The 64,222-nt window shown below is 37.6% G+C and overlaps 3 protein-coding genes across 3 annotated transcripts in view; 2 read left to right on the top strand and 1 right to left on the bottom strand.

Annotated features, from left to right (window-relative positions):
- Positions 1 to 3,503: 3,503 nt before the first annotated feature.
- LOC117635211 lies at positions 3,504 to 5,988 on the bottom strand. The gene is made up of 2 exons (XM_034369561.1): positions 3,844 to 5,988; positions 3,504 to 3,605 (listed from the first exon to the last, which is right to left on the bottom strand). Exons 1-2 carry the CDS (start codon positions 5,986 to 5,988, stop codon positions 3,504 to 3,506), a joined length of 2,247 nt encoding a protein of 748 aa, XP_034225452.1.
- Positions 5,989 to 19,762: 13,774 nt separating this feature from the next.
- On the top strand, positions 19,763 to 28,817 carry LOC117634595 (stomatal closure-related actin-binding protein 3-like). Its single transcript, XM_034368758.1, has 13 exons — positions 19,763 to 20,016; positions 20,817 to 21,119; positions 21,350 to 21,478; positions 21,856 to 21,948; positions 22,661 to 22,801; positions 23,838 to 23,906; positions 24,632 to 24,715; positions 25,064 to 25,244; positions 25,898 to 26,014; positions 26,213 to 26,271; positions 27,300 to 27,434; positions 28,128 to 28,277; positions 28,550 to 28,817. The coding sequence occupies exons 2-13, from the start codon at positions 20,835 to 20,837 to the stop codon at positions 28,580 to 28,582; spliced, it is 1,476 nt and encodes a 491-aa protein (XP_034224649.1). The 5' UTR covers positions 19,763 to 20,016; positions 20,817 to 20,834; the 3' UTR covers positions 28,583 to 28,817.
- Positions 28,818 to 64,091: 35,274 nt separating this feature from the next.
- Positions 64,092 to 64,222, top strand: part of LOC117633503 — a 2,404-nt gene continuing 2,273 nt past the window's right edge. The window contains exon 1 of the mRNA XM_034367131.1: positions 64,092 to 64,222. This exon is cut by the window's right edge and continues 106 nt beyond it. Within this exon, the coding sequence (XP_034223022.1) occupies positions 64,173 to 64,222 (50 nt within the window). The 5' untranslated portion in view covers positions 64,092 to 64,172.

Genomic DNA, 64,222 nt, shown 5'->3' with positions numbered 1-64,222 from the left:
GACATAAAAACACACTTTTTATGCAGACCCAAAGCTCTCTGGAAGATGTAATTATTTTCTATTCATAAACATGCCAAGTATATGAGCAAGAAGAGATAGTAGTAGCAGACCTATCGCTGTCTGAAACGCATAAGAAGCAAAGCATGACAGAGACAAAAGCAAGCCATCACATGAAACACACAAACTCACAGATACTCAATGAGGCATACCACAAGCATGGGGAAAAATAAACATCATCAAATGAGTCTACCATCAAGAAGCAAAGGTGTGAAGTGAACTCCGTTCAATTAAGCACAAAAAATATGTCCACCCAAGACTGATCCCACCAAAGATGAACACAAACACTGAGTGCACTGTAAGTATAAGAAGATCAGTTTATTTGAGACTTGAATTGTGATTTTTTATTTTTTTTTTAAAATTTTAAATTTTGGTGGCTTACTTTATTTAGCTTTCGACATGATCCATGTAATGGATGGTTAATCAGTGTGCTCACGTCAGATCACTGGAAGCAACTAGGTGATAAAGCACCCTTGGGGAAATACTGATCTGAATCATGAAGGCTCCAAAGATAAGCAAGGATAGCAGATCTTCACAACTTGTTGACTCGAACCTCGACGTTGGTTAGACAAGAGGCCCAGTTACTGAGCAATGAGAAGTCACCACCTTTTTTTATTTTTTTATTTTTATGTAAACAGATCAAGAACTTTCGCACAGTAGTGTTAAGGCAATCCAATGAGAGACTAGTGCATGAGAAGAGATATTCAAGGGACTTCAAGGAAAAGAGTGTTGTGTGAAAATAAAAATAAATAGATGGATTGATCATTTAATGAAGTTTATGAAGCACCAAGACAATGGAAACCTTTGTGAGAAGCAGTGAGCTATGTTCTCAATAGAGTGCAGTACCAGAGCCCAATCTAAGATCAACAAATATGTTCAGACAACAAAAGGATTGATACGACCTAACAATCCTTGCACGAGCTGGACAGATTTATGAAAGCAGAAAGTAAATCATGCAGCATACAACAGGCTTTGGTATTCAGTAGACATCGAATTAATCTAGAGCACAGATACCTAATGACTGTCTAAGTGTTTCAAACCGTAGATTGTCTAGAGGTTTGGTGAAAATATCAGCTAATTGTTTTTCAGTAGAGACAAATTCAAGCGAGAGCACATTCTCTTCCACCAATTCACAAATAAAATGATGACGAATATCAATGTGTTTTGTGCGAGAGTGTTGAACTGGATTTTTAGAGATATTAATTGCACTCATGTTATCACAAAAAGTTACCATTTTACCTTGATGAATGCCATAGTCATTTAGCATTTGTTTCATCCATAATAGCTGTGTGCAACAGCTCCCAGCAGCTATGTACTCGGCTTCAGCCGTGGAGAGAGAGACGCAATTTTGCTTCTTGCTAAACCAGGAGACAAGGTTGTTGCCTATGTAAAAGCATCCGCCAGTTGTGCTTTTCCTATCATCAATGCTCCCTGCCCAATCCGCATCGGAATAGCCTGCAAGTTCAACATTTGAGTCAAATGAGTAGTATACACCAAAGGTTGTAGTGCCACTTACATAGCGAAGAATTCTTTTCACACAAGTAGATGTGATTCTTTGGGATCGGATTGGAAGCGAGCACAAAGTCCAACACTGAAAGAGATGTCTGGTCTACTGGCAGTCAAATATAACAAATTGCCAATCATGCTTCTGTATAGTTTTTGGTCTACACTTTTGCCAGATGAATCCTTGGAAAGTTTGGTGCTTGTGCTCATAGGATTCCGAATGGGTTTGGCAGATTCCAGACCAAATTTGGACACTAAGTTTTTGGCATACTTTGTTTGAGATATGAACATGCCTCCATTGAATTGTTGGACCTGCAAACCAAGGAAAAAATTTAGTTCACCAAACATGCTCATCTCAAATTCGGTTTGCATTACCTCATGGAATTCTTTGACAAGTATGTCAGAAGTAGATCCAAAAACAATATCATCCACATATACTTGAGCAACCATTAAATCCTGTTTGGTTCTTTTGACAAAGAGGGTTTTATCAATGCTACCACGTGTGTACCCTTTTTGAAGAAGATGTGTGGACAGTCTATCATACCATGCTCTCGGGGCTTGTTTGAGTCCATAGAGAGCCTTTTTCAGACGATATACATGATTGGGATGGATAGGATCTTGAAAACCTGCAGGTTGTTCCACATAGACTTCCTCTTGTAAAACACCATTTAGGAACGCACTCTTGACATCCATTTGGTAAAGCGTGAACCGAAGATAGCATGCAATGGATAGCAACAATCGAACAGATTCTAAACGTGCAACCGGAGCAAAGGTCTCATCAAAATCCAAACCTTCAATTTGAGTATAACCTTGGGCAACAAGTCTAGCTTTGTTGCGCATGATTTGCCCTTTCTCATCTGTCTTATTTCGAAAGATCCACTTGGTACCAATTACATTTGTGTCTTTGGGACGTGGAACAAGGTACCACACATCATTTCTTTTGAATTGATTTAATTCCTCTTGCATAGCCAGAATCCAGTCATTATCTGCAAGAGCATCAGTTACACTCTTAGGTTCAATAAAGGATACATAGCAGAAATTGGTTACCTCATTACAAACTTGTTGTCGAGTTCTCATTTTATCATTAACATTTCCAATAACATCAGAGGGTGAGTGATCTTTTTGAACTTGTTTAGCACCAGGTCTGCGTATCACAGGATTGAAATGCTGGTTACAATCCTCAAAATCAGTTCCAGTACCACCTACAGGTTCGTGAGTTTCTAGATCTGTATCTTCACTGCTTGGTTCAACCTGTAATATGAAAGTGTCATTTACAACCACATTAGCTGATTCCATCATTATTTTAGTGCGACTATTAAACACCCTATATGCTCGACTATTCATAGAATATCCAAGAAATATTCCAACATCACTTCTTGCATCAAATTTTCCAAGATACTCCCTGTCTTTGTAAATGTAGCATTTACTACCAAAAGTCCTTAAGTGCTTGACATTTGGTTTCTTCCCTTTCCAGATTTCATATGGAGTGCTCTTGGTATGTGGCCTGAAAAACACACGGTTAGATGTATAGCATGCAGTACTAATGGCTTCAGCCCAAAAATGATCTGTCAAATTGGCACTTTTCAACAAGACACGAGCCATGTCAAGAAGGACTCTATTTTTCCTTTCAGCTACCCCATTTTGTTGGGGAGTGATTGGAGCAGAAAATTCATGTTTTATTCCTTTTTCACAACAAAATTTAGAGAAAGCTTGATTTTCAAATTCCGTTCCATGGTCTGTCCTAAGTCTCATGATACAAGAGTTACTGTCATATTTTTCATTCATGATTAGCTTGTACAAAACATAGAAGGAATTAAAAGCTTCTGTCTTATCATGCAAAAAAATGACCCAAGTAAAACGTGAGAAATCATCTACTAAGACAAGAGTATATTTCTTTCCTCCCAAGCTAGCAACTTGTATTGGACCAACTAAATCCATATGCATCAGTTCCAAAGTTTTAGAAGTAGAGATTGAGTTTGTAGCTTTGTGAGGGTTTTTGGTTTGCTTCCCCAGTTGGCACCCTTCACAGACACCCTCACGTTTACCTGAAAGATTAGGCAATCCTCTTACAGATTCACAGTTGGACAATTTAATTAAATCTTGATAATTCATGTGTCCCAAACGTTGATGCCATAAATCAAGATGATCTTTACTTGTCCTAAAACAAACTTGAGAAACTTCATTAGTGGAAAAACAATAACAATTGTCAGATGATCTATTTCCAGTCATCACATTTGATCCATCTTGATTATTGACAATACATTGGGTTTTAGTAAAACTTACCTCACCCATTTCATCACAAAGTTGACTTACGTTGATGAGATTTGCTTGAAGATTTTCAACTAATAAAACATTGTCCAAGTTAGGTGTACCAATTGCCATAATTCTTCCTTTGCCCAAAATCTTGGATTTTCTTCCATCTCCAAAAGTGACCATTCCACTCACGCCTTCTGTAGAGATTTCTGAAAAATATGATTTCTCACCAGTCATGTGTCTTGAACATCCACTATCAAAATACCAAGATTTAGATTTAGAGTCAGAGAGAGCAGTAAGAGCAACAAAACATTTCACATCTAATATTTCATGAACATTAGTTTGATGTGTATCGTTTGAAATTGCCACCAAGCAGTTTTGATTATCCTTTCTCCTCCACACTAGATTTGAAGTTGGTAAAGATAAGGAACGAGAAAGTTTTGACAACCTACTTACCTCTTTTACAAGATAAGCAATCTTGTGTTGAATTCTTACCTGTCCCTCCTTGGTGGGTTTTTGACTTACTGAAATCTGTTGAAGCAGTTTGCATTTTGGTCGGATGTGTCCAAGAGCTCCACAATAGTGACACGTAGGTATGAATCTCCAAGTTGTTTGAGAGGTTGAAATACCAGTAGAAAGTGATGGTTTGACAAACTTTGTGACGGATACAGCGGAAGACTTGTTTATTGAATCAAAACCCAAGCCACGTTTGTCTCCATTGCTTCGACCCATGCTAATCATTTTGTCAATCTTTTCTGCACCAATTGTCAAAGCAATAATCCTTTCCTTTGAACTTTTAAGCTCAATTTCAAGAACTTGTTTGTTAGAGGTCAAAGAATCAATTAATTTATTTTGATCAATGCATTTTTTCTGAAGTATTTCCAATTTTTCATACATACCTTCACCAATTGATTCTGGTTCAGCAGCAGAGGATTGTAATGTCCTGGCAATCCTACTGTTTTCGAGCTCCAGCACAGCAACCTTTTTGGCAAGCTCTTTGTTGTGTTGATTAAGTTTCTGAGAAGCAGCTAGAAGATCGTCATACTTTTCCAGCACATAACCAATATTTGGTTCTTCATCATTCCCATTGTTTTGCTGTGCCTTATCCAAACTGACAGTGGTGATTAATGCAATGGTATTTTCTTCACTTTCTGATTCTGAATCACTGTCACTCCAGGTTACATTCAGTGCTTTGGCTTTGCCGTTTTGCTTCTTTTGTGTGTTGGCACATTCAGAGGATATATGTCCATATCCTTCGCATTCATAGCACTTGACTCTCTCTTTAGTAGTCTTCTTCTCAGTGAACCTGCGAGATTTTACATTACCATCAGTATAATCACCATGCTTAACTTTTGAATTTATACCTGAGTGATTTCTTGAATCATGACTTCTGGAATTTTGATATTTGAAAAACTTCTTGAATTGTCGTGAAAGATAAGCAAATTCCTCCCCATTGAATTCTTCAGATTGGTGTTCACCATCTTCTTTATCAACTACTTTAAGAGCAACGCTTTTATTCTTCTTAGGAGCTAGATGCTTCATCTCATAGGTTTGAAGCGACCCTATGAGTTCACGAACTTTCATAGTATTCAGGTCACGAATCTCTTCAATGGCTGTGATCTTTGGTGAAAAACGTTGAGGCAAGGACCGTAAAATCTTTTTCACCACCCTATCTTCTGGAATTTTTTCACCTAAACTTGAACATGCATTCACAATAATGCAAAGTTTGGCATAAAATTCAGAAAAGGTTTCATTCTCATCCATCATGATTGTCTCAAACTGTAGAGTGTGCATTTGAAGCTTGGCTCCCTTAACAGTATCTGTTCCTTCATGGGTGACCTGCAAAATATCCCAAGCTTCCTTAGAAGTATCACAACTAGATATATATTCAAATTGATCGGAAGAGACAGCAGTAAATATAGCATTTAACCCCTTTTGATTATTTGTACTGTGTGTGGCTTCTGCAGTGGTCCACTCCTCTCTAGATTTGAGAACTGTGGTTTCTTCATCTCCTTTTCCGATCTTCTTTGTGGGATCAGAAAAGCCATGAACCACTGTATACCATACACGTTCATCTAAGGACCAAAGAAACGACTTCATTTTAGCCTTCCAAGCACCATAGTTGTGGCCATCGAAGTATGGTGGGTGTGCAACAGAACCAGCGGCACGATCCATCCTAAGGTATGTTAGATCTAGCTGAGTATGTCCAGCAACCTGCTCTGATGCCAATTGAAAATACCTGTAGGATATCTATAAATGCCTGGAGAAGGTTAAACAAGCAGATTCGGATTTTTACAATAAATAATGATCAACCTTTGAAGCAGGATTGATATGAGTTATCAATCCTGAGATGTGCAAAGCTTAAAATAAAAGAACACGCAGATATTTATTTTACGTGGTAAAACCCCACCTCTGGGGAAAATCCACGGGACTCCTTAGTCCAGAACTAATCCACTATAGAATTGAGATTACAAGAAGTATGCACACACACTGGTCTTAGACTCAATCTAGACAATGTTTACCGACTTCTTCGTAACTCAACTTCTGTCACTAGATGATCTTCGACACTTCTTATGTTGAATTAAATATTGGTCACGATTGCTTCAAGCTCACCGGAGGATAAACGCACCAAACGTCTTGGTGTCCTTAACCATATGAGACACCGACATGCTTATGTATGCAATATGAATGATGAATGAATTCGATCAATCACCAAGCAACCGAAGCACTTGATGACTTACCGAGTAAAACTAAGTACTGCAGCTTTTCCAAAATAGATTCAATATACCCCAACAATTTCATACGTTGAAAAGCTACCAATGAAAAGAAACAAACATCCTTTTATTCAAAGCAAGTTTCTCTCACAAGAGAGAAACTTGCGAGACTACACTTCCAAAACAATTACAACGCTAAGGCCAATTCACCTAAGACTACTTAAACCGGTGCAATATGATCTCCTAAATGAGACGCCACACAAGGGTATGATTAACAATATAAATTCTGATTCAATAAAAATACAAAGTCTGATTCATTAAGGACTCTTAAAGATGTTGCCAACCGTCCACTTTTATGAAGAACCAATTGACTCCTAAAGCAAGGTAATTGGAAGATAGGCATCGTGCACGTGACTTAGGAACCACTCATATTTTAACTTCAATCACAAAGACTCAAAACAAGACTTCAACTATAAGTCCTATCATGAATGCATGATATGTCATGATTTACCTGTTGTCAAATTTCTCATATGATCAGGGTATGCTTCGAAGGTATGAGATTGAAAGAGTAGTGCCAAAACGTCCCGTAGCAATTCCTCACAAACTAATTTTCAACCTATACTACAGTCTAGGAAATGCCAATACGATTTCGTACTAACATATTCAATCAAATACTTGCTAATTCATCAATCCAACAACATTCAAGCATTATAAACATTCAACACATAAAAACTTACACGATTCAATGCCTTATTGCTTACAAACTTATACACATAAATTATGACATAACAGAAACTAAATAAATGATGCAATCCAATTTGGGGTTTGGTTTGGGGATTGAATTGTTTGAATGATCGATTGGGGTTTGGTTTGGGTTTTGGAATTATAGAATGGGGTGAGAGAGTGAGATAGAGAGAGATTTTTTATAATTTTTATTTCTTATCGATTTGGGGCCGAGAGAGAGAGAGAGAGAGAGAGAGAGAGTGTGTGTGTGTGAATAAAAAAATAAAAAATAAAAAATTAGAATTAAACAATGTTCGGTACGGTACGAGATGTAATTGTATCAAATATCTGGTATTGCTCCAATGCCATACAAGGTTGATACATTTCGGTATATACCGGATGTAGCCAAAAACTAAATAAAATGGCACGAATCCGGTACGGTACGACTCAGAACGAATTTGGTTTCAATTCTTTGGCTTCTGATGCCCAATCCTACCTATTTATATTTCTGATTAAATAAAAAAATAAAAAAATAATATTTCTTTCAATGGGCCAAAGAGTGGCAATCATAAAATCAATATTTAAATTCTAGATATAACTTTTAGAATACTAATCATAAAATTCATTTACTTTTTACTTTTTTTACTTTGAAACACCAAACCAAAGGTCAAGTTTAACAATTCTTCTTAAGAAAAATGTACTCTGTGTGTGTGACTCTGAACTTATTTAATCTCTAACAAAGAAACTATGTTTAAGCTAGAAGAAAAGACACATACATTCAGGGAAAAAAATGCATTTTCTTTTTTATGTGGAAATATGCTCGTTTAGAAATGCTTCTATAAAAGAAGTACTTATAAGTGCTTCTAAGCACTTTTATTAAAAGAATTTATTTATTTATTTATTTTAAAAATCAAAATGCTTCTTGAAAAAATATTTGAAAGTTATTCTAAAGATACTTCTTTATAAAACACTTTTATGATCCATAAGCATTTTTAGATTTTTCAATCAAACACTGCCAAAATCACTTTTGGCTCCGATCCTCTGAAAAACAAGTCTTCAAGTTGCAAAGGACTCAAGCTGAATTAGCTATTTTAGTTCAATTGATATCGATCAAAAAACTATAACTAAGCTTAATTGATTTAATTTAGAGTCGATCATCGTAGTTGAAATTTTTGATTTTTTGTTTTTTGAGTTACATTGATAAGGGGGAGGGGGCATACACGCTATGGGATTCGAAGCTGGGTCATGGGGGGGAGAGGGGAGCACCTCAACCACTGAGGTAAATCCAAGGACCCTAATTTTTGGTTTTTTTTTGAAGGCTTAATTACTACAATGCACCTTGAAACATTGGTCAAATCTCACTTTACCCCCTTAAAGTTAAAGTGACCCACTTTGCCCCCTTGACCAAGGTTTGATGTTCCACAGTGCCTTTTACCATCAGTTCCATCCAAAAGTCCATTAAGTTTGATGATGTGGTAGGGGTATTTTAGTAATTTTGTGCACCTAGGTCATTTACGCAAATTTGAGTGGGTAATGCAACAAAGTGGAGCCCACCTCCAACATGGATAAAAAAAGCCCCCCCACCCACCAGAAACCCATCACTCCCTCCCACGACCCGCAACCCACCCCTCTCCCTGTGTAGAACCAGGAAAGCCATCGCCCCCTCCCCCGGCAACCCACCCCTCCCTGCGCAGAACCCAGAAACCTATTCCTCGCCTCTCTCCCCCTTCCCCCCAGCCCGCAACGCACCCCCTCCCTGCACAAAACCCAGAAATCCATCGGCCCCCTCCTTCAGGAAACCACTCTCCCTGGGCAGAACCCTAAAACCCACCGCTGCCTTTCCCCCCCCCCTCCTTCCACCCCCACTGATTTCTTATACTTCCCCCGATTTCTTCTCTGCTCCCCCCTTTCCCAATCGAGACCCATCGCCCCCTCCCTCTGGTTTTTTCTACCCTACTCCCACAAAACCCCAGCCCCCATACGCATCCCCCTTCTCCCCAACTCGTGCCTCTCAAGCCCATTTTCCCCATCGCAACCCACCCTGCACACATAGAGAGAAAGCCCATTTTCCCCATCGCAACCCACCCTGCACACATAGAGAGAGAGAGAGAGAGAGAGAGAGAGAGAGAGAGAGAGTTCAATTTTTTTAAGCTTTAAATTTTATGTTTGTATTTTAATTTTTTTTAAGTAAATAATGTTTAAATTTTATGTTTGGTGAATAAAAAACCTAGGTGCACAAAATTACTAAAACACTCATGCCACGTTATCAAACTTAACGGACTTTTGGATGGAGTTAATGGTAGGAGCAATGTGGAACATCAAACTTTCGTCAAGGGAGCAAAGTGGCTCACTTTAACTTTAAGAGGATAACGTAAAAATTGACCAATATTTCAAAATGTAGCGTAGCAATTAAACCTTTTTTAAATGTAAACTTTAGCTAATCCGTAATATAATTTGGGGTGACTTTGGTGGTTGAATAGAGATCATGCCAACCCCTAGAAGACAATCAAACTTACTAAATTTAAGTGAAATCCACATGATACAACTTGCACCTAGACCAACCTACTACCACGAATTAAATTAAATGCATGAAAACCAAAGTTTTGTCACATTTTAAATAGTTTCCTTGTGTGTGTATGTTCGTATCACATGACCTAACATAGTCCTTCTCCTAGTCCTACATTATTAATATTTGCATGCAGACAATGCCAATGCAGAATAATTTTCCACTAGGATTTCAGACATGTGTCGCCTGGAGAGGCAATCTGGTATTTACATATACTTTGGGACTTGGAACACATGCAGCTAAGCTAACCTTTGGGTTTCTCAGAGTCCCTACCATGTGCCAACCCAAAAGAAGATCCTATGTCTTTGCCTTTGCCTTTGCCAATTACTATTAGAAAAAGACTTCAGTGAGTAGCACTAACGGTGAAAAGGCTAATATAGGCCAACTCAAGCCCTACAAAAGTGCTTTCAGAGAGAAGATAAGGACTTCTGGGCGACCATGGAATTGAGCTGGCACTGGACAGTTTTGGTGTCAGTAAGGTTGATTTCGGGTCGCACTGTGGTCCATATGTAGATCAATATTCATAATACAATTCTATAACAGTTAAACCACATATGTTTCTGTATGCTACATAAGTGGTTGATCTCTATCTCCGGGGTAAAAAGTAAATGAATTTACCATATCGAGTCAAATGGGAAAACCGAGCCGAGTTGGGCTGGGAAAAATCAGGTTGACAAAAAAGGGGACCGAATTAACCAAAAATGTTTTGATTCTTGTATTAAAAAAAACTGGACTAATAGTGTATTTTTTAAGGGAGCTTCACTAATATACCCAAACTGTGGGCTGAAATTATAAATAAAAAAATCACATAGAATGCACTTTAGAAACACACCAAAAACTCATTTACTACATAAGAAATTGGTGTTTAAGTTTCTATGAATTACGTGATTGTCATTAATCAACTTAAAAAAGAAGTCCAACACAAAAAATTGAAATAGCACCCAAAACAAACCCTGCCTAATTTTATAAAAAAAAACCCAAAAAATTTCATTACAAACAAAACGTCTTGAAAACCATAACTTCATTAATGTGTCATGTTGATTAATGACTGTAATATTCCACACCTTTACTGTCATGCTGATTAATGATTGTAATGTTCCAGTCTAGGGTAATAACATTGCTAGTTTGTTGTCATGTTGATTAATGGCTGTAATGTTCTAGTCTAGGGTAATAACACTGCTATTTTCTCATGACATCCTATTTCTAATTCATGTCTACCCCTGTAATGTTCCAATCCAGGGTAATAACACTTCTAGTTTCCTATGATATTCTATTTCTAATGCATGTAAACCTTTGTAATGTTCCAGTCTAGGGTAATAACATTGCGAGTTTACTGTCATGTGTGATTAATGACTGTAATGTTCCAGTCTAGGGTAATAACATTGTTAGTTTACTGTCATGTTGATTAATTATTGTAATGTTCTGGTCTAGGTTAATAACACTGCTAGTTTCATATGAAATCCTATTTCTAATGCATGTTTACCCCCTGTAATGTTCCAGTCTAGAGTAATAACACTGTTAGTTTCTTATGAAATCTTATTTCTAATGCATGTTTACTATGAGTGGGCACGGTTCGGGTTGGACTGGTTTTTGCCCTAAATTAGAACCGATTCGATACTATTCATCCAGTTTGGTTCGGTTTGGTTCTAATAAAAAATTTTCAAAAACTGTCCGGTTCGAGTTGAACCGGTTTCGGTCCGGTTCTATTTTGAACCGGATTATAAATTTAATTTTTAATACAATTCTCAACTGAAAATATTATCATTAATACTTGAAAATTAACAAATTATTCAATTTCATGTAAAAATAAATATTAAAGTTTAAAAAGAGAGATATTTTGAAATTGAACTTGGAAAAATATTAGTTTTTTTTTGTGAAATTAAAAATATAGCATTAAATATAATTATATATTGAAATTATATATTTTTCAATTTGACCGGTTTGGTTCGCCCCGGTCTGGTTTTTGAAGACATGGAACCGGATCCAAAACTGGTCCAAACCGGTCTGGTTCGGTTTTTGATCGGCTGTTGACTTTTTGGTCAACTAGATTTTTTTTCTGTTTGGTTCGGTGCGGTTTGGTTCACCGGTTTAAGTGCCCACCCCTAATGTTTACCCCTTGTAATGTTCTAGTCTAGGGCAATAACACTGCTAATTTCCTATGACATCCTATTTTTTATGCATGTCTACCCCTGTAATGTTCCAGTCTAGGGTAATAACACTGCTAGTTTCATATGACATCCTATTTCTAATGCATGTTTACCCCTGTAATGTTCCAGTCTAGGGTAATAACACTACTAGTTTACTATCATGTTGATTAATGCTTTGTCATGTTGCTATTTCTAATACATGTCCAACAAATAAAAGATAAAGAAAGACAAACCAGACCAACTCAAAACAAGTTGAGCCCAAATTGTTAATACTATTATGTCATAGAAGTAAGTTGTTAATACTCTGTAATAGAAGTATATTATTAATACTCTGTCATAGAAATACATTGTTAAACAAAAATAAGATCCATAACTGAAATAGTAATAAAAGATAAATTGACCATCAAATCTTAAAATACATTTCGAAAATCAACTAAAATCCAAAGAGAAACACATAATTGAAGCAAAAGATCAAAAATCTCAAGTCCAAACCAAACAACAACGACGACAATGATGATGATGACGTGGCGAAGAGGAGTAGAGCTCGAAGATGAGGAGTAGAGCTAAGAGCATTTGATCAAGGTTCGTTCGAGGTCTTGAACAATCCCAAAAAAATCAATAGAGGCACGATTTTAGAACAAGAAATCGAATATGAAATATTGAAAATTGTAGATTAAAGATGAATAATATAGTTGGACCTGAGACTGAGCTTCAATGGAAGCTCCTCTTACTCCAACACCAAAGAAAGCACCAACAAGAAAGGAGAAAATAAATATGATTTGGTTTTTTTGCAGATTTGGTTTTTTTGGCAGAAATTTTTTGGTAGATCTGGGTTTTTGACAGATCTGTGCAGATCTAGGCAGATCTGATTTTTCTCTCTCAAATCCATAATACAAGGGCAATATAGGTATTTAACACACACAAATAAACTTAAAAACATTTATTAAATTGAAAAAATTGACAGTTGTCAATTTTTAGGGTTTTTTTTTTTTTTGGTATGTTTATAGTTTTTAAATAGTATAGGGTTTCTTTATAAGACTATCTCTAAGATTGGGTATATAACTAAATTTCTAATTTTTTTTATTGTTTAATAAAATATTTAAGCCCAGTACTAAATTTATAAGCTTACAACTAAACTTTCCCCAAACCAAACTCCAAATCACCTCTCTTTTCTAGACTCAATCACCTCCCTTTACATGAAATTGAAATTTTAGTTGGGTTTTGTTAAAAAAGAATATAAATTTTTTTTATAAAAAATAAAAAAAAGAAAAAAAAGATTTTGGTCCAAAATCGATAATCAAACCAGTTTATGGGCAAACTGGACCTCACTAAACCGGACACCAGACTGAATGAATAGTGTTGATTTCGATTCCAATTCCAATTTGAGGTTAGAACTGGACCAAACCGAACTTTACCCCACCCATACATATAGTTCTATATGTATGTGTGTCCTCATATGTCTAAATTGCAAAATATTGGGATTTTAGATGTTTATACGTGCCTATGATTATGTATTGCCGTTACACTTTGACATATATCAATACGTGCTAAGGCACGTGGCGATACACAAATTTAAGGATGTACCTAATATGAAATACCAAAGTACATATTCTAACATATCGAAAGATCATGTAGCTTAAGTGGTTAAGCATATTTATCTTGCATCTTAGGTCCTAGATTCGATTTCACATTTCCCCAATAGTTGTATATAAAAAAAACATCAAATTTTTTTAAACATAAAATGAATTTAAAATTTAGCATTTAATCTCAAAATTTTCGTCCATCCATTTACAGCCAAGTTCGAGGCCCTTATTGTTAAAATAAAAAATAAAAAAAATAAAAAAAACATAGAAAACAGAATATATGCAACCTAAAATATTATAGTTGCAATCATGCTATATCGTCCAACTTGCTGAACGGAGCCCTAGCTAGGCCCACAGTGTTACGCAGCTCCCCTAGATTCCTGGGCCACCTCTTGTTAGCGATAATTATGGTGCCAATTGCCGAAAGCCCTACTCTCAATTAAATTACAAGTCACTACTAGCTAGTGTTAAGTTTACTAATCATTATTCATTAGAGGTAAGGCAACAATGAGTTGGATATCCCCACATCACCTACAAATGCTTCCCCACCACAACTAACAAATATATAAATTAACATTTAAACTATCTTCAAGTCCAAAACCAAAGCATCTATGTCACCTTGGCCGTTATAGATATAATATTTTGTCTACAAACCATCACTAATAATTTCACTAGGATATAACTTATCCTCCACGCCTTAGGCACCAACACACAATTAATAATTACATGGATGCTTGAGTTTTATACTTCTAGTTTTGCAAATAATATGGCATATATCATATGGTTTGCTAACGTATAAGATATATGTGGGAGAAATATTATCTTGTCCAGCAAAATAAGATATATACTCTTTGTGTTGTCATATTAAGAATTCGAGTTAGGCAGTGGAGTACAGCTCAGTTGGTTGAAATCTTCCATCTCCACTCATGTAGACAGAGTTTTGAAACTCCATGCACCCAATAAATATTTGTGTAAACTCTCTCCACCAATCGCTTGTACTAGAAAAAGAGAAAGAAAAAAAAATCCGAGCTATGAATTGGTTTTATTTTTATCAAATTGGATGGTTCAAATTCAGACTTTGGCAATATAAGCATTTGTATATCAAGATAACATTATTCTAACATTACTCTAACACAAGCATTCTCATATCATCTCATTCTATATGTATGCATTTAGTTTATATACAAAAATATCTTTGATAGTTTGGTTAGAAAAATGAGAAATGTTATTTGCATTCTCAGTTTGTCATCACACACTCTTTGTGTAGATGTTTTAAAATAAAAATATATTGAGTTTTGGATTGCAAAATGATGACAAACTAGAAGTGTAAATAAAGCTTCCTAAAACATATAGATATATTGTTAGAGTTTGTATAGGAAAATACACTTTCATTTTAGAAACACTAAATAGGATATGGGCCTAGCGGAGGCAAAATTAGGTTTCATTTTGGTTTAGGCTTGGAATATATATATACAGAGAGCTTCCGTTGAGGAATTCCTAAAATAAAGCTTATTTGAGGGACATCTTTGCAAGGCCCACTCTGCATTGTATTTAACTAATCCAAACCGTCTATTTTTTAGATAATCATTCAAATATCATCTCTACAAAAAAAATCACTTGAATCCAATATCATTTGACCACTCAATTGAGTTATTGAAATTTTAGTACTTTCTTGAAGCATCGTGTTCATTGATTTTGTGGGACACAATGGGATGTCTAAACGGTTTTCAATTTGTCAAATTTTTTGCAAGGATGATCTATGAATGTAGATTTAAAAAATAGAAAGTTTGGATCGTTGAAAAATAATTCATAGGGGACCCTAAAGGGTATCCCTCAAATTGATCCCTCAATAGAACATGACGATATATATATATATATATATATATAATTGTCAAAATATGGCCTTTAGGCCTTGGGGCTCTATTGATTAAATTAATATTTCTTTTTTATTAATTAGAAATTTATTTTTTAGATAATATAATTATCTAAAATTCGAATATGTTTGAACGGTTATTACAACTGTTGGATGAAGAGGTTTTAGACCTCTATATATTGACAATTCGTCTAACCCAGTAAGACATAGAATTTTTGGAATTGCATTATCATTCTCCACACATAAACACTTCCTAAGAGAAAGCATGTCATTGTTCGCTAGAAATCAAAGCTACAATGCTTAGGCTTTGATTTGTGATAGAATCATGGTGGCCATACTTTTAAGGAACTGTAACTCTGCAGGACTCTATCTGTAATGACCCAAACCAAAAATTCATTCTTTAATTAATAATTTATTATGGGAAAAGACAAGTTTGCCCTTGAAATATTTTATTAAGGAAAAGTTAACTTTTTGACCGAAAAGGAATTTGACAATTCCACTTACGCCGTTGCGTAGAGCACGGTGAAATGAGTTCATAGACACGTAGTGAGGTCGAATCGGAGTTGTAACGAGAGAGTTATGGTCAAAAGAAACTCAGTGGCAAAATCGTAAATTTTTCGAAGTTGGTTTTTAGAAAAACCAGATTTTTCTTTTCTCTCTCTCTCTCTCTCTCTCTCTCTCCCGTGCGCGACTCCTCCCCTCCCTTCCATACAGCAGCGACGGTTTTACCGTCACCACCACTTGCTCCGGCCACCGTTTGGGGTGGTACCGGTCCCAAAAGGACCTCCAGCTCCTCCTCCTTCCATCCCGCTCCATCCCCGACACCGGCAGCTGCCACGGTCGCCGGAATTTGCAAAAATCTGGTGGTTTTTCCCGAAAATTCAAACCTTTCGTTCTCCCTCAATTCTTCTCCAAATTTGTCGAGTAAGGCACCCGAGGCCAGGCAGACCCGCAGGAGGGACTTTCAGGAGGTCTAGCTAGCTAAGACCAGGAGTGAGTGGACTTTTCTTTTATAAATGAATTTATGCAAATAAATTTCATTATTTGATCTTGAATAAGTTTTATTGATTGTGGTTTTCCTAGTATATTTTGTTGAGGCTAAATATCTCTATTTATACATTGCCTAGTTAAAATGCTAAAATGAGATGGAAAGTAGAGATTGAGATTTATATCAGATAAAATGGCAGCAGAGTTCCAGCTTGAATAAAAATGCAGTTATTTATCAGAATTTTCAGAAATTATATTTTCTCAGAAATTTTATATTTTCTTAAACCACCGTGGGTACCCAGTTACAGAAACAGGTTGCTTTCAGTATATGTTGCCTTCGGATATGACGATGTCCACGGGCATCCAGTTTACCTTCAGTTTTGTCAGTGCACTTGACATTTGCCTCACGAGTTTCGGGGACGCCCGGACCGTGAGAGCCAGAATTGCGGATCAGGCTAACTACGGTCCCCTGAATCCTGCCAGGTTGCGGCTCGGGTTGACTTTGTGTCACTGAGACCTGTCAGGGAAATTGACGGATATCAGGAATTGACGGAATAAAAGGGGTACACCTCAGTGGTAGTTTTAAATTGATTACAGTACTTTTATGCAAGTTTTATGGATCTTAAATATGATTTGCATATACGTATATAAATATGTGAATGCATTGATTTTAGTATAATTCAAATGCAGATTAAATATTCAGTTTTACATAACTGTTTTTACAGTGGGGGTTAGTACATTCTTATGCTATTTTCTGAACCTTTATTTTTGTCCACTCACATTTTTGAATGTTTTGCGCCCCCAGGCTGTAGACGTGCCCAGAAAATCCACCACCGGACCATTTTTCCGTCTTCCACGCCTTTCCCTCGTTAGAGAAGCTTTGTTTTGTAAAAGGATGGATTTTTCTGTAAATTTTTAGTAATTGCTCTGATAATTGCCCTAGATTGAGAACTAGACTGTGAATTGTATATTTAAGTATACTGGCAGTTGGTGGTGTAAATCTACCTGCTTGTTTTGACAGGTGTAAATTTGGGATTGAACAAATTATAGGGGAGACTCTACCGAATTTTCGGTAGGAGTCAAGGCTAAATTGAAATTAAGTTTGTAACTAGAAGGGCAAATAGGTATTTTGTGCCCGACATTCGCCAAGTGTCGGACACGCACAGGGTCCGACTCGAATTCCAAAGCGGAATTTGGATCGGGTCCTGTCACTATCACCTATCCAAGTCAATATTTTCTATTTTGATTCTACTGTTGTATTAATTTGATTTGATTATTTTATAGAATATATTTTCGTGTTGTTTTATTATGATTGTTATCCAACATATATTGTCATGTGAACTACTAATTTTCTATATGAAAGCTAAGTTTTTTTTTTTCGAGTACAAGCAATCGGGGGAGGGAGGTTAACACAAATATTCATTAGGTGCATTTTACATTTGAATTGAAGTTTTCTTTATAATTAAAAAAAGACGGAAGAAAATGTTGAGATGTGAATTAACAAGTACATGTAGGATTAGATTTCTTGCAACATTGTAATAATTATAAGGGTGGTTGTTGTTAAGGTAGACTATGAGCAGGGACGGAGCCAATATGGGACTAGTGTGGTCCCAGCCGCCCACACCATTTTTACCTCTTTTATTTGTATATTATATATCATATATAATATTATAATATATTAGATTAGTTTTAGGATATTAACCCTAAACTAAATTAATATATTAGGTTCTTTTTATTTACAAATAAACCATAAAATTTCTTGATCTCCCTTCTACTCATCTCCCTTAAATTGTTTAGGTTAGTTTATGATATTTGCAATATAACCCTAAAGTTTTAACCTTGAATCACTTGAATCCGATATCTCAATTAAAGTATTGAAATTTAAGTACTTTCTTTAAGCACCATGTTCATTGATTTTGTTAGTCTCAATTAGATGTCTTAATTAATTTAACGTGATGTCAATTATCAAGACAAATGTTGTACTCTTTTCCTTTTACTAAGATTTTATCCCACTCGGTTTTCTTAATAGAGATTTTAGGGGTAACTATCATTGATATGTGGACATCCTTTCAATAATTATGTGATTGTCTACTTGAAGAAGAAAAAAAAAACTTTTATACAACGAGGATAACACTGTTTTACTATCTTTGAAAATAGCAAAAAGTTCTATCCCCATTACATGATAGTTAATATTTTATGACTTAAGTTCTTTAACGATGCAAAACATAGAAAATAGAAAGCATCCTCCAAGTAACCCTAATCTAATATTATATAAAGATGAGATGACAAAGAAAATAACACTCCGAATTCTCTCTATTTTTAGCGTCTAATGTTATCTATATTGTTATAATTATACATCAACTTTTTAGAAATAGGAATATTTTTAACTTTCATCATAACATGAAAGACATCAATCCGTCAAAAGGGACTTATTAGTCATGAGAACCACGGCTTGACTAACACTCTCTCAACATGTCCCAAATCTCCATGCAAGAGCCCACTGTCATGTGCATGCCATTTGGCTCATCCAATATTAATAATGATATTTTGTGATTGTTTCATATATATACACATATATTTGGGGTTTTTCTTTTATGGTTACATCAAAATGTTATTTTTGTGCGAATGTCAGTATAATAAGGTAGAAAAATAAAATAGAGTAATAAAAAACACACAACGTCAGCACGATATATATATTCCTGAAGAAATTTTTTTTCTTGTTATTCGGTTTGGTCTAAATACTATCTGAAATGTTAGGCTACCCAAATTTTTTTGGTCCAACAAGAAACTTTACCAGACGCATACATGCTCTCTTTTTCCGAACTTTACCAGACGCATACATGCTCTTTTTTTTCCGTCAGAAACAGACAGACATGCTCACTTCCATGCGATGGCATTCTCGTAAATAATTCACACAACAAAGGTTTCTCTGCTAAGGCCACCCCCGTCAACTAACCAGTAAGTAACCATGCCCCGCCAAACACTTCCCCAGCGAGAAACTGTCTCCCCACGCGCACATCTGCACATGCTACATTTGAGAACAAGTAAGTGCACTGTTCAACCTGCGTGGCCAAGACAATTGCCTTGTATGTCTCGGGTTCCATCGTCATGACGTCATGTATGACAGTGTGTGAGAAACACCCTCTCCTCCCTTCCTAACTTGACAAAAGCAGAAAAACCAATGTGGCCAACCATTATCTGGGGGGCTGGGACCCAACTCAGTGGGTGGGGCCAGCGCGTGACTGAAAGCAGGTCGGGATTTTCACTTTTTACTGTTTCACAAGCACTCTTTTCACAGAGTTACAATGATGAGGTAAAAGAAAAATAAATACATTCAAGAGACACAGGAGTCAGTAGCAGAAGGCTTTTCTTTTGCCTTTTCAAAAAGCAAAGCAAAGCCAGCAAACCCACTTCTTAGATTCTTCTTCTTCGTCTACTTGCTGTTCTTCTTGTTTCGCTGTTGTTTTACTTTCTTTCTTTTCTCTCTCCCTCTTTGTGTCTCCCTCCCACACATATTTCAGAACACACAGGAAGAAGAAGAAGAATCTCTTAACGCCCACCAGCATTTAGCATATTTCTCTCTTCTGGTTGGACTTTTGTGTTATGTTCTGTAAGTATAATTACTCATTTTGGGCTGCATTTATATCTTCTTATTTTCTTTTGTTTATCTGGGTTTCCCCCATTTGTTTCATACCATCAAGTTTAAAGCTTTAGGTGGTATCATGGTGGCTTTTATCTTAAGCTGTGTTAGAGTTGCATGAGTTTGATTTTGCCTGTAATTTGGAGTTCTGGGGTGGCTCTTATTTTTGTATATGTGAGCTTTATATTACAAATTAGCATAATTTTTGTGATTGCTTAGTTTGTTCATAAATTTTTTGTTGTTTGATGAAGAATCTGTTTTGTGGAGAAACTTTATAATGTGGGTTGGAGCATTTGGAGTGTAATTTGGAATTTGGTAGTTGGTGGTTTAATTTAGAAGTAAGAACAAATTTAATGATTTTATTTTTCTATTTATCTTTTATTTTTTTATTTTTCTCTTAATTTTTTTTTATTTTTGATTTACTTCAAGTTAGTGTGTAAGTAAGAGTATTCGCATCTGAGATTGATGTACTTTTAAAAAGAATGAATTTCATGTTTTCATTTTTGTTTTTATCTTTCTCAGCTTGGAATGATTTTCATGTCTGTATTAGAGTTTTCCTTCTAAAATTGAAGGAAAAAAAAAAAATATTTACATTTTTGTAATCATCTGCCGTTACATAGATTCTGGGAATAAATGGGATGTGAAGCATATTTGCGTCTTCTACTTTTGGAGATTAACTTCTATGAAGGTTCTTATTAAGAAGATTTGATATTTGTTAGTTTTTATAGAGGTTTCATGCTTTGATTGGTTTTTTCTGTTTGCTTCAACAGAGACTACAATCGGAACCAATGACGAAGATAAGTCCTGAATTTGAGGATCAGATCCCAACTGAGGGAGTTCTATCAGTGTCAGCTGATGTGAGTTTCATATCTGATGGTTTTCCCAAGTATAAATTAGGACCTAATAATCAGATACTGGAAGAGCCGAAGGAGAATAATGATGGTCCGACCTTAAAAGAAGTAGTTGAACGGGAAACCACCCATTTGTCAGAACAGCATAAACGTCTCTCAGTTCGTGACCTTGCCAGTAAATTTGACAAGAACTTGGCTGCTGCTGCTAAATTGACTGAAGAGGTTTCCAACTTTTTCATTTATTTTTGTACTCAATTTGACCTTCAACATGGCCCTGTCCAACAACCTTGAAATAGTTATACATCGAATTAAATCTTTGACATTCAGCTCTATGTGGGGCCTTCATATTCTGATGCAGGGACCATTAATCATCCGTTTAGTTATCTTATTACCACTTTTTTTCTGGGAAGAGTATATGACAAATGAATGTTACTTTTCCGGTTTGGATTCAGGCAAAACTTAGAGAAGTGGCTTCTTTGGAAGGACATGTTCTTTTGAAGAAGCTTAGAGATGCATTGGAACATTTGAGAGGGCGCTTAGCCGGGCGAAATAAAGAGGATGTGGAGAAAGCTATATCTATGGTTAGTTTTCCATGATTATCTTCTACTTAGTTTGAACTTTCTTTTGAATTGCCTACCTCAAACAAGTAATCTGCCCCTAGTGGGTGGTGGATATGTATAATGTATCATCACTTCTAGGAAAATATTTTATTTATTGAACGAAAAATAGTCTGTTTATATCTATCAATAATTCATGATTGAGCATGCATGGTAAAGTTATTTGGCTTTGGAAATGGAGCGACTACATTTCAGGGCTTTGCATAAATTTTTTAATGCCTGACACTATATGCAATTATTGGTGGTTCATTTCCCTTTGTTATGCTGTTTCTTTTTCATTATATTATTAAGTTGTAGGAATCAGTTTGTGTATGCAAATCCAATTGGATCCTTTCATGCAGGTGGAAGCTTTAGCAGTTAAGTTGACTCAAAAGGAAGGAGAACTGATTCAGGAGAAGTTTGAAGTGAAAAAGCTGGCCAGCTTTCTCAAACAGGTTCTTATTCCTTTTTATATTTCCATGTAGAATTTCAAGGAAATACTTTATATAAAGATTCTTTTACATCTTAGAATTTGACAATCAGGCATTCAGATGCAACTTTGTTTCATTTGTGAAGAACTCGGGTGCAAATTGAATGAAGGGCCAATGCACCATCTAAGTTGAATTTTAGAACTACCAATGTGCATCTGGTTAAGATAAGCCATTGATTGTTTTCTAAAGGACCAACCATAATTTCTAATCCAATATGAGTTCAAAAGAATACAAAAAAACCTATGCATGTTGAGTTAGGTAGGATATGGCAGTTGATATCCGCTTAATATCAACAACAATTCATAGATCCACAAGAATCATATGACCTTGCTGTCGATTAAAGCCCCATACAGAACCACAGCGGCTAAACTTCGATTGTCATTTTCGCACAGGGGCCCATAAACCTCAGGACTTTCCCTGCACGAATGCACACACAGACACACATAGGGTACTCCTTTTCATGGATTTTATTTTATGGCGTCCACAAAATGATTTCCAGTAAGCATTTTTTTTTTCTGAAAGGAAAAGAACAAGATAATCAGATTCACTAACCATTCACCTTCAGCAAGTTGCTGTAATTTATGGTCAGGGAGAAGTTTCTTGCCATGCACCTGTTAATTTGTCATCGTTCATGCACAAAATTGTTTCTTATTTTCTATGCATTTTGTATGTGCAGGCATCTGAAGATGCTAAAAAGTTGGTTAACCAGGAGAAATCTTTTGCTTGTGCTGAAATTGAAAGTGCGAGGGCAGTAGTACAGAGAATTGGAGAGGCTCTTGATGAGCAAGACACAACATCCGAAGCTTCTAAAAAACAGGTTTCTATGAGCTCCTTCTCATGCTCGTTTATGATAATCCAATTACATTTTAAATGTTGGCCAAGGTTTGCACGGATAGCAGGCTTAATAGGAACATAAGGAGATTGTGAACTTGGATTAGTCCCTTTCTTTGTTTGAGAGGACTGTAACACACACACACACACACACACACACACACACACGCACACACAAGTAAAGAGTGTCAATTTGATTATTGACCGCACATCCCAACGTACCCATGCTATGTGGGACTTTGTTAACACTCACCCTCAACGTTAGGGTTGGAGACTTGGTTGGCCCCTTCCATGCAGGGTAGGAGAACGAACCCAACCCATCCTTGAGGTACACCTGCTTGCAGGAGTGGAGCTAGGATTTGAAGTGTGAGGGGGCCAAAAAATAAAATGAAGAAGATGAAAATAAATAAATAAATATATCACATTAAGAATAAAGTATATTCTGGCACAATTTAAAAATCAATTTGTAATATTTCAACTGGAAAATCGGATTAAAACTTGTATTAGAATATATTCATTTCAGTAGCTTTTTCATGTTTTTGTGGTCAAATATTTTAACCTATTAATTGGCTAGTTACTGGTTTTTAGGAAAACCTTTTGGGGTACTATAATCACTAACACTTGGCCACTGAATTATCCATCTATAGCCTAGCTAAAGTCACCGTGAATGAACAATTTTAAAACCAAAATTTTTGATCTTTCAGAAGAATGAATGATAAAAGTGTTTGGTCTTTTGACAGGGAAGAGTTTATTTTCTCTGATATTTATGGCAGGATATAAGTATAGTCTTCATCTCTTGCAGTGAGTCAGAAAATTTGTCTTCAACTTCTGCACTCTTCATATAGTTCCCCATGTGATGCATTCTTTCAGTATTCTATTGCTTATATTATCAGAAGATTTCTCATAGTGAATGGAATATGGAGAATTGCATTCAAGATCAGTAATAATTAAATTATTTACCTTTTAAATTGTGCATGGAAGGACAAGGAACTTATGATTTTGCTGTTGTTCTCTAATGCTAGGATGTGGAGGAACTAGTTGAGGTGGTTCAGGAAGCTAGGAGAATTAAATTGATGCATCAGCCAAGCAAGGTTTTGTGTTATGTTCTCAACTTTGTTTTTTTATTAATAGGTTACGCTTTCAATTTATATGTCAATTCATTTTGGCTCGCTACATGACTTTGTAAAGCAAGAACAAATTTTAAAATCAAGCAAGGAAAACAAAACAGAATATATTAACCAGAATGAAACCTGCAAACATTTTAAGTTGAAAACTTTCATACGGAATCTTTTCTCTTAAAATATCGTGGAAAGTTTTACAATTTAGTAAAGAAAGACAACTTAGAGAAGCTTAAGGGATGGAACTTGGAGCCTACCTTTCATTTGTCAGATATAGTACGGGAGTCTGGAAAATTATGCCATGTTTGATGTCTAAGATGTTTCTCTCTGTTAAGACACATCTTGTTTATTTTTAGTTTTCTGTATGTTTGGAGTATAAGGTATGATAAACTCATCCAATGAAAATTTCTTCAAGGCTTCTGCTCGAATTACTGTTCATCATGAAATCATGCTACAACTTTCCCATATTAGCATTTGGCACATTTGATCATTTAATTTCAATTGTTTTTCTAATGTTGTATTCCATTATTGGACTTTTAATTCATTTCGTAACTCATACTTGGATGAGTTTGCTCTTTTAACTCTCTTTTTTATTGCTTAATTAAAATAGGTGATATTATTCTTGTCATACCAGCAGACTTTTTGGGTTACACTTCTTGGATTGATATTTTATCTTGACTCATAGAATTAACTTTCAGGTAATGGACATGGAACATGAGCTTCGTGCATTACGAACTCAGATACGAGAGAAATGCATATTTTCAGTGAAGCTTCAGAAAGAGGTCTGTGAAGTGTATTCAAAGATACTTATCTTTTCCTGAAGTTAAATTGAAATGAATTTTAGTTCTGTTAATGTACTGTACTCAGATAAATGCTCTCTTGTTGGCATGGCATGTTTATTTACTTCTTGTTTTCAGATAAATTCCTAAAAAATCTGATTTAATGAAACTTGAATGATCATAGACTTTTTAATTCTCTGGCCTTTTTTTTCCCTCAATTTATTTTCTTTATGTGTACTTTTTTGTAGCTATGCCATTTTCATTTAGTCAATCTTTCTATTGTTTATGCAATTTCCAAAAAATTTAGAATGTATAATTCCTTGCCCTACCTTGTTTCCTTATTATTACCAGCTGGCAATGAGCAAGTGGGCAGAGGAAAACAAATCCTGTTTATATCTTATAGATGGTTCAGAAACTCTAGGTGCATATCTACGAATCCAACCTCGCTCAGAAAATGCCCCGCAACTTTCAAAATGTGCAATTCAATGGTATCGTGTTTCATCGGATGGCAGCAGGAATGAAGCTATTTCAGGTATTCATTCAGTCAATGTTATCAAAGAGTAGCTCCTCAGACTGTTCAAGCTGGAGGATCTTGTTTTATGCAGTCAAATGATATACCTGTTTTGTTTTTGTACATGGTTTGCCCATTTCCATGTAGCTTACACCTTTGGGCTACAATGGTAATCGAACATGTTTGTCTATCAGAGCTTTGGTTATGAGAGGTCCTGGGTTTGAAATCTCTCATCCCCGTTAGCCAGTTATCTGTAATCGGTTAAGGATAAGGTTGCACATATATGTTTCTCTGTTTTTATCTCCAGATGAGGCTGCACATACAGAATGATTTGATAAAATATTGTAACTTCCTTCACAGATGTTTTCGTATTGTAACTCCCTTCCCAGATTTAAACTATTATAAGCTATAGGAACTTCATTCCCAGATGTTCTGCCCATGGTTAACAGGTTTATATGAATTTAGGTGCTCACAAACTACATCCAGTAACAAAAACATAAATCCTTTTCTAGTTCAATGCTGACTCTTAGGATTTGATCAAGTTTTTTTACATGAATCCTATTTTATCGTTTATTGACTAAATTGGCTTCCAGATCATCAATTAGTCCTCCAAATCATTCATGGTTTTTTTATGTTACATCTGTCTAATATCGCTCGATTTTCCACCTCATCAGGTGCCAACAAATCAATTTATGCTCCAGAACCCTTTGATGTTGGCCGAATCCTACAAGCAGACATTATTTCCAATGACCAAAGAGTCACAGTGACGACCGCTTGTCCAATTGATCCTGGTTGGTATTTCTCCAAAATGCTCAATATGAATTTTTTTCCTAAGATATTACTTTCAAAAGTGAAACTTATTTTTTCCTCATGTAATCCAAAGTAAATTTCCAGATTTAAGCTCCTCCTTAGAGTATATTATCCATTGTACATATTAAATTGGTCTTAGAGGAGAGCAAACAAAATTTTGATTAAGTTACTTTTAACAGCTGCAGGACTTGGAAGCTATGTAGATACACTTTTGAGAAAATCTAACACTGAATTTAATGTAAGATCCTACTTATCTCTTGTTACTTCCATATTTATCTGCTCGATGATTCGTATTGTGTTGCAATAAATTGCTTCATGCTCATCCACGTCAAAGTAAACAAAAATGTCTTAATTATGTTCTCATATGCCTAAAAATTCTTATGGACCAAATTGTGCCAGGGTAAGGTAAAGTTCTGATCTCTACGTGGTGTATCTAATGTTTCCATTGATGCAGACACATGGTTTAATCTACATAGATACTGACCTTTCATGGTCTTTAGAATTCTAGTTATCAATTCATGAGATTCCCTCAGTTTCTCAGGTAATATTACCCCTTAGAACCAGGGCTGGAGACACACAGGTTATCCTCTCTGCAAAGTGTAGGAGACCGGAACCCAACGCATCCCTTCAGTAAACTGACTTCTATACCACGATAAACTCATAGGTAGAAGTAGAACTCTCCCTTTAAAACTGGATTACAAGGAAGGTTGCCCATGCTTTTATACACATTGCATCCCAAAGGTACCCAAGCGATGTGGTACTATGCTAATAAGCAGAACTTCTTAGGCCTCATGAGGACAAGAGATGTGTCCTTGGTATCCAGCATGACAAAAGGCTTTCACTACTTTGAGCTTGAATCTGCAAGGAAGTTTGAATTGACTTGTTGGATGTGTTTTGGTCATTTAGAATATTACATTATGTTCCTAATCCAAACTGCCAATCTTTGCTATCACACAACGCGCTAAAATTATCAGAGACTTGTTGCTGGTGCAAATTTAGTGGGATCTTTCCCTCATTTTGGAGATTCATCACGTTATGACTATAATACTACAGTCCGTATGTTTTTTCAAGAAAAACAAGATAATGCCATAATCAGGCTGCATGGACTTTTGAATCTATGGCTTGCGTATGGCTCATCATGATTTCTTATCATGTGTTGATTTGAAAAGAAAGAAAGAAAAGATACATACAGTATTTTCACTGAATGCTTGTCTGCAGAAATAGACAATTTTGCTCTCAGCTAGTTCTGTTTTGGATGTTTTGTAGGTGGTTATTTCGAAAGTGAATGGACAAGATCATCCATCACATTCTGTTCATGCATTTCATGTTGGCAAGATGAGGATGAAGCTTAGTAGAGGATGGATTACAAAGTCTAGAGAAATATATTCCTCTTCAATGCAGGTAAGGTCATTCTCACTTGAATCTATGCTCTAATTAAAACATAAATTGATGAAGGAAAACTCATTCGCACATCTCGGTAACAAATTCATCTTCATATACTGAAAAATGCAACTTCTTTTCATTTAACATGAAGAAAAAAAGTAGAACAAGCCCTAGTTAAAGATGAAAGCATCCTCTTATTTCAAGTCATGGACCTAGGATTGGTGAGAGCAATATATACTTCACTGTCCGTGTTGGAATAAACTTATGTTTTATTGCTGATTTGTCGCATTTTAATTCCCAAAATAGGCTTTTGTTTCGAGGCTGTAATTATGCCATAAGGGATTCCTTTCTTGATTTTTTCCCATTCTAGTATCAATTTTTGGGTTGGAATTCTAGTGTCCTTACTTGTATAATGCCCTCCTGATAATGAATAACACATGTGAATATCTCCACAGAATGCTTCCTCATAATGCATCATTTGGGGTTGTATATACAAACCAAAATTTTGATTGCCTTATGCTTTTATGTCCCTCTGACCAATAAAGCATTTACCTACCTTCCAAAATTATAAGAAATTTTCTTTCCTTTAGACCTAAGTACCTCCCCTATTCTTTTGAAAGACGTTTCTATCATTGCGTCTTGCATGCTTTAATTGCTCTTACGTCCCAGACAAGCTACTTTAACACTTTAATAATCTTTCTGTGTGTATAGCTATGCGGCGTTAGAGGTGATATTACTAATGCGGCAAAGGCAATGTTTTGGCAAGCAAGGAAGGGTCTCTCATTTGTATTGACATTTGAAACAGAGAGAGAAAGAAATGCAGCCATTATACTTGCCAGGAAATATGCTCTTGATTGCAATGTACGTCGCTTCTTAGTTTTTTGGCATTCAGTCGTACTGTGGCTTTTTTTAATTTGGTATGAACCAGGAAATATATCCATAGGAAGTTTAATTAGTGTTGCCTTTCTAATGAAGTTTTGCAATTTCAATAATATTTTCTGGCTTACTGTTTTCATCTTTTGTTTATTTTATATTTCTCTAGTTTTTATTTATTTATTTTCTACTTCATAAGATGTTATTTATTTATTTTCTACTTAATATGATGTTTGGAGTGGAAATTATTTAAATGGCAGGTTATGCTTGCGGGGCCAGATGATAGAGTATAGAAGGAGTGCTGACGGAGTTTATGCAAATGTGAGTACAATCAGGTGTTGTAGTGTGAGTAATATGTATGTGTGTGTATTTGTCATGATAGAGGAAAATGTGTGTTATAGTAATTGGGGTTCTTCTACTAATTTGGTTGCATCATTTTAGGCAGTGTTTTTGTTTGCCTAATCATTTGTTGTACAAGTTTTCAGTTCATAATTAATTGGTTCTTTTGTGGCTGATTCGCTTGCCAAAGCATTTCTTTGCACTGATTTTGGTAGTACTCTTGAACCAGTGGATGTGATGGATACCCATAACTATGATTACATTTCGAAAATCTGCTTAACTTGAAGACAGAATAAATTCAAAGAATTTTAGTTTTGTACAATTTTGTTCTTTTTCTTTTTTCTTTTATTTTTTGATAGGTGATACGGAAATAAATAAATATACATGTAACATGATTGAATTGGTAACACCACATGTGACGCTTTCACCTTAGAATTTCTCGTAGGTATATTGTATTTGAACATAGTAATTCTTTGGTGTGACACTCATATCACCACATAGCATGATTACTCCAACAATTGCCCCTTATATTATCTCATAAAAATGAAATTGCTATTATAACCTTGCACTATTCTAACCTTGTTTTATGTGGGGTATCCAGCAAACGCCAAATATGTTCACCAAATAACGTGGCACTCTTTGAGTTATTTAAATTTAAGTTTTTTTAATAAAAAAAAATCTGAACAATTTTAATTTGCGGAAGTCGGGAATTTGAGTTATTACACTACAATTGGTCTAATTCACATTTGCAAATTTAGGTTCACTTTAAACTTTGACATGTTTACTAACATGGGCCGATGAAAATCTAGTGACGTATGATTTTTATTCCAAGGGGTAAACGTGCAGAAGTTTCCAAATTTTTTAGATGAAAAATTAAAGGTACTACTTTCATAATTCATGATAAAAAAAACTAACATTATACACTACAATTGTTCACTTCCACTCTTTTACACGAAGTTATTCCTCTTGTGAATTAATTGATTGTACATTAAATAAATTCCATTATTCACCATATTCAAATACAAAGGTTTTTGTGAAGAATTTCACCTCCCATCTTTAATATATATAAGGTGGAACCATGAATTTTTTAATGGGTAGACTAGCTAAAGTTATTAGCTTAATTAATAATTTTGTTTTTCGTGTGCCCGTTTGGCGTTGCTTATTTGGGGTGATAATTGATTTTTTTAAAATTTTGGAAAGCCCAGTCCGTTTGGTAAACTATGAGAAAATCACTTATTGTTAAAAATTGCTGTGAGAGAAAGCTATAAGGGAAAACAGCTAATGATGTGCTTTTATTTTCTGATTATGCTGGAATCAGTTTCCAAGAGGTGCTGAGTTTAATGATTATATGGGAATCATTTTCTAATTATGCGGGAATTAGTACCAACTACATTTTTAACAAAATGTTTACCAAACGCCAAACTGCTTTATCTTACAGTTGATTTCTCTCACAGCAAATCCGGCAGTGATTATTTTCACAGCACAGTAATGCCAAACTGGCTGTGCCCGTTTGACATTACTTATTTGGGGTGATAAGTGATTTTTTTAAAATTTTGGGAAGCCCAACCCGTTTGGTAAACCGTGAGAAAATCATTTATTGTTAAAAATTACTGTGAGAGAAAGCTATAAGGGAAAGCAGCTAATGAGGTGCTTTCATTTTCTGATTATGCAGGAATCAATTTCGAAGAGGCACTGGGTTTAATGATTATGCGGCAATCATTTTCTGATTATGCGAAAATCAATACCAACAACACTTTTAACAAAAAGTTTACCAAACGCCAAACTATTTTCTTTTATAGTAAATCTGACAGCGATTATTTTCACAACACAACAATGCCAAACTGGCCCTAAGTAATTTTGCTTGTTTGAATACATACCAGTTGGTTTTGTTTTCACCTGTGTGGTCGATAACTTTTTAAGATTCCTTACAGGCTTTGCTTGATGCATGAAAAGTAAAATCCTAAGTCTAGGAAAAGAAAAATGCGAGATGAAAAATTGGTTTGTCTGTCTGATGTTGTGTCTCTTCTTCTGCCTTCGTTTGGTGAGGTTTATATAGGGCATCCATCAGCCCATGGGCTGGCCATTGAATGGCCAAATGTCAACTCTTTTAAAACTCTTTCCTTTTGAAGCCCCTTGAATTCGTGGGATCACATCGGTGGAAATATTCTGATTGCTTGATTCTCTCATGTTTTGGAGTATGCTGAACTATCATCAATCTCCTTGATTTGTTTCCTTGTGAGGCCTCCATCACATGCACATTGACCTTCAGAAATCTTGGGCGTGAATCCGTGGCTTAGGCCTTGACCTCCGAGATTTCATCTTGACATCTGGTGGAACCTTGTGCCCCCTTGAGTTTTTAGAATTCTAGAGTTGGCTTACCATCCGTCGACCATCTGCCAAGATTGGTGGTATGGGAACTCCAAATATTTGGATGTTGGGCTTGGCCCTACGTTGGACTATATTTGAGTTCTCAAATATTCGAATATTGGGAATCGGAGGACATATCTCCACCGGCGGAAATCCTCTCGCCGAACTTCAACTCCCTGGCCCGAATTTGCTTGCCCAAGTGTTGAGAGGAGGGCGCCAAGGTGCAAAAGGAGAAAATTCGCCCGGCCCAGCTTTTTGTAAGAGAAGTGGCCGACTAAGGTATTTAAGGAGTGCCCAGCCTAACTTTTTGAGAATGAAGCATTCGGCCACTTTTGTAAGGATATGCCCGACCACTTTTGTAAAGGGAAGTGCTCGACCATATTTTTGAGAAGGCACCATGGTCTTTGAAGAAAATGCCCCGGCCGCATTTTTGAGAAGGCACCATGGCCTTTGAAGAAAAGACCTCGGCCACCTTTTTGAGAAAGCACTTCGGCCTCTAGGAATTCTCCGGCTGCTAGGAATTCTCGGCCGCTAGTAATTCTTCGGCCGCTAGGAATTCTCAGCCGTTAGGGATTCTCGGCCACTAGGAATTCTTCACCCGCTAGGAATCCTCGGCCGCTAGGAATTCTCGGCCGCTAGGAAATCTCCAGCCGCTAGGAATTCTTGGCCGCTAGTAATTCTCGGCCGCTAGGAATTCTCGAGCCACTAGAAATTCTCGGTCGCTAGGAATTCTCCTGCCGCTAGGAATTCTCGGCCGCTCGTAAATCTCGCCCACTAGGAATCCTCGCCTGCTAGGAATTCTCCGGCCGCTAGGAATTCTTCCTTGGCAAATTGGGTGAATTTTAACCACCCCCAAACACTATGCCTCACACCAAATGAACTAAAGTTATTCCATAGCAATTAAAAAAACTCACCGAACTATGTACTGTATATTTTGATTTTGGTGCACAACATTGAATTAAAACATGATTTTATCTGATTTTATGAATCCAAAATAGGTTTGTGTGTTTTAGCATTGTTTTGACCCTTGTTTACTGTGAAGGTAACCATGAAAAGTGTACTTTAGAACTTCACCATGGGAGTGTGTTGGAAAGTGGGGAGTATAAAAATGGAAAAGTTTGTTACATGGATAATGTTATAGGTGATTTTCTATCATTGGTGGACTTAAGAAAGGTAGGGAAAGGGCTTGGTTACAATGTAAACATTTCCAACCCCATACCAAATTTGGAAATATGGTATAGGAAGGGTGGAAAGCATGGTGTAGGTGGGCTTGAACTTATCAGCTTTGATGCTAAACTGGTTGACATGTTGACCCAAATGCCATGTAATAGGATTGTTGTGTTGTACTATACTGAAGTGGGCATTTCTAATAAAGTTTGGACTCAAGCATCTTTTAGGTGCCGTAGTTTGGATGGTGCAGATAATTATGCAGAGGTGCAACACAATGTTCAAGTGGAAGATGAAACTGAGGTGCAAGACAAAAGTCAGGTGGAAGATGAAACTGAGGTGCAAGATAATGTTGATGTAAGATAAAGATGAAACTAAGGTTGTAGACAGGGAAGAAGATGATGAAGAATTTATTGATAGTGATTACAAGTGCAGTGAAGAAGAATTTGGGTTTAAGACAATTGAAGTGCCTGTTCATGAAGGGGCAGAGCACATTATGAGTAGTAACAATGAGCGGCCTACTTTTGAGGCTCCTGGAGAGGTGTCATCAGATGGTGAGCACACCTCAGATATTGATACTCGAAGTGAGGGTGATGGGGATAATGAAGGGACAAGTAAGGTGAGAAGAAAAAAAAAATTGCCTCGGTTTAAGCAGTATAGGAAGGAGGTGGATTTAAAGAATTCTAAGTTTCGGCTTGGGATGCAATTTGAAAATAAATAGGTTTTTAAAGAGGCACTGAAGGAATATTCTATTATTCAAGGAAGGTGGGTGTACTTTGAAAAAAATGACAAGAGGAGAGTAAAGACAATTTGCAAAGGAGGATTAAATTGTCCATTTGTGGTTTATGGTTCACAAATAAACTAGGATGTGCAAACATTTGCAATTAAGAAGTTGAGCTTAAAACATACATGTGGGAGGGTGTACAAGCTGAAGTGTGTTAATCCCAAATGGATTTGAGATAGATTTTTGGTCTGTCCTTGCAAGTGCACAAGAATGATGTAGTATAGCGTTTGACAAGTCCACGTGTCGTTCCCACGAGGATTCCAAATTAATCTAATATTTGAATAACTATATTAAATCTAACTGATACGCAAGTGAATTTGTAGACATTGTTGTTATGAAAGTTTGTGAAACAAACAAGAAATTAATGAAAACAATTAAGAATAAAAAGGTTGAATTTTAAGGTAGAAAAACGATGATGAAGGTCTAAGGTTTTGGAATCAACCACATGCAATCCAAGTTAGATTTCAATGCATTTAACATATTCTTTTTAATCTTTAGATGATAATTCCCTTATCTAAGTCCTTTTCAGGCACTCAGACCATAGTTTTCCTTAAGTGTAAGATTCTTTTCTGGTTCAGACAAAGATCATATACCTAATCCTACAATCTATCCTAGTTAAGGCATAAATTTAATAAGTTGCACTACTACAACAAGTGAAAAAGACGACCAGAAAACAAAGACAATAGATCAAAAAACCGTTGCTGTGTTTGAAAAGACAACGGTAATAGAAAACCGTCGTGGATGAATAACTTAAACACCTAAAAAATGGAGATTGTCATGGATGATTTTAAACAACGACGCACCAAATTAAAAAAGCGTCCTCTTATTGAAAACATTTTCTTCAGAGTTAAACTTTGTGCCGAAAACAACGACAACAACTATGAAGCCACTAACGTAGAAACTAAAGACAACAGTTTTCAACAATAGCCGGCGTGTTAACTCCTAAATAAACACGACCAAATTTTCTTAGTCAGCGTCGTATAATTTCAAAAGAATCCAAGTTGGTATATTACAAAACTTTGCCACATTAAATCAATGTACCACAACGGTAAAGATAAATTTATCGACTTTTTATTCACAGTGTACTACGAAGGTATCTATTACTCTACTGTCTGGGTAAGTTGTACTAACCACATCGTTTTGTTCAATTAAAGACGTATAATATTATTTTACCACGTTGTGAACTTAAAAGTACCATCGTATTTATTTACTTTATACGTCTGACCTTATCTGTAAACCGACGTCTTAATTTTTATTGCTTTTTAAGATTTATTTCTGGGATTTTTGTAGCCTACGACGGTAGATCAACAGAATGACAAGAATTGTAAAAAACACGAAGGTTTATATAGAAAACTGTCTTAACAAGAAAATTAGAATGAAATCTTACCAGAGGGAATTCTGTTCCTCATCATAATCGATTCACTAATGTGAGAGAAAGACAATATTTTAGACGTTGATGATGTATGTGTCTTTGTGTCTTTGAGATACACAAAGGCACATACACATCAAAATCCAAAAAAATTTCCTCTAAAATTTGACAACGGCAGCCACACATCAACATCCAAAACGTTTGCTTTCAGAAAGACAATTTTTTAGAAGTTGATGATGTGTGCATGTTTGTGTCTTTCAGATACACAAACACACACACACATCAACATCCAAACTATTGCCTCCAGAGAGGTGAGACAGAGCCAGGGCCTGAAGTGAGGATGGAAGCCAAGGGCAAGAAGAAGTTGGAACCCTAATTGAAAACTAAAAGTGAAGAACGCTTGAAAAACCCATATTTATACAAATAATCTTCACTATCCACGTCGGTTCTACTACACGTAGTGACGTCTAATTAAAACAATCCACGTCGGTGAGTACTAAATTGAGGTCGTATAAACCTACATAACCATGTCGGTTTGGTAAACTAAATTCATCGACTTCTAAAACAAACAACGGCGGTTATACATAAACTGACGACGTGGTGACTTATAATATCACTTCTTCAAAAGTAAACTTTTGACGTGTATTGCCGAGATAACCACGTCGTTTTCGGAATACCAAAAGTCAATTGGCTTTATTACTAACCACGTCAGTTTCTACTATTATAACGTTGTGGTAAGGATATACTAGGGCGGTTTTTCACAAAACCGTAGTTGTATTGATCTTTTGGACAATACAAAAACTTTTTCGTCACCTAACCTAAAGTTTTACATTCTCTCTAACCAAGAAGATTTTTCAGTTTCCCTCTCATTTCCCAAAAGCTGCGGGTTTGAATCTCTTCATCTTCCTCATCTTCGTTTCCAAAACTCCAAAGTTTATTTTCGAAGAAAACTTTCTTTGCAAGCCAAAGGTATTTTCTCACTCTCTTTTTATTTTTTCAATATCATTTGAAATTTTTTTTTTAAGAACGAGTTTGGAAACAAGACTCCTTTCAAAATGACGAAATCTTTCACTGGTTTGAATAAAATCACTAGTCCCTCAGTCTCACGACATGTGAGGACTATAGGTTTGTCTTGTATTTGATGTTTTCGTTCACACACCACGACGGTAATTAAATTTGTGCTATTTTAACAGCATGGCTGTACTTAATAACCGACATGGTGTGAGAATAAATACGAAGTTATTAAGATACAACCGTAATCTTATTTGAAATGAACGTGGGAGAGAGAAATCTGGGCTGTTTTTTTTTTTTGTATCAACTGATAATAAGACGATGATTTTATCTTATTTTCATAGTTTTAATTCTCTTACCACGATGTATTTGCACATCCACAGTTCTAAAGAATATCATGACGTTTTGTTTTTTTGCAGACGTCTGAATTTTAATATTACATCATTATTTTTAATTAACCATCGTTTGTTTACTTGTAGTTTTTATTTCTCTCTAAACATGGTTTCGAAATCTCAAAGTAAGGAGGCTCAAGTATCAAAAGGTCAAAGCAAGGACCTTGCAGTTTCAAAGGCACAAATGAGTGATGCCAAATCTGTTGAAAGCAATCCCGCAAAGAAGATGAGATTTACTTCAACCTCCAAGAAAGACCCAAGCTTTGCGACATTTGATGAGGAGCCAAAATCGACTCGCGGTATCAACACAATGAGCCGTGTTGTGAAGAGGAAAATCCAGAAGATTAAATATGTGGTTGAGTACAATAAAAGTGGCAGACCACATGGCAAGGCTGCTATTGAGATGCATAGTTACATTGGTATTTTGGCACACACCAGAGTCCCTCTTGTGGACAAGAAATGGACTCAATTGCCCAAGGACCTGAAGGAGTAGATTTGGGAAGCTGTTCAAATGGCTTATGTTGTTGGGGAAGGGGGCAAGAAGATGGTGCTGTCATCTACCGCCAAAACATGGAAGGATTTGAAGTCTACCTTAACTAGGCAGTTTATCCTTCCATTCACAAATGAGGAGGAGAAGTTAAAAGAAACCCCTCAGCTTTATAACTTCATAGAGAAATCACATTGGGATGCCTTTGTAGCTTCAAGATTATCCCCAGATTTTGAGGCTGTGCACTCTGAGCAGTCACAGAGAAGGGAAAAATGCGAGTACAACCATAGGTTGTCTCGAAAAGGGTATCTTGGTTTGGAGGACGAACTATCAGAAACCATGCCTGGTGAAGAAATTGATCGTTCTCTGCTATGGAAGAAGGCAAGAGAAGGCAACATTAATCGTAGGTCTCACTGACACTGTTCTAAATGTGTAAAACAGAGGTTTTATTTTTCATTTAGACATCGTTCGTTTTAGTAATCGTGGTTAGACATGAAACACCACGACGGTTTTTATTTACCGCTGTTTAAAAAGTGATATGACGTCGGTATTTTTCAAAAATTGACGTCTGTATTGAATTACCACAACGGTTTATATTTTTGAGTTAGACGTTTTAAATTAAAGTTTTAAACTTCATATTCACAAGCGCGCGCGCACACACACACACACACACACACACACACTCTCTCTCTCTCTCTCTCTCTCTCTCTAGTTCTCTTCAATTGGTTTGTACACTATTTCTGGAAATCCATGAATATTTTGGTTAAGATTTTTTTTCCATGGATGTAATTTATTACTGACGTTTGAAATGAATTACTACGTCAGTTTTTTAAATAATCTGTCGTCTTCACAGATTTACCACGTCGGTTAATATTTTTTATTTAGGTGTTCATTTTATCTGTTTTACAATCTATTCACTCACTAACACACTCTCTCTCTCTCTCTCTCTCTCTCTCTCTCTCTCTCTCTCTCTTAGGATGATTTAAAAAAACAAGTCTTCGAGGGCACTCTGACTATCTCTGGGAGCAACGATATTTTGACCATGGCTTTGGGGACCCCTGCGCATGGTGGGAGAGTTAGAGGTGTTGGAGTTGGGGTTTCCCCAACTCAATTCTTCAATTTGTTGAGACAGTAGAGAGTAAAATTTACTGACAAATTGAAGGAAAGTGTTATGGAGGCAGTGAGAGAAGAAACCAAAACAATTGAGGCTAGGGCAAAGGAAATGGTTTTGGAGGCAGTCAGAGCAGAGAGGGAAATTTTGTTGAAACAATTCAGTCAACTAATTCCCAACTTTGATCCCAACTTACTCAATAAAACTCCAATTACTCCAATTCCTTTACTGCCTCTAGAGCAAAGCCCAACAAATCCAATGTCTGACAACGCAAGCTGCTCAGGGGCCACTAATGTGAGACCCCTTGTTTTCGAGGAAGAAAATCCCACGAATGATGCTGATGCTGCTGAAAAACGGCAAGATGAAATGGTAAAATATTTGACATTTGCTTTTATTTTAATTTTTAAATTTTAAATAGACGTTGCTTTTAACTATCGTCTCAGAAATTTACGATGTCAGTTTTTCTTTTATAAATCGTTGTCTATTTTGGAGGACCATCTTCATCATATTGTTCAAGTTTTGGAGGTTCTACGAACAAATCAGTTATAGTTAAACAGTAAGAAGTGTGAATTTGGGAAACAACACCTTGTATACCTAGGATTCATTGTTGGTGTAGGAGAACTGAAAATGGACCTAGGGAAAGTACATGTGATTTCTCAATGGCCTATGCCCCATCCTGTAACTGAAGGTCAGAGCTTTATAGGTACATGTCAATATTTGCGAAAGTTTATTCGGCACTTTTCACAAATTGCAGCACCCTTACATTCTCTTACAAAGGCCAATCAAAAGTTTGAATGGTCGAGAAACCATGAAGAATCTTTCCAGTTATTGAAATGAAAGATTACAGAGGCCCCAGTACCAGCATTAATGAATCTGCATAAACCATTTGAAGTGGAAGCAGATGCATCAAACTATGTCATGGGAGTAGTATTATTTCAGGATGGGAAACTAGTTCCATACCATTATGAGATATTTAGTGGACCGGTATTGAACTATCCAACTTATGACAAGGAGCAGTATGCAATGCATCAAGCAGTGAAGCATTGGAGAGCTTACTTGTTGGGAAAAGAAGTTGTAGTTACAGCAAGCTTGGCAAATGAAATGGATGTCTTACCTATAATAATTCAATATTGTGATATAGTACAAGAAGGGAGCAACTAATAAGTTGGCAGATATGTTATCTAGACCACCTACACCAGTTCATTCCGCATTGCTGGTGGCTATGAAAATCCAACCCGTTGTTCCTTCTGAATATGTCAAAGGGTATAACACAGATGCTGATTTCAACTCAGCCTCTGCCAAGCTGCTACAAGGAAAGACTAGTGACTTCCAATTGAAGGATGGACTAATGTACAAGGGAACACAATTGTGCATTCCAGAAGATGGCGACAGATTGCAGTGGATTCGTGAGGCTCATACTTCCAAAGTAGCATGAAATTTTGGAGTTAAGAAGACTTTATTGAATTGTCACGCCCCGATCCGGAATTAGGGATTATCTCCGAATTAAGGCATGAATCATACCATGGTTATAAAAACAAACTCCTATAACTATGATATGATAGAAATAGAGCCCATAATATTTCAAACTTATTTAATAAATACAAAGTCAGAGTTGCAGTAGCTCAAAGTTAGTCACACACACTAGAGTAATATAATAAAAAGATACACAATCCAAATCATATCACATCATTACTTTATATCTTGGTTATCCTTCACAAATTATACCCAGTACGTGACCCCTATCGGCCTCACTGCCCTATGTCCCCATTTGGTACATTTATCCTTCAGATACCCCATCACTGAAGTTCTCATATTCCATGAATAATACATACTTAACAAAAACTCCAAATAATATATATTGTGTGAAATATTGCACAAATTAAACATGCTTGACTTGAAAATAGAGAGAGGTTTGTAAATAGAATAAACTCATGATTTTCAGATTTATCACAAAATAAGAACTTTTAGAATATATTACATAACCCGCTCACCATGATAAATATGAAATATTGCAAGACAAACACACACCCTCTTCATCTTGTTTCTTTTTCTTCCTTCTCTCTCTCTCTCTCTCTCTCTCTCTCTCTCTCTCTCTCTCTCTCTAACATTACTTCATGGTAGAAATCTATCTTAAAGGATTGGAATGAATGATTGAAGTAAGGAAGCATGATACTTATAGGAGAGGCTACGGATGCAACCAAAAAATATTTATATATACAATATTTTAGACCACACAAAGATAAGATAAAAAAGTGAGGGAATAATGTGACTCATCTCCCTTTGGCCAATGATATCACAACACCACCACCAAAAGATAAGATAGAAAAGTAAGGGAATAATGTAAGTCATCCACCTTTGGCCAATAATATCACAACACCACTTGTTACTAGCATGCAAGGTGGCATGGCAATGATGATTCGATTAAAACCAATTCTAAGTGTCTACACGTGGAAAACAAAAATGGTGTCATCTTTCAACTAAAGGGATAATCTCATACTGGGCTTAAGATTTAATAACATATAATTCTTCACAATAAATATTTAAATAAGAAAAATTCATATTAATAAATAATTAATATGTAGTATGAATAATTATATATATAGGTTCTCACATGAATCTTCGTAGCTATGTTTATTGGCCAAAGATGCATCTCAATGTTTCACGACACATTCAAGGCTCTATGCAACACATCGAAGCCTTCCAACAGGAAGTTGGGACTGTATCTTCTATTGCCAGTACCTAGCCGACCTTGGGAGAGTATCTCGATCGATTTCTTAGGTGGATTGCCTAAAACCAAGTTTGGAAATGACTACTTGTTTGTGGTGGTAGATCGTTTCAGTAAGATGATGATTCTCATTCCATGCAAGACGACCGTTACTGGAGAAGGAGTTGCCAAGTTATTTTTCCAACATGTTTAGAAGCATTTTGGCTTACCTACATCGATTATTTCTGACAGAGACAGTCAATTCTTAGGCCATTTCTTGAGGTCATCGTTATGGGGAATGATGGATACCATATTGAAAAGAAGCACTGCATTTTATCCACAGACAGATGGGCAAACGAAGGTCGTAAACCGAACTATGGTACACTTGTTGAGGGTTACAAGTCTAAGCATCCAAAAACTTGGGACGAAAGTCTCCCTTACTTACAGTTTTCTTTTAACCGAGGAATTCATGGCTCTACACTCAAATCTCCATTTGAGGTTTGTTTGAGTTATTTACCCCAGAGTCCTTTTGATTTATTATTCACTATGAGTGACCAACCATTAAGTGGGAAAGAATAAGAACATATTTCTGACATTCATGCTGAAGTGGAGGCACAATTGAAAAGATCTCAGCAATGATATAAAGCTCACCATAATAAGCATTGTGTGCCATGTAACTTCAAAGAAGGTGACCTAGTATGGTTACACCTTGGAAAGGAGAGGCTAACCGATGAAGGCAAGAAACTAAAGCCTATTCGTTATGGACCATTCAAGATCATCAAACAAATTGGTGATAATGCCTTTCAACTTGAATTACCACCATACATGCATATGTACTCGGTCATCAATGCCGAGAATCTTAAACTTTTTGAGCCATCTCTGCTTGATGATCCCGACGAAGACACACACCTTCCAAATGTTGATTACTTAAAGATTGAACGAGAAGATCCTTTGCAGGAGGATTGTATCTTGGAACAGAAGGTTCGTGAGACTCAACATGGAAAGTATAAGTATTTCTGTATTAGCAGAAAAGATCAACTTCCTAGCAAGTCGAAGTGGTATATTCAAGACAAGGCAATAGCAGAGTTTCCTCATCTCACAATTTAACTTCACCAGGAACTCAAGCATCTTAAATGGGGGAGCCATGATCCAGGAGGATCTACCAACAAAAATAAACATAATATAATATAATTATAAATAGTTATATTATATTATATTATTAAATTATTTAAAACCATAAAAACTAATGGTATAACAAATTTTTATAAACCATAAAAAGTTAATGGTTTTAAATGAATGAGATTTTAGGTCATTCATTCTTTATGGCTTAAAATAATTTACTATTTCAGTTTAGTTAATTTTAGCAACCAAACCTTGTCTAAATACGTAAGTTATTCGTTGAAATGAATCAACCAATTCTGAAAGCAGAACTCAAAGCTGTTCCTTTGCTTCTTCCTTTTCTTTCTCCAATTGTCTTAAAATTCCTCTTGTTCCTTTTTTCTTATAAACTAGGAATTCATAGTTCTATCGACTAGAAGATTTGGATCAAAGAGTCACTGAACTGTTGGGGTTGATCCATCTGATGTTTATGGCCCTATGACCACGTCATCAAGAGGAGGCTTCTCATATTTTATAACATTCATCGATGATCACTCTTGGTTGGGCTATGTGTATCTTGTGAAGCACAAGTCCAAATCCTTTGAAAAGTTTAAGGAATTCAAGAATGAGGTTAAGAAGCACACAGGAAAGAGTATAAAGATTCTAAGATCAGATCGAGGAGGTGAATACTTGAGTATAGAGTTTCTTGATTATCTGAAGGAACATGGCATCATTTCTCAAAGGAAGTATAGAGTTTCTTGATTATCTGAAGGAACATGGCATCATTTTTCAATATACTCCACCAGGGACACGACAACTCAATGGAGTTTGTAAAAGGAGAAATCAAACCTTGATGGGCATAGTTCGTTCCATGATGAGTTATACTGATTTACCTATATCCTTTTGGGGATATGCACTTCTCACTGCAGTTTACTTGCTGAATCGAGTGCCTTCCAAGTCCATCTCGAAAACCCCATATGAATTGTGGTTTGGGAAAAAGCCAAGTCTTTATCATGTTAAGATTTGGGGTTGTCCTGCATATGTCAAAAGACCTGATGCAGATATGTAACACTCTGTCCCAAAAACCACTATTCAATTGATTATTTATTGTGAAATTTCATTTTTGCCCTTGAGTGTAGGGGCACTTTAGCCACTTTTTGTTCGGGAAGGATTTTGGGGAATTGAGTGACTCTATTGCGTAAAACTCGACATGCGGCACGCCCAATTTCGAGTTGTAATGAAGGAGCAAAGGTCTAGAAACGAAAAGGATGTAATGAAAATTTTCAAATTTGTTACTAGTACAGTACTAGCTACAGTAACCGGGGGCTGCTTTTTATTTTTCTCTTTCTTCCCCCTCCCTCAATATTTCTTCTTCCTCTCTTCTCTTGCGACAGTACTTCCTAGCCACCAATCGAAGCTGTCGTGTACCGGTTGGCCGTGCCACCTTCACGAAAAGTGTTCCTCTTATCCTCCTCTACAAACCCACCTAAGATCCGGTCTGATTCACTGACAGTGAGCTCGAATCGATGCTAAGAAAGGGTTAGGTTTTTTCAGCGATGTTGTTACATTTTTCGGCGATGGTTTTCATTGAGTGAGGTATGAAACTTCATCTACTCATCATGCTCTACCTGTTTATGTACTTAGTTTGGATCCCTTTTGAGGTTTTGCAGATTGATTCTTAAATCCATATTTGGCCGACAGTTTCGGCTTCGATTTGGCGACTTCCGGTCAGTTTTTGGTCGTGGTCCAAGAACTAAAGTTGATCCTCTAGTTAGTCTGAATCTATTGGTATAGGTCTTGTAGAGTCTTTTGAGAAATTTCTGTAGCCAAAAATTTCTCAAGACGCCCACGCACTGCCCGTGGTGGGTGGTGGCGTGGGCCACTGTGTGGTGGCCCATTGAGTTCTAAATTGTTTTCCTTGTTGTCTTGAGCACGATGGTATGCTTGGATTTGGATTTGGTTATCGTTAGATAGTCGAACAGATATTGCACCTATTGCGCGATATTTGGGTTCGATAGGTTCAGACCGTTCAATCGGTCCCATAACAGATACTTCGAGTCAATGATTCTAAGTTTAGGCAAAACGATCGCCGTCCAATCATGCAATTGGCTTAGATCCAACTGCTCGATTGAGATCAAACTTTCGGGACTTGTTTAGTAGACTTTGTTGGACCTATCTGAACTTTCGGATTGGAAATCAGAGGTCTAGGCCCCACAGGCCTAATTGACCTAGTTGGTGGGCCTTGTTGGCCCAATCGAGATCCTTTTGGTTATGAGGTGTTGTGTTTTGGTTATTTGTTTTAAATTGGTATTTTGCTTTGAGAGTTTTATTAACTGTTATGAATTATTGTTCTATAGCTTTTATTTTTCGAAACATGATATATCTATATTTATTTTAATATATGTGTTAAATAGATTAATAATTGGATTGTGTTGCCTTTGGAAATATGGTTGCCTTCGGAAATATGATTGCCTTTGGAGATATTAATGTCTTCAAACATCCTGGTTGCCTTAGGAAAAATTGATGTCTACGGACATCCTGGGTGCCTTCGGAAATATTGATGTCTTCGGACATCCTAGATGCCTTCGAAAATATTGATGTCTTCGGACATCCTAGATGCCATCGGAAATATTGATATCTTCGAACATACAATTGCCTTCGGAATGCCTTCGGATTATTTTGCGTTCTCAGGTTAAGTATATCTCCTTGAGTCCTGCGAGGAGAATTGATGGATTATTTGAGTTCTTAGGTTTAGTGTATCTCTCTGAGTCCTACAAAGGGAATTGATGGATTTGTCTACACGAGTATGACACTGCCCACGAGTATCGGGGACGCCCGAACCGTGTGGTGCGAGGATTTACATTATCAGGTTGAGTATATTTCCCTGAGTTCTGTGAGGAATGCGTCTCAGGCCAACCATGGGTCTCCTGAGTTCTACGAGGAATGTGTCTCAGGCTGACCTCGTGCCCCCCGAGTTCTGTGAGGAGGTATCACACATGTGGCCACATGTGTGGTACTTAGAATTGACGAATTATGTTTGAGGTACATCTATGTGGAGAATAGTGTAGTACATGTGGTACGATTAATAGAATATTCTTTGCCCCCTGCTCATTATCTGCACAGGGTTGGCCAGGATCCCTAGCCACCTGCCGACTTGTCTACATAGGTGGTTAGCTAGTTTCCCTTTCCCCTGTTGCCTTCGGATTTGATAGTGTTCCCATATATCCCTTGGTGCAGGATATATGCACTATGTGAATGATTGCAGATATGACTTTCAGGAAAAACGTTTGGTTATGTAAGTATTTGGGTATACAATGATATACTAATTGAATAGTTACGTACATAATTTCATGCATGATATTCAATTATATAGCTTGTTGAAATCAAGGTAAAGAATGATTCTAGGATTTCATCATTGGTTTGACTTTGATTAGTTATGAACTATTGATTCATGGTAGAAAAAACTACGTGTGGCTTGATCCCTCAGTAATGGTACGTAGGCAACCTAGGCTAACCTAGGCGCAACCTTAAGTTTATGATTTGTTTGTTATGTTCAGTTATGACAAGATTATTTTGCTGACTTTCGTATGTTGGTGGGCTAAAGCCCATTGAAACTTTTGCTAATTGGAGTGTGGCTTATACCTTGTGCTTGTTGAACGCTAAGGAATTAATTGAGTTTGTTGTGCAGGTACATTTATGGGTTTTGAGCCTTAAGTGGAATTTGGGTTTGAAGCTAGGTTTGTTCCAAAGTGGAATTTGGGTTTGAAGCTAGGTTTGTTAAGTGTAGATTTGTGGGGTATCCTAAGGAGCCCTTGGATACTACTTCTATCAACATGACGAACAAAAGGTGTTTGTCACCAGGTCTGCCAAATTTCTTAATAGGGAATTTTCTCTAGATAGTTCAAGCGGAATAGAGGTAGAAGTCAAAGAAATGTCTAATGAGCCAAAAATCACCACTCAACAATCTGACAATTCAATTCTTGAACCTCAAGTAACATAAGCTTCACGTAATCTAGTAGGGTGATCCAACCACCCCAAACGTATGGGTTGCTTCATGACATCGTTGGTGAGTTACATCTCCTTGGTGACAATGAAGAAAAAGGTGATCCCTTTAACTACACTGAGGCTATGTCTGACATTGACTCAAAGAAATGGCAAGAAACCATGAAATCTGAAATGGATTCTATGTATGCCAACCAAGTCTGGACTGTAGTCAATCCACCACAAGTCATTGTACTTATTGGAAATAAATGGATCTTCAAAGGGAAGATAGGCTCGGACGGTAAAGTGAAAACCTATAAAGCTAGATTAGTAGTTATGGGCTACAAGCAGAGAGAAGGGATAGACTATGAAGAAACCTTCTCACCTGTGGCCATGATAAATTCAATTCGGATTTTGCTTGCCATAGCAGCACATTATGACAATGAGCTTTGGCAAATGGACATCAAAAAGGCTTTTCTGAATGGTTACCTTCAAGAAGAACTATATATGGATCAACTTGAAGGGTTTGTGTCTAAAACTAAGTTTCATAAAGTATGCAATCTAGAAAAGTCCATTTATGGACTAAAGCAAGCTTCTAGGAGCTGGAACCTTCGTTTTGACAAAGCAATCAAATCGTTTGATTTCTCACATAATGGTGATGAAACATGTGTTTACAAAAAGGTTAGTGGGAGTGCAATCGTATTCCTAGTCTTGTATGTGAATGACATACAACTATTTGGAAATGACATGGAATTCTCTCCTCTGTGAAAATGTGGCTGTCTAAAACCTTCTTTATGAAAGATTTGGGAGAAGCATCCTATATACTTGGAATCAAGATTTGCCGTGATAGATCTAGAAAACTGATTGGATTGTCCCAATCCTTTTATATATAGATAAGGTGCTAGGAAGATTCAATATGGAAGATTCCAAGAAAAGGTTTTCTTCTTGTAAGACATGGAATTCACCTTTCTAAGGACATGTGCCCTAAAACTCCCGAAGAATTACAACGAATGAGTATAATCCCTTATGCATCAGTAATTGGGAGTTTCATGTATTCTATGTTGTGCTCAAGGCCTGGTATTAGTTATGTAGTAAGCATAACGAGTCGATATCAATCTCACCGAATGACTCGTTATCAATCTAACCCAGGTTTAGAACACTAGGCAGATGTCAAGTGCGTCCTAAAATACTTAAGAAGAATGAAGGACATGTTCCTGGTTTATAGAGGAACATCAGAGCTACAAATGGAAGCCTAAACCGATTCGGATTTCCAGTCTGATGTTGATGACAGAAAATCCACCTCTGGATATGTCTTCACTCTGAATGGAGGAGCGGTTAGTAGGAGTTGCAAGCAAAGTACTACTACCGATTCCATTACTGAAGCAGAATATATAGCAGTAGCTGAAGCTGCCAAAGAAGCTATTTGGATGATAAAGTTCATCTCTGATCTTGGAGTGGTTGCCAGTAGCCTTGTATTGCGACAACAATAGGGCAATAACTCAAGCTAAGAAACCAAGGTCTCATCCGAATTCCAAACACATTGAAAAACACTTCCATAAATTTCGAGAATATATATCTCTTGGAGACGTCAACATCCTCAAGGTAGTTTCGACAAATAACATAGCAGATCCACTAACTAAGCCAACAACTCAACTACAATTGGATCAGCATCTCGAAAAGATGGGTATTAGATACATGACTAATTGGCTTTAGAGTGCATGTCTGAGATTGTTGGAAATATGCCCTAAAAGCCAATCCATATGATGTAATCTTTTAAGGATATTTCATGTATTAGACTTATGTTAAATTCTCTTTAAGGGAAAATTTATTGTTTATTAGTAAATGTCTCATTAACAATTATACATGCTTAAACAATAAGTCTAAAGGATAGAGAAAGTAATCTAAGGAAGTTAGATTCAGGAGACCTTTCCTCTATTATCCTCATATCCTAAATGTTCATAGTGATAGGATTGTCAAATGGGCACTGACAATCCAGAAAGACCGGTATATGCTATGTTTTCTCAATTGGGAGGATGACTGGTCTCAAATCATTTGTGTGGCGACACTAAGACAAGTATGTAGGTGCTCAATAGAGAATAAGTACGCTAAATGCGATCAAACGAGAGTTTCTTATATGAAACTTTTACTTAAATGTCAAACAAGAAACTCCAAGTTGCAATAACGTAATTTAGTCCTTAGACCTAAGGCACTATGGTTGTCTTGTGGGAAGGTTGTGGATCTCTGATGATGCTATAAAGACATATCCTAATCACGAATGTGGTACAAGCATTGTTGGGGTTCTAGATTAACTCATGAAGACATGTGAGTGTACAACATAGAATCTCTATCGAACAACTATGTACTAAGCACAGGTACATGCAAACATCTAAAGGCAATTGGGATGCAGACAAATCGGGCAGGTAGATAGGCAAATCATGGGCAGACACCTGTATACTAAACACAGGTATATGCAAAGATTTGAAGGCAACTAAGAACAAGGAAACTGGCTAACCACCTGTGCAGACAAATCGGGCAGGTGGGTAAGGAAATGTTCTTTAGACAGCTCTACACTAAACAAAACTACCTGCAAACATTAGAAGGTAACCGGGAAGGGGGAAATGGGCCAACCAACTGTGAAGACATGTCGGGCAAGTGGCAGAGGAAATCTTGGTCAGACAACTGTGTACTAAGCACCGGTACATGCAAACATCTAAAGGCAACTAGGAACCGGAAAACTGGCCAACCACCTGTGCAGGCAAATTGGGCAGGTGGATAGGCAAATCCTGGCCGTAAACTAGTATACAGAACACAGGTACATGCAAAGATTTGAAGGCGACTAGGAACAGGAAAACTGGCCAACCACCTGTGCAGACAAATCAGGCAAGTGGGTAGGGAAATCCTTGTCAGACAACGCCGCATTAAACACAACGAGCTGCAAACATCGAAAGGTAACTAGGGAAGGGTAAACTAGCCAACCAACTGTGCAGACATGTCAGGTAGGTGACTGAGGAAATCTTGGTTGAACAACTGTATACTAAGAACAGATACACATTTAGCCCTCATGATTGGAGATGGGTTAAGAATAAGCAGGACCGAACCTACATTAAGGCTATAGGGGCTTTTTTGTTCCGACGGCTACTGTGGGCTTGGACTACTGTAAAGGGCCAAGTGTGTGAAAAATTGCCCCTGGGTCTGAGTTCAAGAATCAAACCCCAAGAATGCTTCAAAAGGGTAGTTGAGCCTTAGGAAGCACCTTGGTTAGCTTCACCAACAAAACTAATAGTTGCTTACAGATAAATCCTTAGCTTGGCATGAGAGGCTTGTGGCATGGAAGCAAAACTGTCATGAGTTTAGCATTTGAAGGGAGAAAGAGCTTTGAGTTCCTGGGAGAAAGAGGGAGGTCAAGGTAAGGGAAAAAAGGATTGTAAGAGGGTTTGGCTGAGAAGAGAGAGGGAGAGACGGGGGAAGTAATGGGTGTGTTGAGTAGTTTCCGACAGCCTGAGAAAAGCTTTGTCAGACTTTAGAATGGCTTGCCAGAAGAGAAAATGGAAGAGATGGAGGAATTGGGGCTCGAAATTGCAAAGGTTTTTGGGATGAGAGATGAAGCTTGCTCTCTAGATGTGGTTGTCTGTTATTGGGTAGGAGGTGCCCTACTTATAGCCGCTGGAAGCTCATCCTTTCCAAGAAACCCTAATGGTTTCTATCCAATTTGGCCAAGTCTTTCTTTTCCTTTCTCTTCTCTTCCTTTGACTCATCGTATTTAGTGAAATCCTCTCTGCCCAATTGCACAAAGACAGAGCGCCCTTTACTAATATAAATTAAAGGCTCTAAGCTCCGCTCATTCGACTGATTTTTCGCACCGGATCTCAAATTCTCTATTGCACTCCCTCAATAAGGTTATTTTCACATTTCCCTCACGGTACTTGTATGTGCTATCGGTCATTAAGGAATACGTAGGCTTAGAGGGTGGTCCCCATTTCTCGCATAAAAGCGATTAGAATTCAAACACGTCGTGTTTTACTGGGAAGGTTCTGTTGAACCAAAAAAAAATTCACAAAAAAATTGGATTGCATTTGCCTAAGCCCACGTCCAGTAAGCTTAACTAATATAGATGATAAGTGTTTCAAAAAAAAAAAAGTAAAGCCAATTATCCAATAGGCTTTTCAAGTTTCAAAGCCAAGGGATAAAGCAATTCAATCCCACATAAAAATATCCTGAGGGCTAAAGATGATTTCAATCATTTATGAGATCAAGTCCTGATCTGCCTCGAGGTGAGCTCCTCTCAGACGCTTCCAGGATGTGCTCAACATCCAATTCACGAGCACTCTGTAAGGATTGCTTATCGTGATGGGCAAACCGTCAAAAAACCAAAATCGGTTTGTGGTGCCATTAACAGACGTAGAGAAACTCCCGGAATTTTCTGGGCTTCTCTTACTACAGTGGCATAATGGCAAAGACTTGTTCAATGTTGTTCATGTCTACTTAGGGAGGAGAGCATACAAGAGCAAATGAATTTCTGAAAGATTTCTATGAATTCTATATGAATTTCTTGGTTATTTGTTCTTAAAAGCAGCAAGACAGCGAGATTTCTCTCACAGATGCCTTCAGCATCCAAAGCCACAAAGAAGCATCAAAGGAAGAATAGCCGATGATGTAGGGGAGAACCCACCAAGTGGCTTGGAAAAAAAAAGGGGGAACAACCGAAGGAGGAGAGGAGTCACGCAACGCAGAGAAAAGCAAGCAACAACATCGGAGCAAAGTATGCTCTCATGGCTTCTGCTGGACCTTGCTCCTGCTATACCAAAAAAATACAGAGCAAACCTTCACAAATCCACTGCAAGGCCTCTCTCTTGGGGATGTTTAAAGCATCCAAAACAAGTTATTGCGATGTGTAAAGCACCCAAAATTATCTGGAGGGATTGATCTCATATGATGGTGGAAACCATCTCAAACCTGTCACAAGGGAAAGTCACAACTCTAAGTCTGACTTGGCTGCAAGCAAAAAGCAAAGCAAGAACGGACAATGATGTGGTGATTCTGTCACGGAGTCTAGAACAAAGCCTTCCTTGTGAAGGAGAAAAACAGAAGGAAAAAAAAATAGAAGAGGGATGTGGTGGAAGCCACCACATGAAAGTCCAAAAAAAAAAAAAATAGCAAAGAAACACAGCAAGAGGACGTATTCTTCTATGGCAAGCTAACAGGTCCTTCAAATCAAGCACTCACCTCAACAAATCAAAAAGACCCCCACGGCAATTGAATTGCCTTCCACATGAAACACTTGCTGCAAGCAAGTCAACAAAAAGGAGCTTATCTCTATAAAATCCAGACAAGCATGGAACTGGAAAAAAAACAGGAAGATAGGCATGTGGGTTACCACGTGAAATCCCAAAGGGGATGAAACAAATTGTTTCTTCTTTTGATGGAAATGCAAAAAAAGAAAGAATATGAAAAACATTCATTTTGTTTGCTGGACTTTTATCCTTGGGTGTCTTAATCAAATTAAAAGACACTTGTTAATGGCACCAAGCTATGAGGGACCAGCTGGAGCAAGGCAGGGCCACAATCACTTTTCCTTCACGGTTTCACCATTCCAAACAGCAAGCAACACCGTTGGGTCTCTCTACTATGCCTTCAAGCATCTCAAACACAAGTTCAATCTGTGGGGATTGTCACGATGATTTCAATCATCACAAAGCAAAATCAAATGTGGTGTCTTTGCAAGGAAATCATTAGCCGGGGTTTGCCTCTAACTTTGGATTTTCCGAGATGAAGATGGGTTTGTGGTGATCCACTGTTGAAGTTTATCCCTGTTGGTCTTACGCCACTTGCAAAGCACCGATTTAAAAGCAATCGATTCACAAACAAAGACAAATTGCTTTATCTTGGTCCCTATAACAAACAAAAAATAATAATAAGGCAACTGGCATGCAATCCCAAGTTTTCCTTACCTTTATGGCCCCCACAACAAGAATTGCAGCTGCAAGATTTGTTTGTGATAAAAAGGGAGAAAGCTCCCTTTGGTGAGCCCACCACGTGAAGCTCCAGAAGGGAAGAAACAATATGGTTTCTTCTTTGAATCAAAAGTGAAGCTTCATAATTTCACGGCCCATATATTTAAAATGCATTCAAGGCGATTCCCAATGCCATTGGCGTGTAACTATCTCTACCCTAAGTCTAGTTGTAAATGAGTTCTCGGATTTGAAATCAGCTCAACGACAGGAAGGTACGAGGACTACGCAATAAATCTGAGAACCCAAGACGTAAAGTCCAAGTCCTTCCCATTAAAATATATTGGACGGAGTAGGTATCTCAAGACCCAATGGTTTAAGGTCAAAGTGGATATCAAGACACAATGGGCTCATCTCAGTGTGGGTTGGGCTCAAATAAAAAAAGTCCTATTAATTCTCAAATAGTCAAGTGAAGACTCAAGTGGTACAACCACACCAGATGTCAAGTGGTACAAAACCACTTCAAAACCACACTGAGAAATGTGGGAATCAACATTGTGGCAAAGATGCTATTCAGAAAGGAGTGCCAAGAGACTCAACCATGCTGTGATGGTGACTTCAGTCCAAATAAATGATTGGTTATGCGTTGAGCATCAAGCTCAACTCCTAAAAGATTTTAAAGGAGCATCAATATGGATTAGCGGGTTTCGTTGATCACAAAAGCCCATTAATCTCAAATCCTCCAAATCATGCATGGATACAAATGCATGTGTCAATGGTCAAATTAAATTAGGGGGTTCATCATTAGTTTTCTTTGATATTGACAATGAAAAAAATGGTACAAAACCATTCCAAATTTTCTCATGGGTCATCTACCCATGAAAATTTCAATGAGATTAAATTCAAATCTCTCAAATACAAATTCTCAATTAGTGGACCACACTTACCCATTAATTTCAAATTTTTCTCATAGGTAATCTACCTATGAAAATCTTTAAATCGCCTCAAAGACACCAATTCTAAATTATTGGGCCACACTTACCATTAATTTTCAAATTTTGGAACTATGTCGGTTTGATCCCATTAAGGGTACGTAGGCAGTCTAATATCTCAATAGATGCAACCGCAACCAAATTGTCATCAATAAAATCTCCACACAAATCATTTCTGAACTACGTTGGTTTGATCCCCTTGAAAGGGTACGTACGCAATCTAGAGTTTCAGTCTAGATGCAACCATCTCAAACACAATTCCATATTGAATCCTTGGTTTATTCAGCTAAATTCACTTAAACACTCCTCAATCAAATTCATTCAAATTCCTCCTTTTGCAAGTCATCCATTCATTGCGAATCTTTGAACTACGAGTGGCTTGATTCCCTCGAGGGATACGCAAACATCCTGAGGTTGGACTTGGGAGCAGCTGTAAAATCAAACACACACTGTTTCTTTATGATGGAATCAAAGGGTGTTCCCTGAAGCAAGGGATTGTAATTAAGAGACTTGCGTCTCGAATGGGTCAAACCTAAAAATAATAAAACCCCATTATTTATTTAGTGGTGGTGAAATTATGTTGGGAGGTTCACACTTTTCCTTCAACATAATTTTTGGCACGCCCAGTGGGACCCATTTACCTTTTCATCTCCATTAATAAATAGACTAATCATATTTACTTTGTGTTTGCCTCAGGTTATGAAAACCAAAACAATGGCACCACAAGAAATGCTCTACTTCCAAGAACCCCTTCAGAGTTATGGTTAGCAAGGTGACTGCAAATGTCATTAATGCCCAAGCCACAAGAACTCCATCTAAGAAGGCAACCCCAAAATGCAAGAAAAAGGGTTGTTAGAGCTCAATGGAAGAAAGTTAACTGTAAAGTTGTCCCAATCAAAGATTTTGAAGCTGCTGCAACAAATGCCATTAAGGCTAACTTCTTCAAGGCCATTAAGGTTCCAAGGTTAGCAAAGCCTTTACAAGCACTCAGTCATGATTGGTTGAATATTTATCAACTTAATCTTTCTAGCTTCAACATCAATGGTTGCTAAGGCCATAAAGAACCAACCGCTGTCAAATCAAGCATCACAAAACCTATGATGGTGATTTCTGCCGAAGAACACTCACTATCCAAGTATGCTCACTAAGTGGCTAAATCATCAAGGTTGAACAAGTCTAACAAATTCATAAATACAAATAGAGCAGAGTAAAGCTTTGCCAATCAAGTGATGAGCGGTCGAGCATCACAGGGGGCAATACCCCCCACTTACAAGTCAAGTGAAGACATGAAGCTGATATGCCACAAGGGGTAATCCCTTTAGCTCAAAGTCAAATCAAGATAGGAAACCGGTATGCCACAGAGGGCAGTCCCCGAGTTGTAACTCAAGTCAAGACATGAAACTGATGTAGCAAGGAGTAATCCTATTAGTTCAAAGTCAATGCAAGACATGAAACTGATGTCACAATGAGTAATCCTATCAGTTCAAAGTCAAACCAACACATGCAGCTAATATGTCACAGGGGGCAGTCCTCGAGTTGCAACTCAAGTCAAGACATGAAACTGATGTAGCAAGGAGTAATCCTATCAGTTCAAAGTCAAGCCAACACATGAAGCTAATATGTCATAGGGGGTAGTCCCCAAGTTGCAACTCAAGTCAAGACATGGAAATCAATTCAAGACATAAAACTGATGTCACAAGGAGTAATCCTATCAGTTCAAAGTCAAGCCAAGACATGAAGCTAATATGTCACAGTAGGCAGTCCCCAAGTTGCAACTCAAGTGAACACATGGAAGTGAAATCGAGACATTAAGCTGATATATGACAGGGGGCAATCTCCTCAGCTCAAAAGTCAAGTCAAGACATGAAATTGATGTCACAAGGAGTAATCCTCTCAGTTCAAAGTCAATCCAAGACATGGAACTCATATGTCACATGGGACATCTTCAAATTCCCAAGGGGAAGCCAAGACATTCAATGGGTCGTACTGTTACTCCAAAGCAATGGGCGACGTCACATCATTCCTGAAGGATGCTTTTAGCCTCAAATGTGATGAGGTAATAAGTTCCAAATCTCCTATCCAAGAAGAGAATATTTCAAAACCAACAACCCAAGCTCGAGGCTAGAAGATTAAAGAAGACACAAAGTCTAAAGCCATGCTAGTCTTGGTTACTATTGTGGATGAAAATAGCCAAATAAAATGCTCAAATAGCTTGACTAATGGTTTAGTCAACTCCAAGGATAGTCAAGACAAGTGTGAAAAGAAAGAAGGAACAAGGGGGCAACAAAGAAAGTTCTCATCCTACAAAAAGGATGAACATGAACAGCCTGCAAGCTTTTTTGCTGCCCTCGCTCAGTTGTTTTTAGCACAGTTCTTCACAAGTCAATATAAGACTAAAGAACATGTCTTATACTGCACCATAGCCTATGGAAAAGACGACAATGTTGATATTGAGGTTGACGAGGTCACTTTCTGTTCCGATCAAACACATCATATTTGTTGAAGAAAGTTGAGCTTTCCTAAAGTTTAAGCATGGGAAAGTCATCCAAATATCCTTTATGAAATGATGTGACAATGGAAGTTCCAAATCCCGCCATAAATGGCACTCCATTTTATGTCACTGGCAAGGTTGGCATAACAGTTAACCGAATCTTGTTGGATCGCAGTTTCGCAGTGAATTTGATCCCAATCAAAATGCTACATGTCATAAAGATCTGTGAACGACAAATGCCCTCCCAGTGTTGACCATACCATACATGGGTTCAATAAACTTGGGCAAAAAGCCACGTGCTCTTTATCACACTGCAACTGGAAATGTGAATTTCTCTATGAGCGCTTTCGTCTATGTGACAATGTCCTATTAAGTCCTCTGTGACTGGACACATATGACGCCGTTTATCCTCCACTCCACCAATGCTTCAAATATTTGTGGAGTAAATGAGGGTTTAGCCAACTCTGACCTGCTTATAAGGGAAGTGATAAATTACTCAAATGCAAAGTTTTATGGACCGCCTGGCCTTACCTTAGCTCAATCTTCAAAAGCTGAAAAAGCTAGGTCAGAGTGAGAAGGTGAAAAAAAAAAAAAAAAAAAAAAAAAAACCCAAAAGGCAAAGGCACTTGAGTCCGACAAAACCATTTGAGTAAACTATGCATCCTGTATTAGGTCATCCTCAAGAGGTGAAGGAGTTGTGAAGACCAAGCTAAAGAAAATGTTCAAGTTCTCGATAAGGGACCAAGGAGAGTCCAGTTTGTTGAAACATACAATGGAATCATACACTTGGGCTCTTCGAAAGACCAATCAACCCAATTCAGGGGGCAGTATGGTTATAAAAAATAAAATCAAATCAAAAGAGCAAAAGGGGAAGAAAAGCAATGCCAACCCAAAATTCAACAAGTGAATGGCATACTCAAAGCAACTCTCCCAAAGCCAAACTCAAACGTTTCTGAATCGGAACTTCTCACTATCCTCGAGCAATCGGTGTTTAGGGGAGATGAACTAAGTACAGAGCTACTTCAAGTCTTGGTATTCAAAAGACCAGGGGGCAAAAAGCCACCATGCACCATAGTCTTTCAATGTTTGGAGGATCTTTCCAATCATCAACAAGGGAAGGTTCATATAAACAAAACAAAAAGGGAAGATCAAAGTTCAATGAAAGGCAAATTTTCGAAAAAGCTCAAAAGGGTTAAAAGGGAAGAACGACATAGCTCAAGTCAATTACATCTCCGCCAAGGAGAAGATAGAGCAAGATGTCAACCATCCATTTGTAGAGGAATTCCATTGACGCTGTTCAACCAGCAGGGACTCTTGTCTTTACTAAGGTCCTTGTTAATGAGCTCACGAGTTTTCGAGCTGTAAAGAGAAACACGTTTCACCTTGTGTTAATGCAAAGTTCGTTAAGAAATTATGTCTAAATGGTCCATTGCGTTGGAAGCCCGAAAGAGCAGGATATAACAAAATGTTTCATGGGCAAAAACCCAGAAAGGTGGCTCAAGCAAAAGAACTACGGTTGACTTGATCCCTCAAAAAGGGTACGTAGGCAATTTAGTCATAAAAGCTAGATGCAGTCTCAAATCTCAAATGTCTCTTTCTTTACCTCAAATGAAAGAGACGTAGGCAAGCAGGCCCAAAAGCTAGCTCTAGCCATAAATTTTCCACCAATGGTGTTAGCAAGTGGTAAAACTGTTGTATACTACAGAAGAACTCCAGTTCACATGAGTATAAAATGTTTGTTAAAAAAATTAAAATAAAGAAAGAGCTCGTTGGGCTGAAAACCTGAAAGGGCGGTCCAAGCAAAAAGTTAGAGCTTAAAAAAAAAAACATGCTATGTGGGCTAAAATTCGAAATGGAAGCCCAAGCAAAAGAACTACGGTTGACTTGATCCCTCAAAAACGGTACGTAGGCAATTTAGTCCTAAAAGCTATATGCAGTCGCAAATCTCAAATGTATCTTTCTTTACCTCAAATAAAAGAGACCTAGGCAAGCAAGCCCAAAAGCTAGCTCTAGCCATAAATTTTCCACCAATGGTGTTAGCACATGGTAAAACTGCTGTATACTACACAAGAACTCCAATTCACATGAGTATAAACTGTTTGTTAAAAGAAAAAAGGAGCTCGTTGGGCTGAAAATCTGAAAGGGTGGTCCAAGTAAAAGTTAGAGCTATTAAATATATATATATATTTTTTAAAAAGGGCTCGTTGGACTGAAAACCAGAAATGGCGGTCCAAACAAAAGTTAGAGCTAAAAAAAAAAAACCCGTTCGACTGAAAACCCAAAAGGGTGGTTCAAGCAGAAGTTAGAGCTTTTAAAAAAAAAAAAAATTGCTATGTGGGCTAAAAACCGAAAGGGAAGCCCAAGCAAAAGAACTACGATCGACTTGATCCCTCAAAATGGGTACGTAGGCAGTCTAGTTCTCAAAAAAGCTAGATTCAGTCACAAGTCCAAAAATCCCCCTTCAGTACCTCAATTCAAGGAGGTGAATTATGTTCGGCTTGATCCTTTTACAAGGTACGTAGGCAATCTAGCCTAAATGCTAGATGCAGTCGTAAAATATCAAAATCCATTTTTTATCCACCAAATGATAGCATGTGGTTAAACTGCTACATAAGAACTCCTGACCCACACAAGTATAAACTGTGAATGGTTGAAGAAAAAAAGGGCAAAACAAAACCAAATTCTTGTTTAGAAAAGTTATCAAACCTTGCACGCGAAGAGTTGTTTCACGCACAATGCTTGAGGGGGCATTTGTTGAACCAAAAAAAAATTTCACAAATAAATTGGATTGCATTTGCCTAAGCCCACATCCAGCAAGCTTATCTAATATAGATGATAAGTGTTTCAAAAAAAAAGTTAAGCCAATTATCCAATAGGCTTTTCAAGTTTCAAAGCCAAGGGATAAGCAATTCAATCCCACATGAAAATACCCTAAAGGAGTTTTAAAAAAAATAGGAGTTTGACCAACCAATGAAAACTCTCAAGAGAGTTTGGTGGTTCCTGTTTTGGTGGAGTGATTCCTGTTTTGGTGGAGTGATTACTGTTTTGGTGGAGTGATTACTGCATGAAGAGTCCTCCACAAAAGTTAACTCTGATAGCTAGCCTACAAAAAATACGGCTGTGAAAATATTTGGGGGAGGCTGAAAAAGAGCTTGGGCAGCCAGTAGGCTATACAAGGATACAAAAAAATAATAAAAGAAGATGCTGCAAGGCTTGGGGAGAGCCGCAGGAACAAAGAGGAAAAGCAAGCACGTAAGAGGATTCCTGGCTATGGTGACTTCTATCATCATAAAAAAGGTTAGGAATCTCTCTATGACAAGGCTCTGCTCAAAGACTTCCAAGGAAGCACTCAACATCCAGTACAATCAACCCATGGGAATTCTTGGCTGTGATGATTGAAATCATCACAAATTAAGTCAAGAATCTACTCTAGGCGTATCTCCTCTCAAATACCTCCAAGACATCCAGCTATGGATTGACAGCCAAGATGATTTCAATCATTTATGAGATCAAGTCTTGATCTGCCCCGAGGTGTAGCTCCTCTTTGACGCTTCCAGGATATGCTCAACATCCATTTCACAAGCAATCTGTAAGGATTGCTTATTGTGATGGGGCTAATCGTCACAAAACCAGAATTGGTTTGTGGTGCCATTAACAGACGTAGAGAAACTCCCGGAATTTTCTGGGCTTCTCTTACTATAGCAGCATAATGGCAAGACTTGTTCAATGTTGTTCGTCTCTACCGAGGGAGGAGAGCATACAGGAGCAAATGAATTGCTGACAGATTTCAACGAATTCTATATGAATTTCTTGGTTATTTGTTCTTAAAAGCAGCAAGACAACGAGATTTCTCTCACAAATGCCTTGAGCATCCAAAGCCACAAAGAAGCATCAAAGGAAGAATAGCCGATGATGTGGGGGAGAACCCACCAAGTGGCCTGGAAAAAAAAAAGGGGGAATAATCGAAGGAGGAGAGGAGTCATGCAACGCAGAGAAAAGCAAGCAACAACACTGGAGAAAAGTATGCTCCCATGGCTTCTGCTGGACCTAGCTCCTTCTGTACCAAAAAAATACAGAGCAAACCTTCACAAATCCACTACAAGGCCTCTCTCTTGGTGATGTTCAAAGCATCCAAAACAAGTAATTGCGATGTGTAAAGCACCCAAAATTATCCAGAGGGATTGATCTCATATGATGGTGGAAACCATCTCAAACCCGTCACAAGGGAAAGTCACAACTCCAAGTCTGACTTGGCTGCAAGAAAAAAGCAAAGCAAGAACGGACCATGATGTGGTGATTCCATCACGAAGTCTAGAACAAAGCCTTCCTTGTGAAGGAGAAAAACAGAAGGAAAAAAAAATAGAAGAGGGATGTGGTGGAAGCCACCACATGAATGTCCAAAAAAAAAAGCAAAGAAACAAAGCAAGAGGAAGTATTCTTCTATGGCAAGCTAAAAGGTCCTTGAAATCAATGACTCACCTCAGCAAATCAAAAAGACGCCCACGACAATTGAATTGCCTTCCACATGAAACACTTGCTTCCAGCAAGTCAACAAAAAGGAGCTTATCTCTATAAAATCCATACAAGCATGGAACTGGAAAAAAAAACAGGAAGATAGGCATGTGGGTTACCACGTGAAATCCCAGAGGGGATGAAACAAATTGTTTCTTCTTTTGATGGAAAAGCAAACAAAGAAAGAATATCAAAAGCATTCGTTTTGTTTGTTGGACTTTTATCCTTGGGTGTCTTAATCAAATTAAAAGACACTTGTTAATGACACCAAGCTATGAGGGACCAGCTGCAGCAAAGCAGGGCCACAATCACTTTTCCTTCACGGTTTCATCATTCCAAACAGCAAGCAAGACTGTTGGGTCTCTCTACTATGCCTTCAAGCATCTCAAACACAAGTTCAATCCGTGGGGATTGTCACGATGATTTCAATCATCACAAAGCAAAATCAAATGTGGTTTCTTTGCAAAAGAAATCGTGAGCAGGGGTTTGCCTCTGACTTTGGGTTTTCCGAGATGAAGATGGGTGTTGTGGAGAGCCACTGTTGAAGTTTATCTTTGTTGGTTTTACGCCACCTGCAAAGCACCGATTTAAAAGCAACCGATTCACAAACAAAGACAAATTGCTTTGTCTTGGTCCCTACAACAAACAAATAATAATAATAAGGCAACTAGGCATGCAATCCCAAGTTTTCCTTACCTCTATGGCCCCCACAACAAGAATTGCAGCTGAAAGATTTGTTTGTGATAAAAAGGGAGAAAGCTCCCTTTGGTGAGCCCACCACGTGAAGCTCCAGAAGGGAAGAAACAAAATGGTTTCTTCTTTGAATCAAAAGTGAAGTTTCAGAATTTCACGGCCCATATATTCAAAACGCATTCAAGGCGATTCCCAGTGCCATTGGCGTGTAACTATCTTTAGCCTAAGTCCAGTTGTAAATGAGTTCTCGAATTTGAAATCAACTCAACGACAGGAAGGTACAAAGACCACACAATAAATCTGAGAACCCAAGACGTAAAGTCCAAGTCCTTCCCATTAAAATATATTGGACGGAGCAGGTATCTCAAGACCCAATGGTCTAATGTCAAAGTGGATATCAAGATACAATGGGCTTATCTCAGTGTGGGTTAATGGGCTCAAATAAAAAAAGTCCTATTAATTCTCAAATAGTCAAGTGAAGACTCAAGTGGTACAAAACCACACCAAATGTCAAGTGGTACAAAACCACTTCAAAAGCCACACTGAGATATGTGGGAATCAACCATTGTGGCAAAGAAACTATTCAGAAGGGAGTGCCAAGCGATTCAACCATGCTGTGACGGTGACTTCAGTCCAAATAAATGATTGGTCATGCGCCGAGCATCAAGCTCAACTCCCAAAAGATTTTAAAGGAGCATCAAGATGGATTAGCGGGTTTCGTTGATCACAAAAGCCCATTAATCTCAAATCCTCCAAATCGTGCATGGATACAAATGCATGTGTTAATGGTCAAATTAAATTGATGGGTTCATCAAAATTGCCCATTAGTTTTCTTTGATATTGACAATGAAAAAAAATGGTACAAAACCATTCCAAATTTTCTCATGGGTCATCTACCCTTGAAAATTTCAATGAGATTAAATTCAAATCTCTCAAATACAAATTCTCAATTAGTGGGCCACACTTACCCATTAATTTCAAATTTTTCTCATAGGTAATCTACCTATGAAAATCTTCAAATCGTCTCAAAGACACCAATTCTAAATTATTGGGCCATACTTACCCATTAATTTCCAAATTTTGGAACTACGTTGGTTTGATCCCATTAAGGGTACGTAGGCAGCCTAACATCTCAATAGACGCAACCGCAACCAAATTGTCATCAATCAAATCTCCAGACAAATCATTTCTAAACTATGTTGGTTTATACCTTTGAAAGGGTACGTAGACAATCTAGAGATTCAGTCTAGATGCAACCATCTCAAACACAATTCCATATCGAATCCCTGGTTTATTTAGCTAATTCACTTAAACACTCCTCAATCAAATTCAATCAAATTCCTCCTTTTGCAATGAGTCATCCATTCATTGCTAATCTTTGAACTACGAGTGGCTTGATTCCCACGAGGGATATGTAGGCATCCTGAGGTTGGACTTGGGAGCAGCTACAAAATCAAACACACACGTTCTGTTTCTTTATGATGGAATCAAAGGGTGTTCCTTGAAGCAAGGGATTATAATTAAGAGACTTGCGTCTCGAATGGGTCGAACCTAAAAATAATAAAACCCCATTATTTATTTAGTGGTGGTGAAATTATGTTGGGATGTTCACACTTTTCCTTCAACAGGTTCAAACCATGGGAACGAATCTATAAGGTTATCACCTTCTTTGGCTAGATATTTAAGCCTTTTCACAATTACAGTTCATTGCGCCCTCGACTTGAGAATTAAGGAGATTAGCTTGCTGGTTTTTCCATCTTCCAATCCACAACAAATCAAATGAAACCTGGCGAAAAAAAAGTGAACACTTTGCTGAAGAACGAAGCTTCATGTTTGTTTCTCTTCAAAGCCCTAAGCCGTTTTCGCTCGCTACTACTAACGAGCTCTCGATTGATTTCCCTTCCTTTAGCTACTCAGATGTTTCAATTCACTAAGTTTCAAAAGTCCAAAGAGTGCAGACTAGCCTCGGAGCTTGGATACGGTTTCCTGATCGAAGATCCATGGATCATACGATATCTCCCCATGGCCTTTCGCCTTTGAAAGCGTCCTTCCTTCTTAATGCCCTGGCATCTATCCAATGCATTCTTTTTGATCTGGTACTAAGGTACACTGAACACCAACCCAATCTCAAAAAAGAAAATACCCGTGAATGAACGCTTTGTCATTAGAGTGTTATAACCTTAAATAACGATAAATCGCTTTTTTTTTTCTTTACTCAACTCGTAAAGGCAAACAAAAAAAGGATTCTCCTAAAATCAAAACTATTTCTCCTTTCTTTTCTACGCTATGAGATTTCTTCTCTTATGAAATTTCTAGTTTGATCGCGGGTGATACACTTCTCCCCAATATGAGATAGATTCCTGCTATAGTTAGAACTCCAACTGCTCTCTCGATATGGAGTTTCTACTCTACATGTCGTCTACTCTCTCGAGGTCGTCCTTCTCTAGGTATAAGGAAACTTATAGTGCTAGCAGATTAGAAGTACGAAAGTTAGCCTTACAATAAGGGCAATGTTATCTATAGAACGGGAATTTGAATCCTCTCTTAAAGTCCTTTATTGATTTCAAGTCGGGAATAGAGTTGTGGTAAGTAATATAGATCCCTCGTTACCTTTTTAATATTATTACAATCTTCCAACACAGGGAAGAGATTGTTTATCCCAATCCTATATCGTTTGTTGATAGATAGGGCTGATAGCCCCCTGACGAGAGAGGTCTTTAAGGATATTGTGGAGAGAGCGGGGTCTCCCGCTTTTTCTTCTCGCTAACGATCGGCATTCTTTTCTTCCCCATTCCGGCATGATCAAAGAAGCTATGGCTGACCTGGTCCCCTTTGAAGACAAGACCTTCCTTTTTCTTTTTGTGCTTTTCAGCTTTAAAATTGTAAATCAACCCCCTCTGCTCCTCTTTCTTTCCAGGCGCACTGCTTTATTGCGCGCATTTGGTGCGCTATTGAATAACATTCCTATAAGTGGTCAAACTCTCTCCCCATCTCAAGGAGGTCCTCTACTTTGGTTGGCTAGTCTTCTCTTCCTCTCCCTCTCCCTATGGTCGAGCAAGTAAACTACCTCTCTCCGAATTGACATTTTGATCACCCTCGTTGTACTTATTCTTTCGAAGGATCACCCGTCGACTTCCTTGAACCTTTCATCTCTCCACATCACTGATGAAAGTGTGGGTGCCCACAGTGGTGACTCTACTAGGGATAGAAAAGACTCCAATGCGTCCATGGCTATTTCCAAACAAAGACCCAATTCAATGAGCTTGACCTGCACACACTTGCACTTTTTTCGCCCTATAACCCGGCGGATTCTAGTTTCGGGCGCCTGGCCCACTCGGCCTGTGCTGTGACCGCGACCAGTTTCCTCCACCCCACGGACCAGTACCCATGGCCCACTCCAGACCATGAGATACGTCAAGGGGAGCAACCGCGCTGATGACCAAGGCAGGCCACCTTAAATAGCCCATCTTGAGAGGCACAATGGGAGCTTCCTCCCCCAAGCCTTACCGGAGTTATAAGGAGACACTTAGCCACACTAGAGAGCTTAGAAATTTCCCATAGGTCCACCCTGTCTTGTGTGACTGCGTGTGCTTGTTAGATTGCTTGGGGTTCTATGTTGGGCCCACTCTTTTTCACCTTAGGAAAATTTACTTATAGGCTGTGTTTCTGGGCCCTATGATGGACCTTTAGAATAAATAGGGAAGGGCTTTGAATTAAGCCCGATGTGTGAGACTTAGGATCCAATACGACTTGAGCCCATAAGGATTATGACTAGACCCAAGTTATAGCAATTGTGTGCAATTCTAAGCCATTCTGAGAGTCATTGGACCCCACGGAGCGGTTTATGGATTCAACCCATCCCATCTTTTCTGGGCCTTGAATTAAGCCCAATCTGTGGTTTTGTCATACAATAAGATCCAATTTGTTTGGACTCGTTAGGTTTGGCCTATTACCTTGAGTGAGGCCTAACGTGTACACCTCTTGTCATGAGGATGTGATCTTATCCACCGATGGGTCTTATTCTAAGCCCAATCCTCTCGTCTTAGGGTAGGATATCCATAAACCTTAAATCGCGGGAACTTCTCCTTTTTGGTTGACAACCTATGTTGGGCTGACTAAGCCCACTATCCTAATAGGGTCCCATCTTGTGTCGGGTTAAGGCTCCACCTCATGTTGGGTTAAGGGCTTAGTTGAACCCAATTTCTTCACTTGTAGTCTAGGGCTTTGCTTGGCATTGGGCTTTAGTTAAGCTACATCCATTTTAGAATAGGATCTTTAATGTAGCCCAACCCATAGAGTTCGGTCACTTGGTCTGAATGTCTTTCTTCTATTCCACAATGGGTTTTCCCCTTTTAGGATTAGTTTTCTATCCCATATCGTGTTGTGCTAAGCTCGGAGTAAGGGTTCGTGTTGTGTCTCAGAGTAAGGGTTGAAGCTATGGTGGGTTGGCAGAGGAATCTGCAGTCCCTAATCAGTCATATTGGTAA

Source organism: Prunus dulcis, chromosome 7 (genome assembly GCF_902201215.1).
Source record: "Prunus dulcis chromosome 7, ALMONDv2, whole genome shotgun sequence".
In the NCBI taxonomy this organism is placed as follows: Eukaryota; Viridiplantae; Streptophyta; class Magnoliopsida; order Rosales; family Rosaceae; genus Prunus; species Prunus dulcis.
The sequence above is the reverse complement of the archived record's forward strand: the minus strand, read 5'-3'. Positions and strand labels throughout refer to the sequence as shown.

What these genes read in the sequence shown, in the direction of transcription:
- LOC117635211 (XM_034369561.1), bottom strand. Translation starts at nt 5,988, where the DNA reads ATGGATCGTGCCGCTGGTTCTGTTGCACACCCACCATACTTCGATGGC. An exon ending in TTTGTGATGAAATGGGTGAG is followed by an intron (nt 3,606 to 3,843) that starts GTAAGTTTTACT and finishes CTAATCTTTCAG; the next exon opens with GTAAACGTGAGGGTGTCTGT.
- LOC117634595 (XM_034368758.1), top strand. Translation starts at nt 20,835, where the DNA reads ATGACGAAGATAAGTCCTGAATTTGAGGATCAGATCCCAACTGAGGGA. An exon ending in TGGAGAAAGCTATATCTATG is followed by an intron (nt 21,479 to 21,855) that starts GTTAGTTTTCCA and finishes CCTTTCATGCAG; the next exon opens with GTGGAAGCTTTAGCAGTTAA. An exon ending in CAGGAATGAAGCTATTTCAG is followed by an intron (nt 25,245 to 25,897) that starts GTATTCATTCAG and finishes CCACCTCATCAG; the next exon opens with GTGCCAACAAATCAATTTAT.